The sequence below is a fragment of the Camellia sinensis genome, chromosome 6 (assembly GCF_055761805.1).
Source record: "Camellia sinensis isolate YWXY chromosome 6, ASM5576180v1, whole genome shotgun sequence".
Classification (NCBI taxonomy): domain Eukaryota; kingdom Viridiplantae; phylum Streptophyta; class Magnoliopsida; order Ericales; family Theaceae; genus Camellia; species Camellia sinensis.
The window spans coordinates 194,992,497-195,064,585 of record NC_138966.1 but is presented as its reverse complement, the minus strand read 5'-3'; the positions used below and the strand labels follow the sequence as shown (position 1 = coordinate 195,064,585).

The 72,089-nt window shown below is 38.4% G+C and overlaps 1 long non-coding RNA gene and 1 pseudogene across 1 annotated transcript; both read right to left on the bottom strand.

The window, feature by feature from the left end:
* Window positions 1-29,769: 29,769 nt before the first annotated feature.
* LOC145792501 (uncharacterized) lies at window positions 29,770-31,513 on the bottom strand. Its single transcript, XR_014331897.1, has 2 exons — window positions 31,376-31,513; window positions 29,770-30,057 (listed from the first exon to the last, which is right to left on the bottom strand). It is a non-coding gene; the product is annotated as an uncharacterized LOC145792501 (long non-coding RNA).
* A 6,310-nt stretch (window positions 31,514-37,823) lies between these two features.
* LOC114293112 (pyruvate dehydrogenase E1 component subunit beta-1, mitochondrial-like) lies at window positions 37,824-52,174 on the bottom strand (annotated as a pseudogene).
* Between the last annotated feature and the right edge of the window lie 19,915 nt (window positions 52,175-72,089).

The window sequence follows — 72,089 nt, the reverse complement described above, 5'->3', positions numbered from 1 at the left end:
GACCAACTCCTCGCTCGAACGAAGGTCCAAAAATCTGGGCAGCAACATTAGGCTCCCAAACACAACCAACCTGAAACAAACCTGCCCAACACATCCTATAACTCAATAAGAAGTAAAAAGGATGCAAACAAGATAATAAACAACCACCAACATCCACGGACACATGTCCGGATCACTGTACAACAAGGGTACACCCGGGATCGCTATAAGTTATGTCATTTTATGTGCTTTTCGTGAATATAAGCTATTTATATTTCACTTATTGTGATAAGTTTTGGAATGAAGAGGCTCCTTAAATATGTTTCAAACAGGTAATATACGTAGACATATGTATATCTATGCACATATAGTTTATAAGTTTCTCACATATACAGTAAAGTTCTCACTTATGTTGGATATCCCTGAGTTCTTTCTATATGGTTCTTGCAATTTGTAATATACATGTGATTCTCTTTCAGGATGCCATATCTAAGTGCCCCCCATTACAGCCATTGTATTTCATCTTGAAAATTTTTCTGCAACAGAGAGAGTTAAATGAGGTGATTCATTTACTTGTTCTGATTAGTTTTCCTACAAACTTTTCCTTTAGATTTGCCTAATTTTAGAGTCCTAAAAATATACTGGTGTATACTGGTGGGATTGGCTTGTATGCGCTCCTTGTGATGCTCATAGCAATGATGTAGGTAATTGAATTATAATAAGTTTTAGCCTGTCAAATGTTATAATCTATCAATCAGATCATACAAGTTTAATCCTGGTTGGCACTCTGAAATGGACAGAAGACGATTTGTAGAGGAGAAATTATCAGTTGCAGCTACCAACATATCTAAATCATGCGAGAAGGATCTGGACCCTTTGTCCTCCTCTTCCATCATCATCATCATCTTCATCTTTCCCATTTTGTCTGCTCTCTTCCTCCTCCATCTAACCCCCAAGATAACCCCAACTACCAGAATAAATGTCACGACCACCGCAACAACCAATATGATACTTCTTTCTCTTTATTAGCATCTCCTCTGTCACCAGTAGAAGATTCTAAACCACCATCATCCACCGGAGCTGATGGCTCAGTCACCAACACTGTGGCAGTCGCCACATTCGTGTCAATTTCTGGTGGATTGATCCAATCATCATGAACTGGGTCCATGTTAAACTGTATGTTACAAGTAGGAGTAGCAATCCAACCAGCCCATTTGCTTAAACAAGAACACGGTATTGAATCAGTAGCGCCTAACAAGCACGTGGTGCTATCCTAACCATTCACATCTCATGTGCAATCCACATAACTGTAGATAGTCATGTTGCCAACCATATGAGTCATCCCAATCGCAGATCTCTGATCTGATACGCTGGCAGTTTATGACAGGTTCTGCATTAACATCCTAACTTTCGGATCATAATCATTTTGATCAGGAGCATCACACACATCGTATAACATGAAGCCAATAGAATAGTCTGGTTTGGATATGAAATTAACTGAAGAGTACCGTAGCATGCACAATGTATACCAAACTTGAGCGACTGTTTTGACTAAAAAGAAAAATGTTTTGCTATGTTCTATATATAAATTCTAGTTTAAATTGAATATAAATGCTAGGTTTTGTTTGTGGTTACACTTTTTTTTTTTTTTAGATGGAAAACCAAACAGAAACAAAAGACACTTACAAATAGCATCAGCAGCAACAACTTCAATCAAGGCCTGCGGGACCTCCTCCATCCACACAAGTTGGTGGCCCAAATCTCTAGCCATCCGAGCTAGGCCATACGCCAACATATTGCCCATTCTCCCCACATGGCAAACTTGAAAGCTCTGAAACAGTCGACTAGCACCCACCACTTGTGACACAAGATGACCATATTTTGGTAAGAGCTCGACATCCTCTTGCAAAGCTTTGACAATATTTAAAGAATCCCCCTCTAGAATAATATCAGAAAAGCCCAAATATTTTGCTAGCTCAATTGCCTTGGCTGCAGCAAATGCTTCAGCACAGTCGGCATCTACCCAGAATGGTAATTGCTCTGATATTGTAGCCACAACTTCACCCATCGAATTTCAAATAACGACACCAACCCCAACTGTTTGCACTTCTTTGAACCATGCCCCATCAAAATTAATCTTGAACCAACCTTCCGCCGGAGCGCACCAACAAACCACTTTATCCCGCAACATTGGACCCTAAATTCTTTGTTGCACTTGACCAAAATCACTTACCAAATTGCAAACCATAGCCACCGTTGCCTCAACCGAAGCATGGGTTTCACAAAACATTACTTGGTTGTGCTGCTGCCAAATACCCCAACATAGAGCAACAAACAAACCGAGATTAGACTCATCCCCATAGAACATTACCTGCCAAAACCACTATTTAAAGTCTTGATTATGGGCCCATTGTACCAGATTCCTCAAAGTACTTTAATTCCACACCTGCACCGCAACATCACAATAACAAAGACAATGCATCAATAATTCCCGATCAATCCCACAACTTGAACACATGCCATCAATAGGAATTTGACGCCTTCACAACAATGTCTTTATCGGGAGAATATCATTGCATGCCTTCCATGCAAGCACCTTAATTTTGTTTGGTAGTTTAAGCTGCCAAACTTTCTGCCATAGCTTGTGCCAACATGATCGACCCACAAAAGACTTCGTTGATTGAGCTGCATTAACAATATCTCGGTGTAAGTAATTGGCCGAATGAACATAAAAAGCCCCATGCTTTGTATAGTGCCAGACCATCATAGTGTTCATTAAAGAACATAAAACAAGGAGAGAAAATGAATTGGGCTCAATTGTTTGAATGTGATTCTATTTCTAAACTTTGCACATTCTATTAAAATATTTATTGAATGCTTTAAAGGACTGTCGTGAAACTGCATGATTTTTATTTTTTATTTTTTAGCTTGATTTTGAAGTCCTACTTTAGGATAATTGTTCAGTACCTGATATGAATATGGAAGAAGTACTTGAATTTGAAATATTTGTTTAGAATAACGTTCTAGTGTTTAAACCAATCATGAGGTGTGTCAACAAAACAATTTTCAGTTTTTCTATAGGCAATTCAAGGCAAAGTGTTGCCTTACTTTATTGGAAATTTCAAATTAGTTAGCAATTAGCTAATTAGTAAACAATGTAATGTAGAACAAAATTTTTATTTTGGGAGGGTCTAGAATATTCAATTTCATATTTTTACTTCGTTAAAGTTGGCTTATACAATAAAATACGCCTATTGAGATTGTCGGCATGTAATTAGGACTTGTAAGTTGAAAGTTAGAGTAAAATACACCTTAAACTTTGTCAAAAAAGGACGTGCGGGGGTGAAAATGTGAAACAGACCGTAAACCACTTTTGGGGATGTCACGAGAAGATTGCTCGGTGACAAATACGACATGTGGGGACAAAAGACATGTAATTAGGACACGTAGGTTGGAAGTTAGAGTAAAAAATGCCTAAAACTTTGTTGAAAATGGCGTTTGGTGGGCAAAAATGTGAAACAGCCTACGAACCATTATGGGGATGTCACAGGAAGCTTGCTTGTGATAAATACGACCTATGGGATAGACGACATGTAATTAGGACACGTAGGTTGGGAGTTACAGTTGAAAACGCCTTAAACTTAGTTGAAAAAAGGTCGTTGAGGGGTCAAAAATATAAAACAATGCCTAAATCACTCTGGGGATGTCACCGGCAACTTGCTTGTGGCAAGTACGACCTATTGGGACATATGGGATGTAATTAGGACATGTATGTTGAGAGTTAGAGTAAAAAACGCCTTCAACTTAGTTAAAAAAGTGCATTGGGGGCCTGAAAATGCGAAGCAATCTTGAACCACTCTAGGGATTGCGAGGGTAGCTTCCTCATGCCTAATAGAACATATGGGGACATATGGACTGTGAGTAAGACACATAGGTTGGGAATTAGACCTGAAAATGCCTTTAACTTAATTGAAAAATCGCATTTCGGGAGAGAGAAACTTAGGAGAAACTTGTTCGGACATGCAAAATATGATTACGACTATAATTATACAATTTTGAAAAGATTATATACATTTGAGTTTTAATTAATTTTCTTTTATAATTTGAAATGATAATGTTATTCAATCAATACTAATGGTTAATTTATTTTTACAAATGGCTTTTGGCATGGAAATGTGGATATTCCTTATTTGTGTGCGGAGGACGTTGTTCTTATATAATCCGTTATTATGTTGTCCTTTGTTTTTTTGTGGATTACTATTGTTTGTACAGATAACTATTGGTGTGGTACAAATAAATTTTGGCATATTACATATTACTTTTGGCGTCGTATAGATTACCATTTGACATGGTATTGTGGATATTTCTTTCTTGTGTACAGAAGACATGGTTTTTGTATAATCCTCGATTTTGTATAGAATTATTATTTAAAGTTGGATTATGCTTGGTTTTTATGGAATTTCTATTATATTTCAAATTTGACGTTAAAAGTTGAATTTTGTTGGATTGTTATTATTTTGTTTATATATAGGATGCAGGTTGCATAGAATAAATACAGGTCGTGATGAAATTAATAAAAAAAACACTAAATAAAGTTTTTGGCGACTAAACATGTAGTAGCCAAAAAGAAGTGAAGTTGTTGGCAACTAACCAATTGATAGCCAAAAGGAAATCAAGGTTTTTTCACGACTAAATATTTGGTAGCCAAAAGAAATAAAATATTTTTGGTGACTAAATAGTTAGTAGCCCAAAAAAAATAAAATGAAAAATAAATTTTATATGGTGATTAAATATTTAGTAGCCCAAAATATTTGAAGTTTTTACCTACAAAAAATTTAGTCATCAAAAAAATCGTTGATGATTATTTGGTGACTAAACATGGTTTTTAAGGTTTTTATATTTTTTGCAATGTATACATTATTTAAAAGTCATTTTCATAATTTGGTGGTGTTCATATAAGAGGCGGTACCCTTTCTCCAATCCATTTGAATCCAATTATAATTGAGTTTGTACAATAAAAGTCATTTAAATTATGATGAATTTCTCACATAAAATTACATAATTATTTAATACTAATTGAATTTATAAATTTTTATACACAAATATCAACATACTTTTATAACCTTATAATCGCTACAATCATCACTAATATTGTTGCAACTGTCATCATTGTCACTGTCATCACCACCACCATGATAGCTTTAGGAAGGTCAAATAATACTAGGGCTGAGGTAAGAAATGCGTAAAATCTATAATCCGATCCGTTTCAGCCTAATCCTATAGCGACCCTGGTTTTCCCTCCATTGATTAGTGTGATCCGGACTTGGTTCCGTGGATGTTGGTTGTTGTATATATCTTGTTTCCATCCTTTAATACTTTGTATTTGAGTCTTGGGTTACGTTGGGCAGGTTTGAAACAGGTTGGTTGTGTTTCGAAACGTAGAGTTGATGTCCAGATTTTGGCCTTCAAGCTCGAGCGGGGCTTTTGACGCTCGAGCGGGCCCTTCGTTTTTGCTTCTGCGCTCAAGCGGGCGTTTTGACGCTTGAGCGTGGTTTTTCATCTCTCAGCATTTTTGCTCTGCAGATTAATCGACACTCGAGCGGGAGTTTTGACGCTCGAGCGGGCCCTTTTGATTTTGTTCCTCCGCTCGAGCGGGGATTCTAACGCTCGAGCGAGGACTATGGTCTGCAAAACTTCTGGAAGTGTGTAATCGACACTCGAGCAGGGGTTTTAATGTTCGAGCGTGAGTCTGTGTCTGACGCTCGAGCGGGGAATCCCATGCTCGAGCGGACTTGTTTTTATATCAATCCGTGAAATCACTTTTTGGATCACTTTTCAACCTCTTCTCTCTCTCTAACTTTCAAAACCTCCATTGGAGAGCACCTCTCTCTAAAACTTCTACTTCTCTCTAGGGTTTGATCTAGTTTGAGTGATCTCCTACCTTTGGGCCTTTGTAAAAAGTGTTGAGCTTAGTGAGAGCTACATCTTGATCCGAAAATCTTGGGATTTGGAGCAACTTCGAAATTCTTCATCTCCTCCATTGAGCTCCGAATTTGAGGTAGGGATAACTACTCATTTTTATGAGTTTTGACATAGATTTTGAGCATTTTGTATAAATGGTTCGATTTGGATGTTAGGGTTTAAGATTTGGAATATTGAGAAAGAGGGGTTTTGTTATTTTAACCCATAAATGTGTATTTTGGGTCTTAAAATGAGATTAATGATGTTAGTTGTTAATATTTGGACCTTGGGTCAATGTTGAGTAAAGAGGGAGGAAAGCTCTAATTTTGTTATAAATTAATTTATATAATTAATTTGGGAAAAGTTATGGAAATATGAAATTGAGTTGAAAATAATGAAATTGGCTTATTGTGAGATTTAATGGTGGATTGGATTTATTAATCGCTCAATTTTGAAATTGTCGATAAATTATCTGTTGATGCATTTATTATCTGTTTAGAAATAATTGCTTTGGGCTATCGGTGGAGGATAGTCTTGATTGTTGTAGACAATGCATGATGATTAGGCAAATTGAAACTAATCACGTTGAATATGTCATTGAGTATGATGGTTGGAATAATACATTGAATCTGTGTATTGACTAATTGTGTATATGATAATTGTTTATATACATTGTATTGTGTAGGAGGAGCTAGGGGATGTACTCCACGGTTTGGGAGGAGATAGGCGATGGACTCCTAAACCGGATATTGTTTGGGAGGAGATAGGGGATGGACTCCATTGATACAGCAAATCTGTGTATCTATTGTGAAGTATGGAAGTGTTTTAATATGTTAATGATACAGCAAACCTGTGTATCTATTGTGAAGTATGGAAGTGTCTAATATGAGTGTTATCTCATTTGAATTGTTGATAAATGGAAATATTGTTGATATGAGTTATAATCTCACTAAGTTGTTTGGCCAGGTTCTGAGCCATGTGTATGAATTGAAAATTGGTTAAGTAAAGGAAAATAAAATGAACATGGACATTTTGTCATGAAACTGGAATGTGATATATGTTGGTTTATATGAGTTAAACATTTATGAAGTGCTAATGTTTTAGTTATTGCACATATTATGTTTAGCATATCTCTACTAGGCGTTGGCTCACCCTATTTGGGACATCATTTTCAGGTGCAGGTGACATGCCACCTCCAATGACGTAGCTTGGGAGGCTTAGTGGTTGAGAGACCTTTTTTATTACTGTCACGACCCAAACCCGCCTCTATGGGTTTAGCACCGTAACCGGCCAGTAATCCAAGATTACCGAAGGCCTGCTTAACAGTAACACAATAATCCAGAGTACAGGGCATGGCGGAAGACAAAACAGTAAATACATAATGTCCAATGAGCTGTGACAGTCTGTATGCCAAAAAGACTTTTCATACACATATACATGACAAGTATGTACATACCAACAATCATTCAGTTCAGGGACCTAATCCCTATTAAACAGTACGGTAACAGTCTATACAGTTATACAAAACAGATACAGAGACAGACGAGGAAATTAAAACACCCCTAAGCCATAACTTGACAGGCTCAAAACCTCGCTGTAACGCCCTCAAAATAACAACAATAAACCCATCAGATAAGACATGCATTTACATATAAACTAACCACACTCTTTTATTCATTAGAGTTCCATTACATAAGTATTACATGTTAACATCAAAACAAAATGCCCTACGGGCTTACAGCTTTCCAAGTTAACACTTGGTTACAACAAAGAGTACTAACTCGTTTACACATTAAGCCCTTGGCTTGAAGTTACATGTAATACATCAAAAGTTAAGCGACAAAAGTATGTCCGCCACTAGCCTCCCAGCTATGTCCTTGGAGGTGGCATGCTTCCTGCACCTGAAAATGATATTCCCGTATAGGGTGAGCCACAGCCCAGTAGAAATACACTAAACCAACCATGGACGATGACTAAAATATTAGCAATTGATAGATGGTCAACACTGATACAATCACATAAATCACATATTTATGTCTTACAACTTATGAGTCTAAGTTACCTTTCATTTTCCCTTTTTCAACAGATAAGCATGCTAGCTCTATCATCATTTCCACAGATATGTATAAAAACTATATCTCACATTCAGATAAGCATAAAAGCTATATCCACATTCTCAACAGATATGTATAACAACAATATCCCACATTCACAGATAAGCATATAAGCTGTATCCACACTTCACAAAGATAAGCATATGAGCTCTATCTTCACTTCTCTAGACAAGCATATGAGCTGTGTCTACGGAGTTCATCCCCTATCTCCTCCCAATACCTATCCGGTTTAGAGGTACATCCCCTATCTTCCCCTAAACCGCGGAGTACATCCCCTATCTCCTCCTCTACACATAACGTATACAAACACAATGGTTCTATATACAATCACCCAATACATACAATTAATGTATTCTATCAACCGTCAAGTTCCATGACACATTTCATTGATTAGTTTCAGTTTACCTAATCATCATGCATTGTCTACAACAATCACGACTATCCTCCACCGATAGCCCAAAGCAGTTATTTCTAACAGAAAATAAATGCACAAATGGATATTCAATCAACATTACATTTTCTCATTCTTCTCAATTAATTATCCCAATTAATTAGACAATGTAATTAGGTCAATTCCCATAATTAACATTTCAACCCTTAGGTCCCATTTTCATCAATGATTCGACAATCATTCCATTTCTCTATTCCAAACATGCATCTAGGTTTATTATGAACAAAACCCCAACTTTTGTAAAATTACACAAAAGCCCCAAACTTTCACAAAATTACCAAACCAAGCCCAACATCTCAAAATACCAAAATTTAAAGACAAAACCCATAGAGAGGAGTAGGATATCCCTACCTTGAAATTTTAGCCCAAAAGGAGATGAAGACTCCAAGATCAACTTGCTCCAAATCCAAACTTTTTCAGATTAAATCGAAGCTCTCAACGCCCTCTATCTTTTTAACAAAGGCCCTAGGCTAGATTCACACCCTAGGGAGATCAAACCTTAGAGAGAGTGCAAGTTTAGAGAGAGAGAGGCTCGGATTAAGGGTTTTGGATCAAAAAGAAAGTGAAAAAGTGATGTTTTAGACGCTGCTGTCCGCTGATATAAAACACGCTCGCTCGAGCGAAGACTTGGTCGCTCGAGCGACCAGACACAGAAACTCTCGCTTGAGCCAAGAAGTTCTCGATCGAGCGAAGAAAAATCCAGACCGCTCTAGCGAAGGAAGCTCGCTCGAGCCAAGAAAGACAGCTCTCAGGTCCAGAACTAGACGCAACACCACTCTCGCTCGAGCGACAAACTCCTCGCTCGAGCGAAGGACCAAAAATCTGGGCAGCAACACTAGGCTCCCAAACACAACCAACCTGTAACAAACCTGCCCAACACATCCCATAACTCAATATACAAAGTACAAAGGATGCAAACTAGATAATAAACAACAACCAACATCCACGGACACATGTCCGGATCACTGTATAACAAGGGTAAACCCGGGATTGCTATACTCGCAGTGTGGCACAGTAGTTGGCTTGACAAAACTGGAGCTTAACCCCGACACTTCTAGCCGCGGTCTGGTGCCTGTACACCTACATATATATATATATGTAGTAAGCTAAAGCCCAATGAATAACGTAATGCGTAAAGAGGTTAAGAATGAATGTCCTTATAGTAATGAAAACAGTTCGTTAATTCAGTATATCAGTTATTCAGTCATATGTGGTACATCCATTAGCATAACAGTACAGTGAACAGTAGGTCTTAAAAGACCGAACAGTAAATGATGGCCATCAATCAGTAAACAGTAGTGGTTCCAACAAGGGAACCGATAGAGATCTTTGTAACAGTAACAGTAAACAGTAGTTGCTAAGGATGTCACAATACAGTTCAGAATATAGGACATACATTCATTCAATTAACAGCATCAGTTCAGAAAGCAGTACAGTTCGATTGTTCAGAAGATAATCATTTTGAACATATCTTTACACAGTTGTTACTCACAGAGTTCTAGGCTACAGTAAAGCTAGAGCGCGTCCCCAGTCGCCAACCCTACATAGTTATAGATTGAACACACACTAAGCTACACAGTTGGGAAAATAATAACTTAATCCCTAATTTGCCTCGGTGTGTTCTATATCTATATCCTCATTAAGATGCCTTAAACTAGGCCTAATAATGCCTAGGATGAGAATAGGATGCAAAGATGCACTTTAAAAGCATTTTTAGAATTTTCAGAAAACAGAGTTCACGCTCGAGCGTAGGTTACTCCGCTCGAGCAGACATGCAGACAAAGGTTTTCGCTCGAGCGTAGACTTACCCGCTCGAGTGTTCTGCAAAACAGTCAAAAGTGCTGGATAGGTGAAAATCACGCTCGATTGGGCACTCGACACCTGCTCGAGCATGAGACACAATGTCCCGCTCGAGCGTCAATTATTCCGCTCAAGCGGACATCAAAACAATGCAAAGTACTGGGAGCACGAATTTCACGCTCGAGCGCCAGTCACCCCGCTCGAGCGTGAGTTCAAAATCTGGAATTTCCAGATTTGAACCTTAAGCTCAAATTCAACTTTTAAAACATAAGTTTCAATCCTCTTGGACTAGTTTGCTGGAAAACACATCAAAACTCATAGTTTAAGATGATTCAAAGCTCAATTGTAAAATCAAAGCCCCAAAATGAAGATCAATTCAACTCAACTTGAAACCAATTTTCATGAACATAAATCAAACATAACATGTATGAATTTAAACCATTTCAAAGCTTCAATTGCATGCTCTAATGAGCCAATTCTTTCAAAGACAAGGTGAAAATGTGGTTTATGATCAAAACATGGACATGCATGTGGCAAATTCATGAAGAACAAGCTCTAAAATGCAAGAGTATGCCATGCCTGCAAGAGTATGCCATGCATGCAATAATTAAGCTTCAATTCAACATTATTGAGCCAATTCTTGACTTAACTCCTTAAACTACCATGATCCTTGCTAGAAGGAACTTGAATACACAATTAAGAGAAGGAAATTCATACCTAGGTTCCTCAATTACAAGTCTAGAGGCTCAATTATGCACTTAAGCTTTCAATTCTTCAAGATTCAAGCCAAATCTCTATGTTGAATTCACTACTCTCACTAACACTCTCTCTTGGTCGGCTAGCAAGGACAAAGGGGCTGAGGAAATGTTTTTGTTTGAGTGTAATAAGGCTCAAAGATGTCCTAGGTAGTGGCCCACTCACAATGACAATTTGGTATATAAGGCAACCTATGTGTTTTACATTCTTTAATTTAATTTAATCATATTGAATCACATTTTAACTGAATATGCCATAAAATCACATCAATTCTAAGGATCACAAATCATCAATCAATTTCAGATTCGGCCGCCGATAAGGCCTTCAATTCGCAATTTAAACACAAAGGCATGAACAGATAATCAAACAGTCAACAGATAGACATACAATTAAACAGATATACTTAATCAATTCAGTTCCAGATTTCAGTCAATCAGTTCAGTACTTCAATCAATGCAGTTACCAATCATAATCAGTCTCAGCAGTAATCAGTGGTTAATCGGTAAATAGTGGCGAGGGTTGTTACAATTACTTTTTGTATTACATGTATATCAAGCCAAGGGCTTATTTTGTGTAGAGTTAGTACTCTCCTTTTTATAACCAAGTGTTGACTTGGAAAGTTGTAAGCCCGTAGGGCATTTACTTTTGTTGTCAACATATAATACATTCTGTAAGAATACTCTGATTTATGAAATGTGATATCTCTTTCTTGTATCATGGATGTATGTTTTTTGGGTTTATTTTGAGGGCGTTACAACTTGGTATCAGAGCGTACTGGGTTTGAATACTTTGGGTACGTGGAAAGTCATTAGTATCACAGTGGGTTTGTCTCGCTTGTTAGAGACTTAGATGTAGTGTTATGTGCTTATGTGATAACATGTTTATGTGGCTATATGGGTATGAAATTTAGTTTCTAGGATATTGATTGGATCCTTGGGTTTCTGTGAGTCTTCTTGGAAAAGCACTTGATCAATGCTGTTTCTAACCGGAACTCTAGCAACGCTTCAAGACTATCATTATCCAGAAATGAAATTCGTAAGTGCTTATGTGATTATGTGCTTACGTGGAGTGAATTACAATTGTCCATTGCATTAGGACGCGAGTGTTATAGCTTCGGCACATTTGTGAATGTGCTAATGTTCTTCGTTACCTTTATTAGGATGTCAGGACGAGGACGTGGTGGTAGGCGAGGTAGGCCTAGGAGGCAGGAGATGCCTATACCGGATGAGATTCTAGAGCAACAGGAGGGTGTTGGTCAGGCCAATGTGGCCGAGCCAGTAGGTCAGCAGACCATGGGTGCCTTAGCCTGCGAGATAGCAGGAGCATTGAGGGAATCCATGGGCATTCTCAGAGCTGAGAATCAGGTTCAGGCCCATGTAGTTGAGGTAGGGCCTTCTTTTCGGAAGAGAGAGCTCTTCCGGTCTAATCCGGACGAGTTTGTCGGGGATTCGAAAGAGCCACTGAAGGCTAATGAGTGGCTTGAGCAGATAATGAAGACGTTTGAGATGCTTGGCATCGAAGACGGGGCCTTGAAGGTGACCTTGGCATCCTTCTAGCTGAAGGGAGACGCGGGTCAATGGTGGAAGTTTATTCGGGGCCGTATTGGTGGCACATGGGAGGCCTTTGTAGACGCTTTCCAGGAGAAGTTTCTGTCCCCTCCTTTTAGGGAGAAATTGAGGGACCAATTTTGTTAGCTCAAGCAGCTGAGTATGCCAGTGGCCGAGTTTGAGGCCGTATTTACCAGTTTGTCCAGGTTTGCACCTAAGTTTGTGGCGTTTGAGGAACGCTGTTGTCTTGAGTTCGAGAAGAAGCTGAGACACGGGCTCAAGACCAGAGTTGGGGGATCCATGACCCTAGAGTATGAGCGTCTTGTGGATGTCGTGACCCATATGGAGACTATGATGTAGGAGGAGGAGGAAAGGATGAGAGGCTCCAAGAGGAGTCAGGATGGCTAGGGAGATGCCAGGAGGCAGAGGGGTCCTAACCCTCAGCAGTCCTAGGGTGCATTGACTAGATCGACTTTTTCAGTGCTGAGTGCAGGTTCTGGGAGAGGCAGTCAGGGAGACATTACCTATTACAAGTGTGGTCAGCTGGGCCACAAGTCTCCAGCTTGCCCACAGAGGGGAGGAGGGCAGAGAGCAGCTTCATCTTCGGCTCGACCTCAGAGCCAGAGTCAGGACAGAGGCCAGCCGCTCTCTTGTTACCAGTGTGGTCAGGCGGGGCACCTGAAGAGGTATTACCCGCAGTTGGGTGGCACATCTGGTGCGTCTGGGTCGAGGCAAATGCAAAGTTTTCAGCCCGCACAGTCAGTTTAGGCCTCGAGGGCCAATCAGGGGGCTTCATCGTCTCAGTCTGTGCAACAGTCTTTTGCTCCGAGTGGTGAGCAAGTAGATCAAAGACCTTCAGGGTGCGTGTATGCTGTTACCGCGCAGGATCTTGTACCGGCTCCATCTGTTGTGAGAGGTACCTTTTTGTTTTGTAACTCGGTTGCCAATGTGTTGATTGATACGGGTGCATCCCATTCCTTTATATCTACTGCATTTACATCTGTTTTGGGGTTGGAGTTGGCATAGTTAGCATCTCCTATTTGTGTGGTATCACCTGTTGGGGGTGAGTTGATTTTGAAACAAGGGTGTCGGGGCTGTGATATAGAGGTAGTTGATCGCCGACTTCCAGTTTCGTTTGTAGGTATGGCTATATCGGGTTTCGATGTAATTTTGGGTATGGACTGGTTATCGTCATACTAGGCTGTTATTGATTGTTACCACCAGAGGGTCACTGTATGTAACTTGAGCGGGGATTGTTTCCATTTCTTGGGGCATCGGGTTAGTAGTGTGTTGCCACCAGTGTATGATCCGCGAGGGCGGAGTGAGCTTAGTGGTCTTCTCGCTAGCCTTATGAGTAGTGAGTGTGATGAGACCGGGGTTGAGTTGTCGAGAGTGGTTTACGAGTATTCGGATGTTTTTCCCAAGGACCTTGTTAGTTTACCACCTCATCGAGAGATTGAGTTCTCCATTGACTTAGTGCCTAGTACGACACCGATTTCCATGGCACCTTATCGTTTTGCCCCAGCTGAGTTGAGTGAGTTGAAGGTTCAACTCCAGGAGTTGCTAGATAAGGGTTTTGTCCGCCTCGGTGTTTCGCCATGGGGAGCACTGGCCCTCTTTGCTAAGAAGAAAGATGGTGTCTTAAGACTTTGTATCGATTACAGAAAATTGAATCGGGCTACAGTTAAGAACAAATACCCTATGTCCCGTATAGATGATCTATTTGACCAGTTGAAGGGGTCCCGTTGTTTCTCTAAGATAGACTTAAGATCGGGTTACCACCAGTTGAGGGTCATGGAGGGGGACATCCCGAAGATGGCATTCCGTACGCGATATGGCCACTATGAGTTTCTGGTGATGTCTTTTGGGCTTACCAATGCACCGGCAGTGTTGATGGACTTGATGAACCGGATCTTCTGGGAATTCTTAGATTGCTTTGTGGTCGTTTTCGTGGACGACATCCTGATTTATTCACCTTCTGAGGAGGAGCACGAGGAACACTTGAGAGTGGTGCTTGAGTTACTTAGAGCCCATAAGTTGTATGCTATGTTTGGGAAGTGTGAGTTCTGGCTAAGAGAGGTTAAGTTCTTAAGCCATGTAGTTTCCGGGGAAGGGGTGTCTGTTGATACATCCAAGATAGAGGCAGTGCAGGATTGGGCACAACCTAAGAGTGTTTTTGAGATCCGCAATTTTCTGGGATTAGCTGGGTATTATCGCCGATTTGTGAAAGATTTCTCTAGACTAGCTTCGCCGTTGACTAGATTGACGCGGAAAGGGGTCAAATTTGTGTGGAGTGAGACTTGTGAAAAGTCGTTCCAGGAGTTGAAAGTTAGACTTACCACCGCTCCAGTGTTGATTATTTCGGAGAGAGATTTGGGTTATACGGTTTATTGTGATGCCTCACGAGAGGGTTTGGGTTGTGTGTTGATGCAAGAGGGAAAAGTGGTAGCCTCTGGCTCACGTCAGTTGAAAATACATGAGAGGAACTACCCTACACATGACCTTGAGTTAGCAACTGTGATTTTTGCCTTGACGATTTGGAGGCACTACCTGTATGGTGAGAGATTCGAGGTGTTCTCGGATCATAAGAGTCTAAAGTATCTGTTTACTCAGAGAGACTTGAACTTGAGGCAGATGAGATGGATGGAGTTTATTGAGGATTACGATTTCGAGTTGCACTATCACCCAGGGAAGGCCAATGTTGTGGCCGATGCCCTTAGCAGGAAATCCATTAGTGATGTAACTTGTATAGCCATCCGGGAGTGGGAGATGTTGGGTGCACTTGGCGAGTTCGATTTGCTTCTGGGCGAATCCGTTGAGGCTGCGGCCTTGTTTTCTGTAGTTGCGCAGCCTACACTTGTGACTCGAGTGTTAGAGACACAGAGAGGTGACCTTGAGGTAGAATCCCTCCGGGAAAAGATCTCTAGTGGGAAGGTTAAAAAGGGTTTGGCAGTGTATCCCGACCTGAGTGTGAGATACCGAGACCGTTTGTTTATACTGGAGTCTTGTCGAGAGGAGGTACTCCGAGAGTTTCACCATTCACGCCTTGCGGTGCATCTGGGAGGCACTAAGATGTATCGTGATTTGGGTCGCCAGTTTTGGTGGCAGGGTATGAAGAAAGATGTGGCAGTTTTTGTGTCTAAGTGCCTTACTTGTCAGCAAGTAAAGGCCGAACATCTGAGGCCAGTGGGTTTGTTACAACCCTTGCCTATTGCCGAGTGGAAGTGGGAGCATGTCACTATGGACTTCGTTGTAGGTCTTCCGAGGACTCAGTGGGGTAGTGATGCTATTTGGGTGGTTGTAGACCGATTGACTAAGTCGGCGCACTTCTTCCCTATGCGCATGAGACACTCGATAGATCACCTTGCCGATTGTATATTCGGGACATAGTGAGGTTGCACGGGGTCCCAGTGTCAATCGTCTCAGATAGAGATCCACGTTTTACTGTTAGGTTGTGGCAGAGTTTGTAGAGTGCTTTGGGTACTAGGTTGACCTTTAGCACGGCTTATCATCCTCAGATTGACGGGCAGTCTGAGCGTACTATTCAGATCCTTGAGGATATGCTTCGAGGTTGTGTCCTTGACTTTAATGGGTCGTGGGAGAGGCACTTGCCTTTGGTGGAGTTTGCCTACAACAACAGTTTCCAATCGAGTATCGGTATGGCACTGTTCGAGGCCTTGTATGGCCGACCTTGTAGGCCTCTGGTTTGTTGGGCCGAGGTGGGCGATGCACCTTTGTTGGGCCCGAAGTTGGTGAGAGAAACGACGGAGAATGTGGAGCTTATTCGTAGGAGGCTTGTTACAGCCCAGAGTCGCCAAAAGTGTTATGCTGACCGTAGGCGGAGGCCTTTGGTATTTAAGGTGGGTGATCATGTTTTTCTGAAAATATCACCTAGGCGGGGATTGATAAGGTTTGGTAAGAGAGGGAAGTTGTCCCCTCGATTTATTGGCCCTTTCCAGATCCTTGACAGGGTTGGCGAGGTTGCCTACCGTTTAGCTTTGCCGCCGCAATTGTCCGGAGTTCATGACGTGTTTCATGTTAGTATGCTTCGGAAGTACGAGCCAGATCCATCGCATGTATTGGATTGGACCGACTTAGAGGTTGATGAGGATGCCTCGTATGAGGAGAGATCGGTTTGGGTCTTGGATAGGCGGGATCAAGTCTTGCGAGGCAAGACCATTCCCTTGGTAAAAGTTTTGTGAAAACATCACGGAGTGGAGGAAACCACTTGGGAACGTGAGTTGGAGGTCTGAGAGAAATATCCGGATCTATTTGTCGATGTCTGAGCATATATTGTATATTTTGTTGTATTGATAAACCTTCAGAGCACGTATATGTTTGGTTTATGGAGATATTGTGGAAGTATTATGAATTATGCCTTGAGAATGGAAGTTATTTTAACATTGTGTAAGTTAAATATGTTATAAAAATGCAAATATGTTGTTGGCATTGGTTATATAATTGAATTTTGAACTATATGTTGAAATTGGTAAATTTCAAATGAATGCATGTTGATAATGCACGTTGGAAGTTGTATATTGTGAAATGCCTCTTGAATAGAGATGGGATGACCGGTAATGGTCAAGATGTGGAATGTTGAACTATGATGTTATTGAGAATTGAGAAAAACTTGTTTTTTGAAAAACTTGTACCTAATTTCAGGGACGAAATTCTTTAAGGGGGGGAGGTTATAGCGACCCTGGTTTTCCCTCCATTGATTAGTGTGATCCGGACTTGGTTTCGTGGATGTTGGTTGTTGTATATATCTTGTTTCCGTCCTTCAATGCTTTGTATTTGAGTCTTGGGTTACGTTGGGCAAGTTTGAAACAGGTTGGTTGTGTTTAGAAACCTAGAGTTGATGCCCAGATTTTGGCCTTCACGCTCGAGTGGGGCTTTTGACGCTCGAGCGGGCCCTCCATTTTTGCTTATCCACTCGAGCGGGCGTTTTGACACTCGAGCGTGGTTTTTTATCTCTCAGCATTTTTGCTTTGCAGATCAATCGACGCTCGAGCGGGGCCTTTTGATTTTGTTCCTTCGCTCAAGCGGGGATTTTGACGCTCGAGCGGGGACCATGGTCTGCAAAACTTCTGGAAGTGTGCAATCGACGCTCGAGCCGGGGTTTTGACGCTCAAGCGTGAGTCTGTGTCTGACGCTCGAGCGGGGAATCCCACGCTCGAGCGGACCTGTTTTTATATCAATTTGTGAAATCACTTTTTGGATCACTTTTTAACCTCTTCACCTCTCTAACTTTCAAAATCTCCATTGGAGAGCACCTCTCTCTAAAACTTCTACTCTCTCTAGGGTTTGATCTAGTTTGAGTGATCTCCTACCTTTGGGCCTTTGTAAAAAGTGTTGAGCTTAGTGAGAGCTACATCTTGATCCGAAAATCTTGGGATTTGGAGTAACTTCGAAATTCTTCATCTCCTCCCCTGAGCTCTGAATTTGAGGTAGGGATAACTACTCATCTTTATGAATTTTGACAAAGATTTTGAGCATTTTGTATAAATGGTTCGATTTGGATGTTAGGGTTTAAGATTTGGAATATTGAGAAAGACGGGTTTTGTTATTTTAACCCATAAATGTGTATTTTGGGTCTTAAAATGAGATTAATGATGTTATTTGTTAATATTTGGACCTTGGGTCAATGTTGAGTAAAGAGGGAGGAAAGCCCCAATTTTGTTATAAATTAATTTGGGAAAAGTTATGGAAATATGAAATTGAGTTGAAAATAATGAAATTGGCTTATTGTGAGATTTAATGGTGGAGTTGGATTTATTAATCGCTCACTTTCAAAATTGTTGATAAATTATCTGTTGATACATTTATTATCTGTTTAGAAATAATTGCTTTGGGCTATCAGTGGAGGATAGTCTTGATTGTTGTAGACAATGCATGATGATTAGGCAAATTGAAAATAATCACGTTGAATATGTCATTGAGTATGATGGTTGGAATAATACATCGAATCTGTGTATTTACTAATTGTGTATATGATAATTGTTTATATACATTGTATTGTATGGGAGGAGATAGGGGATGTACTCCACAGTTTGAGAAGAGATAGGCGATGGACTCCTAAACCGGATATTGTTTGGGAGGAGATAGGGGATGGACTCCATTGATACAGTAAATTTGTGTATCTATTGTGAAGTATGGAAGTGTTTTAATATGTTAATGATACAGCAAACCTGTGTATCTATTGTGAAGTATGGAAGTGTCTAATATGAATGTTATCTCATTTGAATTGTTGATAAATGGAAATATTGTTGATATGAGTTATAATCTCATTAAGTTGTTTGGTCAGGTTCTAAGCCATGTGTATGAATTGAAAATTGGTTAAGTAAAGGAAAATAAAATGAACATGGACATTTTGTCATGAAACTAGAATGTGATATATGTTGGTTTATATGAGTTAAACATTTATCAAGTGCTAATGTTTTAGTTATTGCTCATATTATGTTTAGCACATCTCTACTAGGCATTAGCTCACCCTATTTGGGACATCATTTTCAGGTGCAGGTGACATGCCACCTCCAAGGACGTAGCTTGGGAGGCTTAGTGGCTGAGAGACCTTTTTGATTATTTTTTGTATTACATGTATATCAAGCCAAGGACTTATTTTGTGTAGAGTTAGTACTCTCCTTTTTGTAACCAAGTGTTGACTTGGAAAGTTGTAAGCCCGTAGGGCATTTACTTTTGTTGTCAACATGTAATACATTCTGTAAGAATATTCTGATTTATGAAATGTGATATCTCTTTCTTGTATCATGGATATATGTTTTTTTGGGTTTATTTTGAGGGCGTTACAAATCCGATAGGTTTGGATTGGTTTTTAGAATCAGTGGTTTGGTTTCGGATTGAAAAAAATCGTATTCCACGGATCAATTTCATTCGGAATAGATTCGGACCATATACAAATAACCTACATCTATATTATACACTCTCCCACGTAAATATCTTCTCTTATTCCATATAAAACCTAAACCCACATAGTATCTTCTTTTGTTGCTTTTGTTTGTTGGTTTTTAGTTTTAATTTGTAATGGTCTAAATACTTATAGTAGAACTAGTTTTCCTATGATTGTTTAAATTCTAAAACAATACGTCGCTATTATGAAAAGACATGTTGCTATTATAGAACTAATGTGATGTTATGTTCATATTTTAATGAAATTAAAATGTTCTATATTTTTTTTATTATTTAATTATGTGAATTAGTGGTCCTAAACCGATCCAATCCGTGTTTAAATTGATTGGTTCGGATTGGTTCCACGATTTAAATGGATTGGATTGGTTCCAATTTTTCAGAAATCGTAGAAAACAAATTGGTTCTAATTTTACCCCAATCCAAACCATGCTCACCCTTTAATAATACAAGGGGCGTGGGACATTTTTTGTATAACAGAAGAGAGACATACAATGACGTAGAATTGTAGAAGAATCACAGGTTCAATGAGAGAAAAGTAAGTTTTGAACCCTTTGACAATAGCCTCTACAAATTTTAATTTTTCTATTGACAAAATAGAGACAGAGAGACATCGATCTAGAGAAAATGGGACCCAGAGAATTTCTGTGGACAAATCATAAAGAAAATTCCAAATTTCCCTGGACACGTTACAGAGAAAATTTTACACATCACTGATACCGAATTTCTCTGGACATATTACAGAGAAAATTTTACACATCACCCACACCAAATTTCTCTGGACACATCACAGAGAAATTTTACACATCACAGAGAAAATTTTAACACATCACCAACACCAAATTTCTTTGGGTTCAAACCAGAGAAAATTGAAATTTCTCTGAGTTCAAACTAGAGAATTTTTTTTTCCTTTTCCTTTTCTTATTTCAACTTCTGTTTACTAACCATTACTCCATATCCAGTTTATTCAACCATTTATGTGTAAACTAATATTTTTACAAAACCCTTTACAATGACATTAGAATTAAACATTCAAAAAATACAAGGACCAACCAACATTTCAATCCTTAGTGAACATTTTATGTTGTATGATTTTCCTACCTAGCTAGATTTGGATAAACTTGGCCGCCTTGATCTCGCACGTCTCTAAACATCGAAACAAATGAGTTCAACCCTTCAGATGAAGCTCCGCCCAAGATCCACAGTAGCAAATTACTAAACGAATTCATGATCCCAGCTTTGTTCACAATTTTTTCTGGCTTTGTTCACATAGAATTGAAATTTCTCTGGCTCTATTCACAGAGAATTCCTCTGACTTTGTTCACAAATTTCTCTGTGTTTGTTCACAGTTTTAAACCAAAGAAATTTGTTTTAACTAAATCAGAGAAATTTTAGCACAATGATTTTAAACCAAATAAATTGTTTTAACCAAACCAGAGAAATTTTAATCAAACTAGAGAAATTTTAATCAAACTAGAGAAATTGTGTTTGTTCATAATTTTAAACCAAAGAAAATTGAGTACAACAAAAAATCAAACACCTTCTTCGTTGAATGACAAAAATTCTCTCCCTGGCATTTCATCAAGCACCTTCTTTGCTGAATCCATATCCCCAGCTCCCCAATACATCTTTTTATGTGGATTTCTTCATTAAATGTTGTAAGAGGATTTTAAGATTTAGTTTATTGAGATCAACAATAAAGACAATGAAGAAGAAACAATAAAGAGGTAAGAGAAGCAATGATGAATATTTTCCAATTGTGCTTCTGGATATGTAATTGATGCATTTTGTTTTTGCTTTCATATCTGCTATAATGCTTTATAAATCTTAATAGTGCTCTGCTTCTTGATATTTGTCCTCTGAGGGTAGTGGTATTTGTCGACGCAGAAATCTTCATCGGAGGACTAGTGATTGGAGGAACAACAATGAGGACTAGTGCTCTACTTCATATAAATCTTGCTGTATAAAGCACTATTAGGAATCTTCATATAAATCGATGATCTTCATCGGCAAAGCTTTATAAATGTTGCTAGTGCGAATTCCTCCATCGTAGTCAATGCCAATGAAGCTCTGAACAATGTTGCGAACGAAGAGGAAAGAGAGAGGAGTTGTTTGGTGCAAGAAAAGAGAGAAGAGAGAATGAGAGAGTGTGTTATATATATGGGTGTGAGTGACGGACCTTAGACTATAAAAAAAATTTATTATGAACCTCTCCCATTACTAAAAGTTAGAGAGGGATGTTAGACCAATTTTTCCTATAAAAAAATCTATGAATACAAAAAATATAAAAAAATATGATTTTTTTATATTTTTATATTTGGTGTAATTTTAATTTTTGTAATGAGATTTATACTTTTAAATGTATCTAAATTTTATACTTTCCCCCCCCCTCAAACTGAGTCATAAAACTCCAATAAAATAAAAATTATAAACAAAGAATAATAATTAAAAAATATTAATTTAACAAGCATAATATATTTTGAACAGCTACAAAAAAAAAATTAGGAACAAATTTTTTTACAAAATTTTATCTTAATTTAAAATTCCCTCTCAAAATTTAGGACCTCAAAATTTTGCCCCTAATCCCTCTCCTACGTTTCTCATGTCAGTCTCTCCTGCTCTCTCATACAACTACTTCCTCACGGACGATTTTGTTGGTCCCATTCCACCGTTGTACCGCCTGAATCGAAAGTCAATACCGCCGATTCACGAACTTAGACTATTTCATTCTGACCAGGTAAGTTGATTTCTTTTTCTCTCTCTGGATCTTATTCTCTATCCTAATTGCTCACAAATCGACTCACTCTCTTAGCACACTCTACCTCACACACTTTCACCGCCCTGTAATCACTACCGCAACACGCCACCGTTGGCACCGTCTCTTTGCATACAGCGGAACCCCCACATTCGCACGACCCATCGCTCTCGCTAGCCAATCCCACCGGTAAGCCCACTTTCCATTGCTTTTGTTGTCCTTCTACATCCTCTCTTGCTTCCTGCCATCGGGCCCTAATCTCTCTCTCTCTCTTAGCCACCATATTTCATTCTTGGTATATGTTAATTTCAAGATTTGGTAATTCGAGGAGTATTTTGTGTTGGTAGTTCACAGTTATGTTTCTTTGATCAATTGCAAATTCAATTAAACACACAATATATTTATGTTGGATGTACACATGAATTATTGGAAGAAAACACCTAATGTGATGTGAACTAAGAATTTGGGTATTCTGCTGTAGACTATTTAATCAATTTATTGACTTGCAATGCAATAATGTGTGTAATTTCTTATGTATGATTGATTTTGTATATTATTTTAACAAGAGGAAAAAGACTAACAAGGCACCTCACAACAGAAAAAATGTATGCAATTAGTCCACCAAAACAAACATTAATCATCCTAAAACCTCTTGATTAGTGTTTAAGGGTAAAGGGGTAGTAGTTCAATTCAGGTTTTCAGTTTTATTTATTATTATTATTTTTTGTTTTGGTTTGGTATGATGCTTTCCTCCAAATATCTTTATAAGAAGTGGGTTTACAATTCATTGATTTAAAAGTTCATAGTTTGGGGAAGGTTTATAGTTTAATTTAGGTGGAGTAGTTTAATTCACAATGAACAAATTCTTACAAGTGTTTGGATTGTTGAAAGTAATTTTGGCTGATAACATCATCTTGCTTCATCTTCCATCTCTACATGTAAAGGCATTGCATTTTGCTTTCCTCTTTTCTTTTTTTGTATTTATTTATTTTTTTAAGGTTTTCACAATTAGAATTGTTTGTCATTTTGTGATTTTTGATTTACAGGCGTGGTGTGAGCACTTTGAGGTTGATGAATGAGTTATAGCTATAAAAGGTAAATTTATTAGTTGACTATAGCTGCATTTTTTTATTTTGTTTTTACGAACCAGTAACATCGTTTAGTCATAACATCTTTTATGGTACGAACTAGTAACTAAGTTTTGTCATAACATCTTTTATGGTATTGATTTTTTTATTTAAAAAAAAAGGAGTTTGACTATAACTTTTGTTTTTTCTCTCTACTTTTGATTTAATTTTAGTTACATTTGTGCCAAGAGATTCAATTGGATCATGCAACCCACTAGCATTGTATTCAAGTCCAATTATTCGTTTGTTGCCTGCTAGCTGTTAGTAAAAGAGCGTTGTGTATTATTTTTTGGTAGAGAAAGATGATTTTGTTATTACTCTCAAGCTTTTTCGGTCTATGCTCTACTGAAAAGAAAATTTGAGCCAAATGGGAAGCTCTCTCAAAGCTGTTACATGTGAGAAATTATAATAGTGATCCTGACATCATCTTTTTCGTTCATATTGTTTGTTGCATCTAATAATTTGTCACGTGCATTGTTTGGTATTTTATTTTAATTTTAATTTCTTAGAATTATAGAGTACTTGCTGGACAAATTCTCGCCCACTGTTGTCTTTTCTCTTATGCTTTTTCCTTCTCCCACCCTTAATCTCTCTCACCTCTCGCACCAGACCTCCTCTCAGATCCACTTTTTCTCTCTCTTCCCCTCTCTCCCACTGCAGCTCACCTACGCCCCTCCCGAATTTGGCCACTGCAAGTGGTACTGTTATTGACCACAAGGTAACCTTAAGAACATTATTATATCCCTTCGATTTTTTTGAAGTTCTTGAAGTGGTATTTTTACTTAATTTTCTTGTTTAAACCTTTATTTTTGTATATTTTGTTGACATTAGAAAATGAGTATTGACACTGGATTTCCATATTAAAGTTTTCACATTGGTTAAACTTTGGGGGGTTAGTGATTGCATAGTAATAAGATTTTTTCCCCTAGTTTTAGAACATTAGGAGGCATGATAGCATGATTGTTTATAATTTTTATTGAACAATTGATTAGTGATTGCCTTGCCGTTACTTTTAGCTTTAAATTTGTCATACTCTACCTAAACATGGGATTTTCGTTGATTGACATTTGTATTTGATTTTAATTTTTGGTAAAGTTTGAATTTGAAGGGTTTATGCCCTAGCTCTGCAAAATTGCTCTGCCTGCAACTTTAGGTACTCTTGGCTGCGACTTTGTTTTATCACATGGCTGATTGATAGGTCCTATTCAAAAACAGCAAGCTACAAACAATAATGGAGAACTCTTTTGGTCGTCTTTATAGATATTCAACATCTTAGGTGAATTTTGATTCTTTCCATCGCTTCAGTAATTGTTGATAACTATGGAAAATAGCTCCTAGTAAATATTTAAATCAGAATTGTTGCAATGTTAATTTTTGTTAGTTTAAGTGTTAACATGTTTGCCATGGTAAGTGGACAACTATTCTAAAATTGAAAATCAAATGGAGAGGAAAGGATTTTCAGGACTCAAGTCTGAGGACTGCATAATTATTTATCAAACTGTCTTGTCAATCATTCTTTGTTTGATGAACACTGCCTGGTGAATGCTCATTATGGGATTGACTTGGGATTTAGTTTATAAATCTTCAGGTACAACGTTTCGGATTTTTAGATTCACAAATTATTATCAGTTAAAACAAGCATATGATGTTAATTTATTTTTTTGTTTTGTTTTTAAATATGTGAATTTCATGGTATTTATTGATTCTTTTGCTCTTTATTCAGGTTTTAAAAATGAAAATGTTTGTTTCAAAGATTGGTGGTTGGTTAAGGTAAAAAGGTACTTCCAAAGGACAAGAGTTACCATTGTAGTGTTCACCTTTCAATGGTAAGACTTCCAAAGAGTTTTTTTCATTGGTTGCTATTGTTTGGATAATGATTAATTTGCTCTTTGACATAACCTAGAGAAATGTAAGTAGAAATAAAATTATGGGGAAAATGGCTTAGCGGTTCTCAATGTTTAAAAGCTATACTGTTTATCGTCTGTGTTGTCCAACTACTGAGTGGGTTCTAGTTTCAAAATATTGCTTTAAGTGTTGATCACAAAACCCGTATCAGTTTTCTTCGTGATCTTCTGGAATGAGCAGGCTATGTTTCTTTTGTTAGTATTATGATGGTTTTGTTATTGTTATTGTTTTCATTATTATTATTACAAAAAAAGTAAGTTGTCATGTGATGCAAATCCTTCGGTAATGTAGGAATTGGTTAAGAGGAGCCTCTGCTTTCATTTCTATACTTTCTGTGGTTCCTAATTTGCCAATTCTATACAAGTTAATTCAATGGGCATGCATTGGGCTCATCATTAAATTCCATGCAAAACTCTTCAACTTATTTTCATTATTAGGTGAATTGGAATTCTGATTGTTGAGATTTACTGATAAACAATTGCCACAGATGCCTTGCCTGCTTTAGGAATCAATCAACATAGGCAATAATGATTAACATTGAATCATCTTTTTATTATTTTTTTTATAATAAAAATAAGCTACTAAATAAGTTATCAACTAATATTTCAATACTTACTTTAAATTATGTGCCTTACAAGATAATTAATGAGCTTTGATTAAAGAGAAAACAGGCATTTCAATTAATTTGTTGGACATTTTCAATGTCTTCAGATTGCTAACATTTTAAATTGAACGGATTGGAAATTGGATCGAAATTTGAAAACCTAGGAGGCAAATTCATATATCACAGACTAGGAATTGTATCGGTTGTTTCATTTATTGATATTCTTTAAGAGTGCCATCCTAAAATTTAATTCCTTGATATATTTGTGTAGGCTATCAGTTTATGTATTTGATTGGACAATTTTGAAGTATCCCTCAGATTGGTGGCAGTTCAAGACAAAGGTTCGGTGCTTGTATATGTTGTAATGTTTGACTTCATATTCTGTGTATGTATTAAGTCTATTGCTCGTGTCTACTTTAGCAAGCAGCAACCAAACCAGCTTTAAATGCTGGACCATCTGGTAAAAGAGTGGAAAGGCCTTCAGGTGTGTTCTACCTTAATTAGCATGACCACTACTATGCATGTGTCATATCAATTTCTCTAATTTTCTATGTTTTGAAATTTGTTTGAATCAAAATTTGTCTGTGTTTTGAAAGAAAAAATAAAACGATTCAATTTGCACAGCCAAATACACTTAACTAAACTTTCCAAAACATCATAAATATCATTTGAATCACCACCAAGTACATTGGTATGATTAACAACAACATTTACTTAAAAAAACAAAAGCAAAATCAACAAAGACAAACAAAGAGACAGAGAGTAAAAGTAGGCTTGGGCTTTCTCATAGATATAAGCAACCCTAGGGTTGTCCTTTTCCACCTCATTAGCAATGTGGAGGATGGGTGCGATAGCCGCAAGCAAGGATGGCACAAGCTCATTGTCAATGGCATTGCTGTCGTCAGTGTTGGGGTCAGCCATTGTCTGAGCCATCGTCACCCGCCTCAACAACGATTTCGATGGGTATGGGTATGGGTGTGGGTAAGGTTGGGGAGAGGAAGAGAGAGGAGAGATGAGAGAGAATGAGAGAGTTGGTGTGATATATGAGTGTGGGTGAGGGACCTTAGGCTATAAAAAATAAAATATTGTGGATCTCTTCCATTACTAAAAGTTGGAGAGGGATGCTAGATTAAATATCCTTTGTTTTTTCTTATATTTTTCTTTTATAGATATATAATAGGGATGGGCTCATTGAACAACATATATTTTGATATAGATTATTGAATAGTAATCTATAATCAAACTGTATTTTGACATTTATATTTTGTTTGAATAATTGATTTTTTTTAGATATGAAGATATGTTTTGTTGAATATGTTTGGTTTATATTTTGGATTAGTTGATGGATTTTTATTTCTTAATTAAGTTTGAAGGTTGAATGAATGTGATTTGAATTTTGCATAGGTGAATTTGCAACAACTATTAGTGTCACTAAAAGTGGGAAGTTGGCATATATTTTTGAATATTATATTAGCTAAAAACCTAAAATACTTTGTTTTAGAATTGCATTCCTTGCTTCATCCCAATTTTGCTATAACTAAAACTGTATAATTAGACCAATGTTGTATACGTAGGGTTATGGTGAATGCGGTTACGAAATTGCCAACGAAAAGTTTGCTTTTGTTACAAATGAGGTACCTTCTTCTCATTTATTTTGACTTTTTGTTTATAATAATGTATTAATGAGTAGCAAATTAAAGCTTGCATCCTAAAAAACCTACATGAAAACACTTTGTGGTTAACATACCTAAGGGTTCACATCTTGCCTTGAGTAAGGTGCAGCCAAGGTCCATGCCTTACGTGACCACCTTTCCTTATTTGAGAAATTAATAGATTTGACCAAAATATGGGTTGTCATAATATCATTAACATTTGAAGACAATCTGAACAGTTGTTGTAACAATAAGGAGTGGTGAGTGAGTTGAATTGAGCTCGGTTTCTATTACCAGTTTGCTGCTGCTGCCACCACGCTCTTCTTATATTAGTGATAGTAGTAATATCACACATTTAACTTAATGATTTATTTAATGAATTTTAATGCATTTGGAGTTTTACATAAGCTATTGCAATTGGAAACAAAGGCATACTTCTATATTCATGTGCTTGCAAAAGTGTTTTTGTATGTGTATTAGTGTCTAGGAGTTGTAAGTCTTATCACATGATAACAACAATTGGCTTTTGATCTAAATTTTTATTAATAGACTTGCTTCTTGTTTTTCACACAGATGCTATGATCAAGCATTTGGAAGCAACTGCATCTACTACTAGATTGGGTATGGGGAGCTTAAACTCAAAGATGGAAGAGTTGCATGTTGGTTTGAAATTTAAGGAGGACGACATTCAACGTTTGAGAATCTCAGAAGAGATCTAGGAGAAGGAAAAGAGTGATCTTCTAAAATCTGTGTGACATTGAATGAATTGACAAAAAAAAATGTAGATACCCCTCATGAGGATGGAGGACAAGGTGAGGATGAGGGATACGAAGAAGAGTTGGAAAGAGATGAAGATGATGATGATGACGGAGATGAAGAAGAGTCGAGAACAGAAGATGTTGAAGACGGAGATGAATTTTCTAAGGAGCCTTGACCTTGGCCTTTTCATTGTTTTACTATGCTTAGACTAAATTGATAGTTGAATATGTTATGGGTTTTGTGGTTGTCCCAATTTGTTTGTGAACACTTTTTACTTCCTTTTGGGAGTTTAGTATGATATGTTTCGTGTATAAAATAATTCTTATGGTGGGTGTTTTGGTGAATATGACCTCACCAGGTTGTTTATTGTTTGAAATATGATAGCATATTGCCTTTTTTTTCTTTTTCTTTTTTTTTTCTTCTAAATTTTTGAAAATTGTCAACGAGGATAAGTTGCTTGATGTTTGAAATATGATGTATTTTGCTTGATGTTTAATGTATTGAATAGTAATTTATGAGGAGATTGTCAATGATATAATTTGTTAACTTCAAACATTAAACATCAAGCAAAATACTATTCAATACATTATATTCGTTTAAACATCAAGTAAACACTCAAGATTTTGGCTTTTACCTTTTATTTGATTGATTTCTATCAAGGCAGTGCATTTTCCAATTGATTTGAAAATTGATTGGGGACCCATTAGTCAATCAATTCTTGCGAAAAATGTGAAAACACCAATCCATTAGCCAATCATTTTGGAGCCCATGGCCATGACAAACAAAAAAAAAACATGCCAAAGTTTGGCGTCCGTGTATGATTTGCTTCAATATTGTTTACAATCGAATCATAGTGAATCTATTATGCACTAGGCATGTTCCAATCTCACAATCATTTGTGCAATCAATTGCTCTGTACTCTTGCAATATGGATGCATTTTGTGCCGAATAAATTGGCATTCAAAATCAAATTTACAACATTACACATCAATAATCTACACATACATGGATTACCAAAATCAAATTTACATCCACATTACATCATCCATAAAGAAACCATCCAAATTACATCACGTTTATAAAAAAGAATAGTCACTGGTCACATTTATAAAACTTATTTTGTGTTTTTTTTTTTTTGCTACTAATTATTTAGTCGCCAAAAATCTTTTATTTCTTTTGGCTACCAAATATTTAGTTGCCAAAAAACCTTGATTTCCTTTTGACTACCAATTTGGTTCATCATTAACAACTTCACTTCTTTTTGGCTCCTAAATGTTTAGTCACCAAAAACTTTCTTCAGTTTTGTTTTAATTTCGCCCTATATTTATTTTATGCAACCTATACCCTGTATATAAACAAAATAATAACAATCTACGAAAATTTAACTTTTAATGTCAAATTCGAAATATAATAGAAATTCCATACGAACCAAGCATAATCCAACTTAAAATAATAATTCTATACAAACTAGAGGATTGTACAAAAACTACGTCTTCCGTACACAAAAAAAGAAATATCCACAATACCATGTCAAATGATAATCTATACCACGCCAAATGTAATATGTTTTATGCCAAAACTAATTTGTACAACGACAATAGTTATATGTACAAACAATAGTAATCCACAAAAAAATGAAGGACAGCATAATAATAGATTATAAAAAAAGCAATGTCCTCCGCACACAAATAAGGAACATTCACATTCCCACGCCAAAAACCATCTGTAAAAATAAAATTTACCATTAGTATTGATTGAATAACATTATCATTTCAAATTATAAAAGAAAATTATACAAAACTTGAATGTATATAATGTTTTCAAAATACTATTATTATAGTCGTAATTGTATGTTGCATGTCCAGACAAGTTTCTCCCAAGTTTTCCCCTCCCGAAATGCGATTTTTCAATTTAGTTTAAGGCATTTTCAACTTTAACTCCCAACTTATGTCTCCTACCCCCAAGTTTTCCCCTCCCAGGGGCTGTTTTGAATTTTCGCCCTCAGAACGTTCCTTTTCGACTAAGTTTAAGGCGTTTTTGGCTCTAACTCCCAACCTATGGGTCCGAATTACATTCCGTCTATTGTCACAAGTCTTATTTTTCATGGGGAAGCTGTCCATGAGAGCCACACGGTGGTTCGGGGGCTATTTTGAATTTTCGCCCCTGCAACGCTCTCTTTCGACTAAGTTTAAGGCGTATTCGGCTCTAACTCCCAACCTATGAGCCTGAATTACATGCCGTCAGTTGTCACAAGTCCCATTTGTCAAGGGGAGGCTGTCCATGAGATCCAGATAGTGGTTCGGAGGCTGTTTTGAATTTTTGCCCCCGGAACACCCTCTTTCGACTAAGTTTAAGGCATTTTCGGGTCTAACTCCAAGCCTACATGTGCTAATTACATTTCGACAGTTGTCACAAGTCCTAGTTGTCAATGGGAAGCTATCCGTGAGATCCATACTGTGGTTTGGGGGCTGTTTTGAATTTTCGCTTCCAGAACGCCCTCTTTCGACAAGTTTAAGGTGTATTCGGCTCTAACTAACAACCTATGGGTCCGAATTACATGCCGTCAGATGTTACAAGTTCTATTTGTCAAGGGAAATCTGTCCGTGAGATCCACATGGTGGTTTGGGGGCTGTTTTGAATTTTTGACCCCGAAACGCCCTTGTTCGACCAAGTTTAACGCGTTTTTGGGTCTAACTCCAAGCCTACGCGTCCTAATTACATTCCTTCAGTCGTCACAAGTCCTATTTGTCAAGGGGAAGCTGTCCGTGAGAGCCACACCGTGGTTTGAGGGCCTTCAGTTGTCACAAGTCCTATTTGTGAAGGGGAAGCTGTTCGTGACAGCCACACAATGATTCTGGGGCTATTTTGAATTTTTGAGCCCGAAACGCCCTTTTCGACTAAGTTTACCATTTGAATGCTTCTTCCTTATTTTTGTTATCTTTCTAAATAACTACTAGCATTTTTATTCAAGAAACCTTCAAGGAGGGAAGAAATTTTTTTTCACACGGTTGATATGCCTTTATGGAGGAGCTATTACTCACCGGTATACTCTGCAAGTGCAGTAAGTGCAATGGAACTTGCCTTTAGTCCTTCCTTGTTACATAAATACTTGAGCCTACAATAACCATTTTTCAACAAATGAGGCTGCATAATTACAATGACAAAAAGGTGACAGTTCAAATACAGTAGCGGACAATCATCAAAAATACACCCAAGCAGTGATCAATAGACATGTTCAGACCACACCCTCCAAACACAAGGGCAAAACATATTAACACATGGTTTACTAATTCACCCTCAATATATTAGTTGACTAACTTGGATGCCAAAACAAAAATGGGTACAAAGAGCACATTAGTAAGCATTCTTCCTTAATTGGGCTGCAAAGGAGTCCTGTATTTGGACATATTAGGAAGAAAATTGGCCATATAATTTACAATACCATGAAACTGTTGGACCTACTTGTATGTAAAATGTTCATTAAGAAAAATTTGTGAGACTAACCATCACATCATACCATATAGAAGCAAAAACTAGATGGTAACACAACAGTACCTTCGATTGCTTCATTAACTCATTCATGATCCTTTTGTAACAATCTTCACAAACAGCTGGTGGAACTTCTACACTAAATCTAATCTGAATAAAAAAAACATACTCAATTACAAATACATATAAAGCAATACTTATACAAATATACTCTGATTAACAAGTGTACGCTGGCCAATAAATGTAGAAGGGAAAAAAAAAGTATACACAATTACAATTACATATAAAGCAATACTTATACAAAAATACTCTAATGGACATGTGTGTGTGGGCCAATAAATGTAGAAGGGAAAAAACCCAGTTGAGAAAAAGCAATCTAGGATACTCAGGATCTCATGAATATGACAATAAAATAGTACAATTTGAAATTGGGCAAGAAAGTAAAAATGAGAGTGAAAATTGGGCATTACATTACCTAGCAAAAATTTAAAATAACATTTGGATCAAATAGTTTTTTTTTTCCACAACCTACAAGTAATCTATTCAACTCCTCTCTGTAATTGTTCCCCTAATCTGTATCAAATAGTATTTGGATTTTTCAACATGCTAATATTCTTCTCTTTCTAGAAAATGAAACGCAGAAATAAAATGAAATTCAACCTTAAAAAATTTCAATCCTAAAGAAACCAACTTATGCACACTATTTATCATGCACAATGACACTGCTACTTTCCATAATTGAAGTCACTATTTGGAAGCCCATTGATTATAGATTATAACATCTTAAAATGGTTTAAATCATTACATTCTCCAGCTCTCAGCCTTGTGCAGCCTCACAAAAATATGGGAAGAAAGGAATGGAACCTAAAAGCATTCAATGACTCAAACTTATATATATCAAAATAGCATGTGAAAATGGCATCCATCAATAACCAAACTAAAGTTCCATGGCTTGTCACAATGGAATCAGTTAGATCGCATAAGAAATAAAAAAAAGCAAGGGAATCCCACCCAAAACCAAAAGTGCCAACTCTGCCTAGCGGGTGTTACATGTGTGTGGACAAGATACAATATGGTCTAAAGGGTTGGTGAAGGAGCCATTGGTCAATAGTACTCCCCAAAAATATGGTCTAACTATTGTTCCCATTACATTACCCAGCAAAAATTTAAAATTAAAAAATCCTCAAGCATTCTGGTAGAATTATCAATAAACTATCATGTCTTGAGGGGTATTCTAAATATTAACTTTGACTTTCCCTAACAAATTAGTCATATAATAGAACCACAAAATGTAAGTTTTTATTTTTATTTTTAATACACAGCAACACAAGAACCCAAACTACACCTAATGGAGCCACCAAAAGCTTGCATGAACTAGTTATCTAGTGAAAAAGCCTAAGGTCAAAAAGCTAAGTGGCCGAAAAAAAACTAATAACGCCTATGACGCAATAATTTATTCAATTTGCTTGTAATCCATTTGCTAATTTCAAAATAACTAACTTATTTAAGTTATTTTTCTCACAAACTCTAACTTACAAGTTACAATAAATGTTCTGGCATAGAATTGAAAAAGTAAAATAATAATGATATCTTCATGTTTTCCCATAAATTTCTTTTGATATTATGAGGCGAGGTTTGACAAATGATTTTTTTAGTAAGCTCCGTATAGCGATCCCGGGTTTACCCTTGTTGTACAGTGATCCGGACATGTGTCCGTGGATGTTGGTAGTTGTTTATTATCATGTTTGCATCCTCTTTACTTTGTATATTGAGTTATAAGATGTGTTGGGCAGGTTTGTTACAGGTTGGTTGTGTTTGGGAGCCTAGTGTTGCTGTCCAGATTTTTGGCCCTTCGCTCGAGCCAGGAGTTTGTCGCTCGAGCGAGAGTGAGGTTCGTGTCTGGTGGGTCGAGCCAGGGTGGCTTCGCTCGAGCGAGTGTTGCATCTGGTTCTGGACCTGAGAGTTGCCTTTCTTGGCTCGAGCGAGCTTCCTTCGCTCGAGCGGTCTGGGTTTTTCTTCGCTCGATCGAGAACTTCTTGGCTCGAGCGAGAGTTTCTGTGTCTGGTCGCTCGAGCGACCAAGTCTTCGCTCGAGCAAGCGTGTTTTATATCAGAGGACAGTAGCGTTTTTGAACATCACTTTTTCACTCCCTTTTTCTTTCAAAACCTAGATCCGACACCCTCTCTCTCTACACTTACATTCTCTCTAAGAATTGATCTTCCTAGAGTGTGAATCTAGCCTAGGGCCTTTGTTAAAAAGATAGAGGGCGTTGAGAGCTTTGATTTAATCTGAAAAAGTTTGGATTTGGAGCAAGTTGATCTTCGAGTCTTCATCTCCTTTTTGGCTTAAACTTCGAGGTAGGGATATCCTACTCCTCTCTATGGATTTTGTCTTTAAATTTTGGTATTTTGAGATGTTGGCGTTGGTTTGGTAATTTTGTGAAAGTTGGGGGCTTTTGTGTAATTTTACAAAAGTTGCGGTTTTATTCATAATAAACCTAGATGCATGCTTGGCATGGAGAAATGGAATTGATGTTAAATCATTGATGAAAATGGGACCTAAGGGTTGAAATAGTAATTATGGAAAATGGCCTAATTACATTGTTTGATTAATTGGGATAATTAATGGTGAGAAATGAGGAAATGAAATGTTGATTGAATATCCATTTGTGCATTTATTTTCTGTTTAGAAATAATTGCTTTGGGCTATCGGTGGAGGATAGTCGTGATTGTTGTAGACAATGCATGATGATTAGGCAAACTGAAACTAATCAATGAAATGTGTCATGGAACTTGACGGTTGATAGAATACATTAACTGTATGTATTGGGTGATTGTATATAGAACCAATGTGTTTATATACGCTATGTGTAGAGGAGGAGATAGGGAATGTACTCCGCGGTTTAGGGGAAGATAGGGGATGTACCTCTAAACCGGATAGTGTTGGGAGAAGATAGGGGATGAACTCCGTAGATACAGCTCATATGCTTGTCTAGAGAAGTGAAGATAGAGCTTCTATGCTTATCTTGGTAAAGTGTGGATACAGCTTATATACTTATCTGTGAATGTGGGATATTGTTGTTATTCATATCTGTTGAGAATGTGGATATAGCTTATATGCTTATCTGAATGTGGGGTATAGTTTTTATACATATCTATGGAAATGATGATAGAGCTAGCATGCTTATCTGTTGAAAAAGGGAAAATGAAAGGTAACTTAGACTCGTAAGTTGTATGACATAAATGTGTAATTTATGTGAATGTATCTGTGTTAGCCATCTATCAATTGCTAATCTTTTAGTCATTGTTCATGGTTGGTTTAGTGTATTTTTACTGGGCTGTGGCTCACCCTATATGGGAATATCATTTTCAGGTACAGGTAGCATGCCACCTCCAAGGACATAGCTTAGGAGGCTTGAGGCGGACATAATATTGTCGTTTTACTTTTTGATGTATTACATGTAAATACAAGCCAAGGGCTTAAGGTGTATGAGTTAGTACTCTTTTTGTTGTAACCAAGTGTTAACTTGGAAAGCTGTAAGCCCGTAGGGCATTTTGTTTTGATGTTAACATGTAATACTTATGTAATGGAACTCTAATGAATAAAAGAATGTGATTAGTTTATATGTAAATGCATGTCTTATCTGATGGGTTTAATGTTGTTATTTTGAGGGCGTTACACTCCGCTTCCTTCTCCAAAAAAAAAAAAAGACTATTTCAACTCAAACCAAATCAGACCAATTGGAACAAGAAATAGTTTTAGAGTTCAACTTTTTTTAAATCACAGAATCATCCAGTCCAATCTATGTGATTATCCAATCTACCACGAACTTGTAACTTGTAAGAGAAAACGTAATTTTCACAGCAGGTGGTCAAGTAATTATAAAGAAGTCTAACCCTAGTTCTATCACCATGCAAAATTGGGTACTACAATCATACCCCATAGTTCAACTAAAGGCATAAAAATCTAGATTAGTTGTCATATAGTTCACATTCAGTTCAGTGCTACAAGCACATCATTTGGGATATGAAGTTTATGTGACAGAGTGTTGTTGTGTTCTTATATAGGCATTTGTGGTAGGACATGACTGGGGTGCTCAAGTTGTTTGGTACCTTTGCTTATTCAAACCAGAGAGAGTCAAAGCTCTTGTTAACTTGAGTGTTCCTTATAGACCAACTTCCCCTACGAAACCAACTGAATGTTTCACCAAAAAATTTGGAGATGGGTTCTACATTTCTCAATTTCAGGTAACAATCAGTCTGAGAATTTTTCTTCTCATATTATTTAGATATTTTTCTTAAAACCAGCAGGATCCGGCTGTATATGTTTCCACAAAATCAACACAATATGGCTCAGAATATATAAAACCTGAGTTGTATTGTTTTCTCTCAGTAATAAAATCTAGTTCTTCTTTTTTCTATCTTTCTTATTCTTCTCTGTATATGTTTTCCACAAAATCAACACAATATGGCTCAGAATATATAAAGTCTGTGAATGATGATTAAGAGGGTCCTTTGCCACTGCATGTGTCTGCATCATTTCATTGGAAGATTAGTCCAGGTCGTTACCTAGAAAAATGACAGTCCATTATAATTGAATGCAACTAATTTGGAAGATGGGTATAGATAGAAAGCAATAAGACCCCTAAAACAAAAGAAGTGTTATTAGAAAAGATGAAGTGGATTATCTTTCTTTTCTTAACGATTCAAACCACCAAATGAAATTAAATTAATGGAAGGTAAAACATGATTTCCAAAATTAGTAGAAAATGATGAAAAAAAATTCTTCAAAAGAGCTTAGAAGATGATCTAACACATACAACAAGAAGTAACTTCCAAAAAATAATATTCTAAATGCACTCTAAGATTGAGAAAGAGTTGAAATGATGAAGGAAAAATACTTATATAATCAATATTAACCTTCTAGATTTATTATCTTTGCAGAAAAAAGGATACAATAGGGATGGCTTTATTCTATAATGATTTTGTCATTTCAATTTGCTTGTTTAGAAAGTACATATATCACAAAAAGAGTTGTAATTGAGAGGATTAGAGTGTAGGATTAATAATTGGAATCACATCACAAGCTATCTTGGGAAAAGATTGATATCGATAAGTCAAAAAATAAAAATAAAATAAAAACCAGAATATTTACCTGTATGGCAAGTTCCCTAGTTGGGCAAATGACAATTACCCCTGTTCGGATTTGATGTAACTTCTCCACAACAGGTATCAGAAAAAGCAAGGGTCTTTCCAGAACCTGTCCTTGCAGCTCCAAGAATATCTTTGCCTTCCAAAAGTGGAGGAATAAATCTGGCTTGGATCTGCAATTGGAATCAGACAACACAGGTTATACCTACTTAATAGCGTTAATAAAGTTGAAAACTGAAACAGATTGTTTGAGGCAAGATTACCCCGCAGCCATTTCAGCAGCCTTTTTGACACTTGAGTTGTGTAGATTCTTCATCACATCAGCACTCCCCTCAGCTCCAGTCTCTATTTTCTTTCCATTTTTTGATGCTGTGGCACTTTCATCAATTTCAGAACTTGAACTGAAAATTAGTTGCACCTGTTTTAGCTTTCCGTCATAAAAGGACTTCTATTCAGATAATTGTTTCGCTTTTCTTTGGTTAAATAACAAAGCATAGTGGTTGGACAAAGACTCCAATTCTTGCAAATGATAGCAATTTAGAATCTTCAGCCAGAACTATCATTCCAGATGGCATTGAGTTGAAAGACATTCAACCAAGAAGATAAAGAAGGTGATCTCCAACTGTTCTGGACCTTTGTATATGTAGAAGCATCTATCAAATGTCACTTCTTCAAACAATTGACCCTCATCATCTTGTGCTTGCGCTCCTTTCTTATCAACTTCAATACCAGTTTCCGTAATCAGAAGATCCATGGTCTCCTTGCCTACAAGCTCAATTCGCTTTGTAGAAAAAGCTTTTCCACTCTATAAAACAATGGCACAAAAATAAGTGATGCACTAATTAAATTTTCAGAAATAAGCAAACCTCTCTACCAGAGCATCAAGATACATGAAGCTTTCCTCTATAACTGAGGCACTATTTAAAATAACAAGCACATAATCAAAACAACAATATCATGTGTGTGTGCATGTATATGTATATCCATCTATGTACAAGTAAATTATATATCACAATCAAATTATGCATGAGGAAAGCACGTGGGAAGAGATACACACCAGATTTCAACACCAACACCATGTTGAGGGCACCCTCCTTCAACTGTCACCAGTCTACTTGTGTTCTGAACTGAAGCATTGATTGTGGCCCTATCTAGTGGCCTAATTGAGCGAAGATTTATAACCTGTTTAAACAGTAAACCAACACTACCATGTTTAAAACTGATACTTGAATGATTTTAGGTCTTACACCAACACTACCGTATTCATTTAATGTATTTTATACCTCAACACTGATCCCTTCCTTCGCAAGAATCTTAGCTGCCTGAACATCACAAAACACAGTTACATTTAAAAGAGGGGCACAAAATTTACTAACTGTAACCAAAGGCAATATAAACGAGAATTTGAAAGATATGCAATGTCAACAAACAACAATGATCACTGATGTTCTCATCTAAGATGAATACAAAAGTGTTTACTGAGGAACTACAGCAATACTATATGAGAATGCTTAGCTGCAGTTCAAAGTAATTTCATCCACAAAGCTAAAAGCAATGTCACAATATCATAGAGACTAACTCAAGGCTTAAAACTTTGTATTCCGCGTGGTAATGACAGTCAAAACCACTATACCTTGTAGAATGTAGGCTAATTACTAGTTAGCATACCATACCAAATACAGAGATGCTCCTGAAATTTTTCAAGTTCAAACAATAGCTTCATTTTCTAAACTTAAGATCACTTCTTGTGCAAAAGCACTGTCCTCCCATGGAACAAGCAACGTTAGGTTATATATCTAAATGACAAAGATCACATGACAAACCTTAATGGCATAGTCCGCCATCCTTGAAAAAGTTGTAATCGTGACATCCTTTCCTTCTCTCTTAACCTAGGAGATAGAAGGTAATAAATTTTAAATAACAACAATAATGAATCATGATAAAATAAATAACACAACACAACAGAAGCAGCCACAAAAACTATCATAATCTTAAGGAAAAATACCTTAGTTTTCCCTATTGGGAGGCAAAAACTGGAATCAATAACTTCTGCCGAAATAGGGAAAGACTCACCATATCTGAAGCACAAAAGTCACATTGGATAATAATAATGATATATACGGATAAGGTTGATATATTACAACTTAATGCTGCACTGAGTACTCACAACAACTCATTTTCAAGGAAAACAACAGGATCAGGGTCTCTAATGGTAGCTTTTAGCAGTCCACGAGCATCTTTAGATGAGTATGGGGCTAGCACTTTCAAACCAAGGCAGGCGCCATACTGTGCTGCGAAACACTACAAGACATTCCATATATGTCATCAATGGTTATGTGTGTCGCTGATTTAGAATTTTATCATTGAAAGCATATTTGAGATTAGTAATGAAGAAACTTAACATGTTCACAACAAGAAACGATACTGTGTAAATCAAATATTAGACTTGGAGGTACTCAAACCTGAAACCTAATAAATACCTAGTGAAAATGAAGAAGGAAAAAAAGAAATCTGATATTCTCCCTATTGACAACTGGTCGGTTGAAACTTATTGATACAACTGTTTGTAACCGTCCAAATTGGACACTAATTTAATACTCTTCAATTATCATCTATACATAGTGCTTTAGAGATATGTAGTTACTACATATCTCTCATATTACCTTAAGGATAAAGGCAATGATGCTTAATAACGTGTCATTTGTTTAGAAAACAACCAAGTGACTAAAGAACCATCACTTGCAAAAGAAGCTTGAGGAACCATACCTGGGAGTGTTGGGCACCTACACCAGCAATAGCACCATCTGGTCCCCAAAAAACAATAGGTACATTTATCTTGCCAGCAGAAATGTAATTTGATTTTGCAGCAGAATTAATGATATGGTCAATTGCCTACAACAAAATGAAGATTGAGATCCCTTGGAGACATTAACTGCCAAAGAAAAGCGCCTAACAAAATATAAAGAGAAACTCATATGCAACAAGAGCTGAGATACAAGATTTGAAATTAATTAGCTATTAGTTAAAGCTCCAAAGTAAGCTTGACCATCGCAACCAAGTAAAACAAATATAAATAGAATATCAGAAATTTTCTCTTCGCAAGGTATTGGGGATGACAAAAATATAAAACAACTCTAACTTACATTGAAAAATTAAACATCATAAACTCCATAACGGGCCTAAGACCATAATAAGCAACACCTACTCCGATGCCTACAAATCCAGCTTACAAAACAAGCATTTATACATGAGACAAAAGAATTATGGAAAAACAAAAAGCATATGTATATACACACACAAAAGTCAATCATCATTGTAGAAATTCAAGAATTCAAATCAGCAAGTTCACCTAACAAGAGAGAATGAAAATAATTTGGTAAATTAAGTATCGAAATTAACAAAAGGAGCAAGCCATAACAAGTCTAATAATAGGTCCCACCTCTGTGATTGGATTATCAACAACCCTGTCGGGTCCATACTTCTCCAAGAGCCCTTTGGAAATCTATACAAAGGTAGTATAAATTGACGGTTATATGACCATGGACATCTATATTCTTAATAGAGAGAGAGAGAGAGAGAGAGAGAGAGAGAGAGAGAGAGAGATTTAACCTTGTATGCACCTTGGTACTCCCCAACCTACAATAAGAAAAGGGCACATAATGAAAGAACAAAGTGAAATCTTATTAAAAAGTCACAAAATTTGAGATGCTACTAAAATAGCATACTTTTTGTCTTTTATATATTTTTTGGGTCATATCACCTCTCTACTTTTTTTGCATATATTTTTGTAAAAAGTCTAAAAGTTACTAAAATAGCATATTCCCAAACAATCCCCAATCACAATCCCCAATCGGAGGTAGAACTAGTGCCCCATTTTAATTTTTAACTCAGAAAAGAATGAGATAGAAATTTGAGGACAGGCAAAAAAAAAAGTCAAGCCTAAATCAGTATAGAGTCCATCCTTCCATAATCATGGATTGATGAGACCAACACAAGTTTAGGGAGAGAGAATTTAAAGGACGAATGACCTCTGTAAACAAATATAGAGGGTATGAATAAGGAAATTATGCACCTCTGAAATCCAAGAAAAGACAAACCCAAGATACAATTTATTTAAATTCTCATATTTGTGACATGCCTGGCCAAGGATTGTATCTTCACTAGCCTTCTCCAATTTATCCAAAACAACCTTATGCCGTTTATCATTCTCATCTTCACTTCTCCTTGAACTGCAGATCCTTCCATATCATCCTCCTTCGAAGATTCTGAGTCCTCCTCAACCACATTATGCATATCCACAATGCTAATTGCTGCAATCTTAGCAGCCTCAACAACCTGCAGCATGAAACCATAACATAACAAGGTTGCAAATAATGTACCAATGACATCATGCAGCATAGCACTGAATGTTAGGAAAATAACACATGGACATTTGAGAACCATGTTTATGTATTGTCTCCCTCATTTTAGATTGAAAAGCATAATTGTCTATTTTGTAAAAACCAGCAAATGAAAAATGAAAAAACCAACAAATGCAAAAATAAAAAATGAAAAATGAAAAAACCAGATCATCTCAAGTATTCATAAGATACTCATAAAGCCTAATACACTTGATTTTAATTTTGAACTTGTTTTCATTGTGACATGCATTGTGACCAGTCTTAGCAATTTTGACTACAACAAACAATTCAGAAATTCTTGAGGCTAGATACTTCTCGCACGATTATGAGGCGGATCTTGAGCAGAGTGCCGAATGTGACGAAGCATGTGAAGGCAAAGGGCTTGGACAATGTGTTCTATGAATCAATAGAGCAAGCACTACAGAAATATGAGAATTTCAAGAGAAAGGTAACTGTCATTCAAGACTTGCGTGAAATGACAGGTAAGGTTCTCTATTTCTACAAAGGAGATTTTCTTGATGAATTGCCTGGGCTTGTTGACTTTACTGTATTTCTTCACCTCAGCCCTAGATAGAAGCGTGAAGTTGAAGAACTAAAGAACTTAGTTAGGAAGTTCAAAATCAACTCGGATTGGAGTGTGTGCCGGAAGTTTTTTTTTCTCGTGAGACTTTAGTGTTTTTTGAGCAAAATGGATGGGAAATAGTTCCCACATGAAGACAGATATCTCCTTGAAGCATATTGTCTTCTCTTTCATTTTTAAATCTTATTATGTGAATGGTGAACCTTATAAATTTGAAACTAAGGTTTTTGCTCCTCTGAAATTAAGGCATCAAGAGGTTAAGTATTTGTGACATCCAAATAGAGGTTTATAGGAAGGAAAAAATTTCAACATTTCAAGTATTTTGTTCTCAACAAAAACCACAACAACACACACATAGGAGTTACAGCGTGTGCTGATCAACAAATCAGGAAAAATACACTGGTTCATAAAATAAAAAATAAATAAAAAATAAAAACAACTGAAATTAAGGCATCAAGAGGTTAAGCATTTGTAACATCGGAATAGAGGTTTACAGGAAGAAAAAAAATTTAACATTTCAAGTATTTTGTTCTCAACAAACACCACCATAACCCACACACAGGAGTTACAGCGTGAGCATGATCAAAACTAACAGCCAATCCATGAATCTACACATTTTCTCACAAAAACAGTTTCTCCATATGTAACATCATATCATTGACCATTTTCATTATACAGTATGATCAAAACTAATAGCTAAGAAAGTACTCTAAGATTATGGAATGCAATGTGATTAGTGAGACAAGAAAGTCCTTTTAGACAGTTTTACGAGGGCCTACAAAAATTTATCAGATCGGAATACGATTGACGAAAGAAAAAGAACAGTCGCCCTTTTCACGTACGGCGCATTATCAGAACAAAAATGTCCATGTGACTAATTAACAAATTTGTCTACTATTACCACTAATTCAGCTGTATTTCTATACAATTTATACCAAAGGGTTCAAGTAAACTGTTGTACAGTTCTTTGTGATCTGTTTTTTAATATTATTATGTCAGTTCTTATCTTTGGGTGATGGGTTATATTACCAGTGTTCCTTTAGTGATTTGATTATCATCTGAAGAATCAGAGGGTTGAGATTTGGGTTTACTCATGATCCAAGAGTATCCATAACCGAGACAGCTTCCACTTGCTTCAGAGAGCTGCATGTAATATTTGATTGTGGTAACTCAGTCAAAATCCAGATGAAAAAATATATATATATATATATATATATCTTTGGGCCTATACTAACAAGACTAACCGAATCGTGGAAAGCTCAAAAAGATGGCAGGACCTAAACTCGTTGCTAGTAGCTGCTATTTGTGACATGGGCAGTTTAGCCTAACAGAGAAAAACAAGATAAAGAACATTCGAAAGATGCCAAACCAAAATAACCAAGCTTCTATAATGTTTTTGACTTTCCATAGCACATGGTAACAATTTCACAAGAAAGCATCAACCAACAGCAGTAACAAGAGTTTGAGTTGCTGCATTGCAGCTGGTGGACCCACAAGATCAGATCCAAATGATCAGATCCAAATGCCTTCAATTTTCAATGTGTTAACCGAGTCAAATGCGTCTGTGTGTGTGTGTGTGTGTCACGTGAAAGTGAAATTATATCGTATAAATCACAAAACACTTCGGAAAAGTAACAACCGCTTATGCTTTTCAATCAGAGAACCATCGTGGACATAAAACAGGTGCTCAACAATGAAGACGTTGTACACAAATAGTTGAATTGAGACTCAAGGTAAGCATGTAGCAAGTCACTAATTCAAATTAAAATGTCCAATAAGATGCACTGTAATAAGATTGTACCAAAAAGAGATTAATCTTACAGTGATTTTATGGAATATTAATCCAAAAATTGATCAATTACATTGCATACTAGCATAGCATGGTGAGTGACAAATTCAATGGAAATAATATTCAACTTCCTTATGATTTGTTACAATCAGACTCCACACTACATGCATGTAACCAATTTCTGATGTTCAGCAGAAAAAGAAAATAGTATTCGTCAATATAACTTACGCAGTATGTACTAAATACAAACAACATACAAAGCTCATGCAGTGAAAAATCTTATACAATTCAGTGTCATCGATACTGTTTTTTTACCTGTGCAAGAACAGCAACAGCTAGTTGGAGACTAGGTTCGAAGGTCTCGGGGACAACCTGTAAGAGTTTCAACTAAAACTCAAGATATGATGTAATTTGAATAAATATTTGATCTTTATATAGATAATGCAAGATATATTAGTACTGATTAAAGATTTATACACAAGTCAAACAAGAATAATGAGCTCCTAAAATAAAATTGTAAGATTAACCTATATAGGCAATTAGGAAGAGTGAAATAACTAATGAAAACAACAATAGAAATGTAACGTTGTTGCTCCCACCTTTTCCAAATTGAGGCCATGATCAACGTCATGAGCACGGACAAATGTCTTGACATTAGGGAAATACTTGCTCAAAGCCCACACTGTTCTATAGTTTGCACCGGGGCTATCCAAAGTTATTGCTACTGCACATGCTCCTTCAGCACCAACTTTATGGAGCACCTGGTGGCCACGAATACAAGCAACATGTTAGACAATGAACTTGCACAAAGCATATTTAAGTTTGAGCAGGATCATCTATACCTCTCGACTACCAGGATCACCCAAGTACGCAGGAAGATCAAGTGCACGGCCAACTGCTACTTGGTCACTGAAATGATGGAAAATCTAAAATCAATTATCTGGATGCTGTTGTAAAATATTCTCATAACCATTTAACACATTCTCAGTAAGTCAAGTAATTAACAAATCTAATTCCGATATTAACATATCAAACAAAAAAATGAGATGATCAATGAATGAAAATGATCATAGAAATGATTAATATAGCTAAATCTAAGCTCAATCTGTGTTAAAACAACAAAATTGAGACCCAAAAACCCGAGAACGAATCAAACCCAGACCTGAAACAATCGATCAATCACCACAATTCAGAATTGAAGCAAACCCAGATCTAAAAGAGAGAAAAAGATATTAAACCTGATCGAATTGGAGCCAAGAAGTTACCCAAGTCCAGATCTATTGATGCTTTCGGGTAGAGAGAGAGGAACAAAAATTGCAAAGAGCTCCTATAATCAAATCAAACTGTATTTGTGTTGTTGTTCAAATAATGGCAATATGTGAGAGAAGAGGCGTTTGGGAGGGCTTGGTGTTTCTCTCTCTAGAATTCCGGAGAGAGACGAAGCGTTTGGGAGGGTGATCAACAGAGAAATCGGCAGAGAGAGACAGATGGAGATAGACAGAGATCGACAGAGAGAGAGAAAGACGGAGATCGACAAAGAAGAGACAGAGATCGACAGAGAGACCAAGATCGACAGATTTTCTGAAAATTACTCATTCTCTGAAATAATATTTTTATAAAATTTACACTTTTAGAGGAACTTACACTGAAAACAAAACTTAAGCTACTTATATCTATTGGGAAATAACTTACACAATTTTTGAAAGATTATCCATTTTGTGATATAATTTCTTTCATAAAATTTACACTTTTTCTGAAAATGTACATATTTTCGTAGAAATACTTATATCCTTTCTGAAAAGTTACTCATTTTGTGAAATAATTTTTTTCATAAAATTTACACATTTTGTAAAAATGAAACTTACACCTTTTGTGAGCTTACTTACATTTTTTGTGAAATAACTTACACTAATTTTGAAAAGTTACGCTTTTTGTGAAATAATTTCTTTCATAAAATTTATACATTTTCTTAAAACTTACACTTTTTCTGAAAATTTACACATTTTCGTGGAACCTTTTCTGAAAAGTTACTCCTTTTGTGTCATAATTTTTTTCAAAAAAAGTGTAACTTTTCTAAAAATTATTTCAGAAAATGTGTAACTTGTTTTACAAAAGATGTAAGTATTAACTTTTCAAAAAAGGTATAACTTGTTTTAAAAAAGTGTAAGTATTATGTGTAAGTTGTCAAAATTTTATGAAATAAAATTTTTCACATATGGTGTAACTTTTCAAAAAGGGTATAACTTGTTTTACAAAAGATGTAAGTATTATGTGTAAGTTGTCAAAATTTTATGAAATAAAATTTTTCACATATGGTGTAACTTTCAGAAAATGTATAACTTGTTTTACAAAAGATGTAAGTATTATGTGTAAGTTGTCAAAATTTTATGAAATAAAATTTTTCACATATGGTGTAACTTTCAGAAAAGGTATAACTTGTTTTACAAAAGATGTAAGTATTATATGTAAGTTGTCAAAATTTTATGAAATAAAAATTTTCACATATGGTGTAACTTTCAGAAAAGGTATAACTTCTTTTTACAAAAGATGTAAGTATTATGTGTAAGTTGTCAAAATTTTATGAAATAAAATTTTTCACATATGGTGTAACTTTCAGAAAATATATAACTTGTTTTACAAAAGATGTAAGTATTATATGTAAGTTGTCAAAATTTTATGAAATAAAATTTTTCACATATGGTGTAACTTTCAAAAAAGGTATAACTTGTTTTACAAAAGATGTAAGTATTATGTGTAAGTTGTCAAAAGTTACACCTTTGGTAAGCAATTTTACAAAAGGTGTAAGTTGTCAGAAAAGTGTAAGTACTTTCACAAAAAAGTGTAAGTTCTCACAAACGGCATAAGTTTTCAAAAATTACTTACGCCTTTTTCTGAAATTATTTACGCCTTTTGTTAAAATTTACGCCTTCTGTGAAAATTTACACATTTTGTGAAATTATTTACACCTTTTGTGACAATTTACACTTTTAGTCATATAATATATTCTTTTATTCATTTACTTGGAAAGTGAGGTCACCAATGTGCTTGTTTTCAAATGTTTTTGTATAACTCAATACATAAAAGGTAAAATAGAAAGGTGTAAGTGCCCTGCATACCATATGCAAGGCACACCTAAGAAAGGTCCATATTTTTATGTGCCAATATCTGACAATTAAATGATCCTCTTTTATACTTTTATGAAAGTACATTGTCATCCAACAATTGATTAAGAGTATTCAAAACTAAAAAATTCCATAACACTAATTGTGACAAAAATACAAAAAAGTATTTTTCATTGACCTCCCTCAATGTTACAACAATTGTATATACCTTCCTAAGATTTTTAAAATGACTTTTTGTAAAATAATGTCATGTTACTTTCTATATGCATATTCTATCTAACACACATCGTAGATAGATTTGAATTGATGATTTCATAATTATAGATTTAAGCATGACATTTTCCCAGCACTACGATTTAGCTTTGGACTGCTTGTGAAATACTAAGCTCAATGCAAATCAAAATAAAATGTAAGAGAATCAACAAACAGTATCCAAATTGATCCCTAAAAACCAAATTTAATATGTATGTAAAGCTTAGTTCTGAGTATAGAATATTATGAATGTTGATCATAAACAAGAACAAAGATAGCCTCAAACAAGAGTAGCCTAAGAGTATCTCCAACATTTAACCTGTTTTTTTTTTTTTTTATATCAAATTTGAGTAAAACTTTCATTTGATATCACGCATTCTAACAGAGCGTTTTGGGATTTTATCACCACCAGTCGACTGACCGGGAAATGTCCAGCCAATTAACCAACCAGTGTAATCCTTTATCCTGTAACTCTTGCAATTGGCCCTTGAATTCTCTCAATTTGGCACGTGTAAACCAATATGATTGCATAGAAATTGGAAGAGCTCAAGAGCAACTCAATGGTGAACACCTCTCTCCTTGGTGGTAAACCATACAGGTCCATTGGAAACACATTCGGATATTTATAAACTATAGAAAAGAAGAAAAAAAATGATATTGATTTCTTTCCTATCTTGTTTAGTTAATTTATAAAAAGAAATGAAATGAAATGATATAATATTATATTACCAAATTAACATTATTTTTGTAAGTGTTAAAATCTTTATTTATTATATATCTAAACAAGTAGTTTTGATATTATAACAAAATAATATTTAATGATTTCATTACTCCACTTTTGAAAAGATTGAAAATGGAAATTATAAAAGAAATGTATTTCTCTCAATTTCTCTCATATTTAGTAGGGGGATTTATTCAAATTCCCCTCATAATAAAACTTTAATATATTAAGAACAAACACAAAAAACATTTCTTAAAAAGTCCAACATATACTATTATTATCAAAATATTAAATTTTAAAATAATATAACTTTTGATGTAGATGTCAATTTTTAATAAAATTAATATTTTTAGAATCCTCTCATCAAGATCTATCAAATAAGATCCATGTTGGCTATGAAATTCTTTAAAAAAAAATTAACATGTTATTCTATCTCACAATAACATGTTACTCTGCCAATATTATCCAAGGAAAAAAAAGAAAAAGAAAAAAAATGAGATATTTTACTTTGTTTTTACTCAATTATGTGTTTTCTCCTTAGGGAGTATAAAGCAAAATAAATTGAGCCGTCTTTTTCACCATACAAGAGTCCAATGGAGAGTTTTTGACTAATTTTTCCTATTCAGTAATCCAAACAAGGAATTGAAAGGTGTCAAAAAAAAAAAGTATTCAAAATCATTTCCTCGTCTCCAAATCACTTGAACCAACAAAGTGTAAATTTTTTGGGGACATTATCAAATTTACCTTCATCATCATATGATAAAAATCAAGTGTCATAATTACATATTATCATGCTCACATGGACAAACAAGTAGACACCCAAGCAACCCAACGTCTACTACAGAGACCACTATATATAATTTTATAGCTCAAGCTTCTCTCTAATCCGAAATCAAACTAAAGCGTGTTGTTGATATTCGTGGGCCAACCATGGAGTCCACATCCCAACTAAAGAGAAACATTGTCCTATTTTATCCCACAACCCCCATAAGCAAATATCCTAGAAAAAGATACAACCCATTCATATATCATAATATAAAATCACTTGCATAATTAATTCCAAAAGACAAAGCATACAACTCCATTTGATTAAGATGGAATACATATCAAAATCAAAAACCTAAAAACATTGATGATTCCACTGGGGATTGAACCCAGAATCTGTTGAGCTCCTTTTTCCTTTGCTATAGGCCACCTGACACGAAAATCTCTGACCACCTACAAAACATGAAGAAAAATTAATTAAATGCATTGTATTGGACACAACCGTCTCACATTAAGTGCATACCACTGAGACTCTGTTTGAATTACGGATTTGGGTAGAAATTTGAAAAAGAAAAATGTAAGTGAAATATAAATGAAATATAGAATTATGTCTAGTTTCCTTTCCAAATTCCTATCCAAATCCATCAACCAAGCATAAGGGTGTAAATCTAGCCCGGCCTAGCCCATCCGGGTCTCGCGGGCTCCCGCCAAAATTTGGGCCTGGCCTGGTTGGCCTACAGGCCAAAAAATTGGGCCCAGACCTAGGTGTATTCAGTCCTTGGCCGGGCCGGGCCAGTGGGCCTGGGCCTGGCCTTGGGCTTGGGCGGGCCTGACCATTTTTTTTTTTTTTTCTACCAAACTTTACTATTTTGCACTGAAAAAGACACTGGGTTTCATGCGGGGTCGGGCTTTGGGCTGGGCCTTGAGTGGGCCTTAAGTGGGCCGATGGGACGGGGCGATCTGGCTTCAAAATGATGGCCCAGGCTCAAGCCCAGGGCTCGAGCTCGGGCCCAAATGGGCCTAAACGGGGTAGGCCCACCCCGGGCCGTAGGTGGGCTTCGGGCCATCCACGGGCCATTTTTACACTCCTAACCAAGCACAATCTAATTGTGCAAGTCTCACCCCGTGTAAGAGAATTATGTCCAGTTATGTGATTGGACTCTATTCATGTAGAAGAATTGGGAAAAGAATATACCATTCAACAAGACACAGGTACCAGTCGTCACTAATATATGTGACATTAGTAGATGCACTGTGCACTAATATTATTATATTTATTTTGCATAGGCTATTTTACATTCTTATCATCTAGTCCTATTAAGCATCATTGCTAACACATGTACATTCGCAGACATGCACACAAGACTATTCTATATTAAGTGCTTCATGCAGGTCACGAATAATTATAGATAAGAAACTCTTGTACTCAACCTCCACTTACCCTTTTCATTGTGAGCAAAGGTTTCACAATTAAATATTAATTAGGTCAGATGGAACATACCAACAAGATCTATCAAAAGCATATCCCAATTAGAGAAACATGTGCTACATAATCCAAGAAATGTCCACATTTAACCATAAAATCTTAAATAAAAAAATAAAAAAAATAATGTCAGCATTGGCATGATTCATACTACTTTTTCTAAACATTAAAATCAGATAAAAAAATTCTTTACTTTCCACTACAACCTTCAACATTTAGATGGTTTTAAAATTCACATTATATGATTTTCATATATGCACATCTTTGCATGGATAAACACAATCAAAGTAGACAACTGAAGAAATCAAATATGGATCCGTACTGATCGCATCACCCCAGTAATGGCTATGGTGGCCAAATTTTGGTACAAAATGTAGAATACAATCTATTGTGTCATCAATGCAATTGGTAGACGACATGAAAGGTGGAGCCCATTAAACGAATGCATTGACGACACAACAGTTGGTATCCAAATCTGGTCAAAACCTAGCATTATGGATCCCCCCACCACCGAACCAAAAGAAAAATGATTTAGTTTTTTTATTTACAACAATAAAAGCATCACACTGATAATGATTTGAAACCCAAAATCCTCCTAGGAGGATAATATTCAGGCTAGGATTCAGTTGGCAGCATACTTTTGGTATCTATAACATTAAAAATTGATAGTGAAACATCAAATTTTATCCTAGAGGACAGCAGGGACAGACGACCCAGGCCTTGTCTACACAATGATGGTCACTAACTTCTAAACCATCGGATGCTTGAGGCATCTTTCTTGTGTTCAGTTCTTGAGCTAGGGCGCTGGTAGACTTTGGAACATCACATTCAGTCATCTCATTTCTTTTTCTCTTCTCTTAGGATTTTGGAAGTAGACTACCCTGACCCACCCTTGTATGTTAAGTCACCAGTTGTGTAAGAGTCCTTTTGAATAGGGCTACTCGGGCTTGGGAGTTGGTGAACTCCAAACACCATTTCACCTTTGACTTCATTCTTTTAGACATGTCTAGTTTGGATGTTATTCTTGAAATGGATTGGTTATCTGCAGTCCATGCCACAATCGATTGCCGTAGGAGAACGGTCGAAAATTTGCACCCTTGATGGGGATTGTTTTTACTTTCTTGGGGAGCAGTGCTACTCCTTGGAGTCATCATTGTACAACCCCCCAAGACCTAGAAAGTATTTGTTACCGTTTAGCTAGTTTGATGTTAGATTAGGGGACGACCAAAGGGCTTGTTTGGTTTACCACCAATGAGAGAGGTGTCCACCATTGAGTTGCTCTTGGGAACTACTCCAATTTCTATGCAACCGTATTGGTTTACACATGCCGATTTGAGAGAATGCAAGGGCCAATTGCAAGAGTTACAAGACAAAGGATTTATCTGTTCTAGTACTTTATCATGGGGAGTTCAAGCCTTGGTCACCCAGAAAATATGGATCTTTGAGACTTTGCACCAACTATAGAAAGTTGAATCCGATCATAATAAAGAATGTAGGGGTGTTTGAGGTTAGGATGGTGATTAGAGAAGCAAAACTATGTTAATGGTCCAATAATGGTGGAAGTGGCTGGAGAATGAGTAACAGCAACTATCTGGGAGTTGGAGAGTGTGTAGCTGGGTGAGAGTGAAGCAAGTGACTTAAGAAAAATTGTATGGTAGTACCAAAATGGGCAACATCTCTCCCAAATCTCCAAAATTCCTTTTCTTGGACCTTGGGAAATGGGTCCTATTTATAGGCTGTTCCTTGGTACCAAGAGGACATCAAGTGCCCAAATAGAGAGAGGACATGTGTCCCAGAGGATCACATAGAATATTCTGCCTTGAGCCACCAGGCTGAAGGTGCCATGTATCCCTCTGCATGTATTGTGTACCATCTGTTTGCCTCCACAACTACTTTTTTGAGCCTTTGCAAGTGTAGTTGAGATGGGAGTGTTTGGCGCTGCAACTCCCTTTTGAGCCTTAGCAAGTGTAATTACAGCGGGAGTGTTTGCCTTTGCACTTGCCTTCTCAGCCTAAACCTTAGCAAGTGCACTTACAGCGGTGAACCTTGCTGTTGCAGTTGCCTTCTCAGTTCTATTTGACCAGTACATGCATTCTCAGGACTTTATTAGCCTGTTATCGGCTATGTTTGTGTTCACCTCAACGAAGCCTCCACCCTTAGCCACCTAACCACAAACTCCCCAGCTTCCCAGGATAAAGGCCACAGCCAAACCTGCTATCAACCATTCTGTGCCTTAGTACCAAGCCCAAGGGGGCTTTCTTAGTCCTGTCTGTGCGACTTAAGGCAGGTCCATGACTTGGGTAATGGAAAGGGAGTCCCTTATGCTCGGGCTACCCTACTCCTATCTTTGCGGGATCGCCACGGTAAATTGGTATTTCTGGACCTGCTATTAGCTCTGACTAGTAAGTCTTGGAGCCTGTTATTGGCGCCAAGTTAAATGAACTTTGGAGAGGGGGCCTGTTATCAGCCCTAGGTTAGTAATGCCTTGGGGGCTGCTATCAGCGCCAAACATTAGCCTCTAGTTGCTGCAGTCATAGTTGTTGAGGTAACCAGTTCCCGCGGCGAGTTCAGACAGCAGGACTGACAATATTAGAGATAATGACGCCAACAAAATGCCTCCGCAACTTTGGCGCTGCAAGTACTGCCTTTGCTACTTAGTTGCTTCGATTTTCTCTTTCCCTCAGTAACTCTATATGGCTGTGGTACCGACATTACTTGGAATGACGGCGGCACCAACGTTACTTGAAATAGTGGCTCTAGGACGAAGTGCCTCTGCAACTTGGCCATGGCAAGTGTTGCCTCTGCAACTTAGTTGCGTCGGCTATTTCTTTCCCTCAGCAACTTCGGATGACGGCGAAACTGAAGATATTAGGAATGGTGGTGCTGAGGCAAAGTGCCTCAGCAACTTTCCCGCTGAATGTATTGCCTCTGTAACTTGATCGTTGCATGTGTTCCCTCTACAACTTGACTTGGTCATTTTCCTTCATGGAGTCCATTTGGACCCTTGGCGGGTCGGACCTGCTTTGGCTAACTATTGGCCCACTTCCCTTGGGCTTTAGCCTATGCTCCTTTTTTCATTCCTGGTTGCCTATTTGGGGCGACCTCAGTACTTAGGCCAATACTTAATTTGGGGCTTAATTTCTTACCCTCTAATTTTACTCCCTGCGCGTGTCAGGAACACACTCATAGTTTCTTGCATGTGCATGACGTCAGCAAGTAACCCAAGGGTTGCGTCGATTGGATCAAAAATTGCATTGGCTCTGAAAAGGTGCCCTTTTTGATTGAGGGGTCATAATGGGCCTAGGGAAGCGTGTCGGTGCCTTTTGTTGTTTTCTTTATAAATAGCGCCCTTGGGTCCACTGGTCCCCCATTTTTGCCTAAACATACTTTTGCCTCCTTGTCTTCTTCTCTTCCTTATCCTTACTTTCCAAAGTCTTCTTTGCTTTTCTTTATTCTTGCTCATGGCCAGCACGAGGTTTCTACCCAATAGGGCTCCCCCACCCCCTAGTGAGTGGAAGAGGGCCCCATACTTCGGAGGGCTAGCTGACCCCTTCTGGAAGGCAGTTGACTCCTTCATTCCTGATGCCATTCCTCTGGAGGAGCCTTTGCTCCCTTTTGGTAAGGCTACTTTGGATAATGCTGACATGGTGAACCTTGTCTCTGTGCTGCGGTTTCGTGCGGAGCGTGGCGACTTCCCCCTTTCATACATCTACTATCACGCTCACTCAGGTCCCCTAGAAGACTGGTCCTTCCAGGTTGATGACATCATTGCAGATAGTGGTTTCGAGCAGCACTTACGGGACGTTCATCTCTTCAATGCCATTTTGATTTCAAGGGAGCTATCAATGCGCAAGGTACAGACCAACACTGATATGGTTGTCTCTTGCTGGAGTCGTGACACTCACACTTTTGCCTTGGCATAGGAGGAGATAACCCCAACCCTGGAAGATGTTGTCGTCCTTCTACACTTGAGCACCCGTGGAGATCACTTTTTCGATCCAGTATCCCTGACTTCTGCAGAATAAGTTACTGTCACTACCCTTCAAAACGCCTTTTGGGAGGTGCAGAAGTATGGCTCTTGGTACAACCTTAAGACTAGGGAACTGCTCCGGAAAAGACCTAAGAAGGACAAAATCACCTATCTTTCCTGGCCGAAGCATTTCTTCAAGGACCTACAACCAGTTGTGGGAGACATCACAGATGAGAGCCGTGACTCTGTAGTTGGGCTAGGCTACCGCGGTGACTTGTACCTGGTCGCCTTTGTCAGTTATTTTATCTCTTTTTTTGTTCTCTCTAGCAACCCCGTTAAGAGTATCAATCCTCTGGTGTTTTTTTTGGCTGTCAAACTTTGCAGCGGCATCCAGATCCCTCTGGCCCCCCCTCTTCTTAGGGAACTTATACTTCTGCCTTGACCTCATCCATTTGGACATGGAGCGATTCATGGGTTGCTATGATGTATGGAGCTTTGTACACACTCAGTTCCTGACTACTTTTTTCTATAAGAGATTTCTTGCTATGGGCCCCATCCCTAACAAACATGAGCCCTTCTTCACCGACGAAGTCCTTGATACAGAGGGTCGTCCTGTTCTTGATGCAGAGGGTTAACCTGCCACAAGGCAAGTGCGCCAATCCCTCCCTCGCATCTATTGGTGGTCTGGTCTTGGCACCAACAGACCCTTTGTGGATTATGCCGACCGCATGGAGGAGTGTGTGTTCCGCCCTTTCACTCAGCTTCTTCCAGGTATTTCTATGGTTCCATTTTATTTTGCTAAGGCTCGTCATGTTGATTTCTCCCTCGACAGTGTCTAGGCCAACGCCATTTTTATTGCTGCTATGATACGCCCCGAATTTCTACCCCTATGGAACGAGGAGGGCATGTCCAGTGTTGTTTATCAACCGTATAGGGTCCTTAGGCAGTTTAAAATGGATCAGGGCGTCCTACATGCCCCTCCGCCTCAGACTGATTCCCACCAGAGCTTTTAGCGGTTTGCTCGTGATTATACCGCTTTACTTGTGAACGGCTTAGGCTTCATGGAGCTTCCCTCACTTAGGAGAGAGGGCACCTTTACTCTCAGTAATAGGCTGTTCTGGCACGGCAACCTCAATTCTTTCTTCAACTTTTGCAACAGTGCTCCTGTTGTCCCTGCGATGGAACCCATTCTGCAGCTTGACTTATCCCTTCTTCTACCCTCTGGTTGAGGGAAACAGACCAGCATATTCTGCCGTTTCAAGCTTCTATCCCTACCTACCGTGGAAGAGCCTCATCCGTCTGGGGTAATGTCCGTTCAACCTTTACAAATTGCTCTTCCTCAAGTCGGCACAACAGTACGCATGACCCGTTCCAGACTGAGGGCAACCCAAGAGGTAGCGGCATCAGTTGCTAAGGCATGTGCCTCACCAAGTATACGCATAACCCGCTCCAGACTGATGGCAGCCCAAGAGGCAGCGGCATCAGTTGCTAAAGCACGTGCCTCACCAAGTATAAAGAGACTCCGAAGGGTATTCATACTTAGAAAATATTTTGTATTACTTCCTTGGGCTTCTTAAATTTACTTTAATAATCACATAATCTTTTTTATTTTTAGGGCCCATTGACCATACCACCTTCAGGCCCCGGAGGTTCTTCTACTGCCATCATCACGGTACTTCCAGATGTTGAAGAAGAACCAAGTGTTAGAATTGCACCAACTACTGAGGTTGAGCCAGTTGCCAAGCCTGAGCCAGTTATGGAGGTTGTAAAAAATGAACAAGTTCTCCCTGCTGTGGAAGTTGCTACAGGTGGTCTAGTTACTAAGGGTGTAAAGCCTCTAAACCCCGCTGATTCTGTGCACTCCTACTATTCCTCTATTGGCGGAGATGATTTTGTCCCTGAAACCCCAAGGAAAGCTCGTGGCATAAGAGAGCTACTGGGAGTTGCACCATCTCCCTTTGGAGCTATATCTTGTGGTTCTTCCCAGTCCACTAAGTCTCCATTGGTTCAACAGACCCCACTTCTAAATGTCCAAGTGGCTGAGGGGAGCGCAAGTGTAGTGGCTGCTTCCACCGTTCCTGTTGTGGCCTCTCTAAATTTAGACCGACTTGCAGAGGTAGCTGTCACTTTAGCCACTCACACTGTTACTACTGTCGCTCGGATCTCTGATCCAGTTGCTTCGGCAACCTCTGATTAGCTGGCAGACTTGTACCCCACTCACTTTTTGGAAGTTCCGGCTGACCTTGGGATGTCCCAAGATTTTTATACTGGGATGGATACCACTACTGTACCAGATCTGAACGTTGGAGACTACCAGATCAATGACCTCTTTTCGGAGCGACATGATAGTTCAGACAGCTTTGGTCTTTTTCACGAGGCTAGTTCACCCAGTCGTCACCTGGCATCTACCCACTCTAATGCTGCTGGGCAATCATCTTTGGAGGAAGTGTGTCGCCCTCAGACTTTTGGTCGCTCTACCAGTCTCCCTCCAGTGATTAAAGCTGGTGGCAATGTGAGAGAGTCCCCTCAGTCCTCAGAGAAAGTTTCTTTTCTCAGTTATTGGGTCTCCTCCGAAGTTGCTCCCACACTCGCCCACATCTAGGCGCTGCATCCTGGTACCTTTACTACTTTTAATGTTCCTGGATCTATGGTGCAGACGGTGCTACTAGAGTCACTTGCCAGCTTCATTCATGACCTTGCTACCAAGAAGATTCTGATAACCCCCAGCAAGTTCGTGGAAAGTGCTGAGGCCAACCTGAGCGACTTTGAAAGGAATGGTTTGGATCTATCATGGATGAGGAACGGGCTTCAGGCAATCGATGGTTTCCTTAAGCATGCAGACAATGTGGCGATGATTGCATCCTTGGAGGAGACTATCAAGGAGTATGAGGGTGCCTTAAAGTAGCATCGGTAGAACCTAGCTCGGTTCAAAGAGAAAGACTCTGCGTTGGTTGCCCAGCTGCCTCGAGATGTGACCTTGATAGACTCCTTTTTGAAGGGTTTGATTTGATGTGTCTGTGACTTTGTTATGATTTCCTCCATTTTCTTTTCTTTATTTTGTTGTTTCATTGTGCCTACGGCTCCTTTTCTTTTCTTCTTCTTTGTCACAACTTCTTTTCAAACATTGTAATCATGTTTTGGAAGTTTGACTTTAATGAAAAGTGTGGATGGTTTGTAATACTTTGAATTTCATTTCTTCGTCCTCCTTACATTACTTTTATACAGTTTCTAAAGATAAGCAAAACTCTTGCAGTGAACAAAACTTTATCATGACTAAGCTTTTACAAGGATAAAATTTCACTAAGTATGGAAAACTTTCCTCACACTAAATGTATATGAGAGTAACAGGTTTACTAAGTGTATGACACTTTCTTTACACTTTGCTTTTTAAGTATTAACAAAGAAACTTACAACTCTTTTTCCTAGACAAAAGAAATCAAGGAAAATATTTTTTGACATACTTGGCGTTGATAGAGCCAGTTCTGAACCCATCATCTACTCTTGTGAACTTGTAGAACCCGCTGCTGCTTGCCTCAGCAACTTTATAGGGGCCTTCCCATCTGGGTGAGAACTTGGGAATTGGTTGCCCCCATATGATTGCATCCACTATCTTCCATACCAAGTCCCCTTTATTGAACTTCCTGTGTTGAACAGATTGATTATAGGCACAAGCAATGGATTGATGATACTTTTCCATTGCCCACGAGGCCCGATCTCTTGCTGAGGGTACTGCCTGCTCAATTGATAACAAAGTTTCGGACCCCGTATACTAGGGAAAATGGGGCTGCCTGAGTTGGCTTCCTCTTTGATGCTTTATACGCCCAGAGTGCTATGGGAAGTTGTTCAGACCATGTGCCCCTTGCTTCATCCATTGTTCTACTCAATATTCGGATGAGGGTTTTGTTGGTTGCCTCAGCTTGTCCGTTCCCTTGAGGGTTGTATAAACTAGACTTGTGATGCTTGATTTGGTAGGCGTCCAGCAGTTTTCCCACATGGCGATTTGCAAAGGGAGTTCCATTGTCAGACAGTGTTACTTTGGGTATGCCAAACCTACAGATTATGTTTTCTTTGATAAAGTTGGCTACTCCTGCCCTGTCTGCCTTCCTCATCGATATAGCCTCTACCCACTTGGTGCTAACTTCAGTCGCTGCAAGTATCCATCTGTAGCCTTTGGATTGCTACGCTATATGACCTACCAGGTCAAATGCCCAAGTATGAAATGGGTAAGGGGTCAAGATGTTGTGCAGCTCAATCGCCGGTGCATGTATCAAGTTCTCAAATTTCTAGCAGGATTGGCATCTCCTCACAAATTTTTTAGCATCTTCTTCCATTGTCGGCCAATAGTAGCCAAGGTAAATAAGGTGTCCATATAATCGTTGCCCTCCTTGATGCTCTGTCTTGTGGGCTTCCCTCAGCACCTCATTTGCCTCACCTTTTGATAAACACACCAAAGGTTCCCCTTCGAAACTTCTTCGGTACAACTTTCCTTGGTCAATGAAGAAGCGAAGGGCCCGCATCTTAACTCTAATTGCATTGACTTTGTTCTCAGGCAATGCGCCATTTCCAAGGTAGTCAATATATGGCTGCCTCCATTCTTCACTGCTTAAGAAATGGGCTTCCTCTTCCTTAGAATGGGACTGACACTTTGCATATTGCCTCTGCAACTCAGTACTTTCTTTTTTCCATCTCTGGCCAGTAATACCCTTGTCTCTGTATCCGTCGATATAGACTAATATCTCCATCTCCACAAGACTTAGCATGAATCTGCTTAAGTCTGTAAGTTGCTTCTTGTCTACTGACACACCTTGCCAGCAAGTTGTTGGGACCGCAAAAATACAACTCTCCTTTAAGGAGCAAAAATAATGCAAGTTCTACCGATTTGATTACTCCTTGGCCTATTTTCAACCGCTGGATTATCTTTGCTTTCCACCCCTCAGCATCTTGCTCTGTATGTTCTTCAGCTAACACTATTGGTGTTGTTCTTTTCTTGATGACGATGGCTACACTATCATCTGGTATATCCACCTTTGCCCCTAGTGTAGCCAAGGCATTAGGGAAACAGTTATGTGTTCGAGGGGTATGCTAGATTTAGACATCATCAAATTGAGTGAGCAACCTTTGAACCATGGTCCGATATAGGGCCAACAGAGACTCCTTCAAGACGAAATCACCCATTGTTTGCTTGACAACTAGCTTAGAGTTGCCCCAAATTTTTAACTTGCGAAGGCCCTTTTTTTAGGCAGCAATGAGACCCAGTATCAACACCTCATATTCAACCTTGTTGTTTGAACATTCGAAGTCAAGCTTATATGATAGATGAAACTTCTCCTATTTGACTGGTTAGTGTTATGCCAACTCCACCTTTCCCAGCTTCGGAAGCTCCATCAAATTTTAAGTCCCAATAAGACTCAATTGCAGCTGCTGAGACATAGACCTCACCTGGTAGGGGTACCTCTACAGGTTCATGTTCACCAGATGGGAATTGGGCTAGTAAGTTTGCAAGTGCTTGGCTCTTAATTGCCTTCGGAGTAACACAAGTGATGTCATATTTTGCTAGAGCCAAGACCCATCTTGCCATTCTTCTAGTCAGAGCTTGCTCAGCAAGTAGCGGACTGGATCACTCCGGGTCATAACCTGGACCGGATGTGCAACTTCTGGGCTATAAAGATTAAGGCTAAACAATGCCTCTCAATTGGGGTATATCGTGACTCGATACCATTGTCTTTGCGACTGATGTAATAGATTGGCTTCTCAACGCCATCTATGTCTTGGATAAGTAGAGTTCCAATAGACCGAGGTGTAGAGGTCAGGGACAATAGTAGAGGCTTTTCGGGTTGTGGGGCAATTATTGTAAATGGAGAGGTAAGTGCTTTCTTCATCATTTCAAATGCCTGTTGGTGTTTTTGCAACCATTTAAACTTGTGATTCCCTTTTAGCAGTGTCCCAAAGGAAAAGGTTATTTCAGCAAGGGCTGGAATGAACCTCCTGAGGTATGACATTTTGCCTAAGAATTTCTTCAAGGCCTTTTGAAAGTGTGGTGGTTGCATCTCCATGATTGACTTGATCTTATCCCCCATCTACTTCAATCCCCCGCTGGTGTACAAGAAAGCCAAGGAACTTGCTGGCGGTAACTTTGAAGGCACATTTGAGAGGGTTCATCTTTAGGCAGAATTTACGACAATGCTGAAAAACTTTTTCCAAGTCGCAAAGGTGTCGGTTTGCCTCAGTAGACTTGACCACCAGATCATCCGCATATACTTCCACTTCATGATGTAACATGTCATGGAAACTGCAGTCATAGCCCGTTGGTAGGTTACCCCCGCGTTTTTCAAACCGAAGGGCATCACCATATAAAAGAAATTTTCCAAGGGCATTCTAAAAGCCGTCTTTTCTACATCTTCGGGTGCCATTTTGATCTAGTTATAACCACTGAACCCATCCATGAAGGAGAACATCTGATTGCCCACAAAAGAATCAACAAGTGTGTCAACATGGAGCAATGGAAACTCATCTTTCAGGCAGGCCTTATTCAGGCCGCAAAAGTTTACGCAGACCCTGATCTGACCATTCTTCTTCTGTACAGGCATAATATTTGCTAGCCAAGTTGGGTATTGTATAGGCTCAATGAGCTTGGCCCTCTGTAACTTTTCTACCCCTTCCTTAATCTTTGCTTCAAGATCAAGGTGATACTTTCAAGCATGTTGCTTGATTGGTTTAGAGTTGGGAAAAGTGTCCAGATGATGAGTGACAAGGGATGGGTCAAGACCAGGCATCTCATCATATGTCCAAGCAAAGACGTCACTGTATCGCTTTAGTAGTGTTATCAATTCTGCCTTAGCTGCTGGAGCCATTGTATCGCTAACAAACACAGGCTTGCTTTGTCCTGGTACGTAACTAAGGTTGATCTCAGCAAGTACCTCCTACTATAGTTTGGGTCTATCTTGCATGCATTCAGGGATGGGCTCAGGTGTCTCTATCAACCTTTCTTGGGACCCATCACGTCACATTTATTAATCTCGGGGTCATCCTCCCAAGGTATGAAGTCTGGTCCCCAAGACTGTCATAGGTAGTAAACTGTCTTACCACCCTCGCACACCTTAACAATCTTGGACGGAGGGCTTGTGGACTTGCTATTCCTCTTCTGCCCACTACTATCTGGAGCAGCCTCTGCATCTTGAATGTCTTTCCACTTCGGCAATTTTACCCCTATAATTTTACTAGTCCTTGGAGTTTCATCCGTTGACAACTCAGTAAAGAAAACTGCATCCCAATAGTGTGCCTTCTCCACTCCGAATGGCCATTCAAATGCATTTATGGTTACTATGTGCTTTCCCAACTTTGCCTTTACGCATTGGTGATAACTCGACGGGATAGCCCCATATCGGTGCATCCAAGCTCTGCCAAGTATCATGTGGTAATTTGTGTCCGCTTCAATCACATGGAACTTAGTGGCAGAGCAGATCTCACTAACTGCTAAGTCCACTACAATATGGCCCTTAGTAACCTTCTTCTCACCACCAAATCTCGTTATAATGATGGATTGGCAAACCATCCTGGACTCTGGATACCAGCCTTTGCAAATGTGTCAATAGTGATGATGTTTATGGACTCCCCATCATTAAAGAAAGCACGCTTGAACTCTACATCATTGATGTAAGCTGTGACAAAAAGAGAACGATTATGAGGGAATGGGTATGCTCTGTCTACTTCTGAAAAAGTAATGGCCCCATAATCTTCCTGGATGCGCCAAGGAACATACTCCTTAGCCTCAGCAACTTCATCATGGTGCACTTCAGAGATGTTAATGAGGGTCTTTGCAGCTTTCAACCTGGTGGCTTAGCTCAGCCCCAACTGGTCAAAGAAGGTGCGGAACTTAACAGAATTTTGCAAGGCCTGAGCATGAGTATCCTCTGCGAATTTTGCCTTTACAGGTACTGTTTCAGGGAGCTGGCCGCTAGCGATTTCTTCTAACTCATCATAGTAGGACTCCATGTGCACTTGATCACGCACGGGCCCAAGGTACCCGACCATATGTACATTCTTCCCATTCTCTTTGTGATTAGGATAAGGGTCCTTCCTTACATCGCGATTACCGACATCTTTGAACTTCAGCTCATTTGCGTCAACTTTCTTCTTGAAGATACTTTTCAAAGTCCAACAGTCCCTAGTAGGGTGTCTGGTGGTTTTTGTGATAGACACAATAATTCAGGCTTTCTTTGTCCTTCTTGGTTGGAGGGACATCAACTGGAGGCAAAGTAAGTTCACCATTAGCTACCCATTCTTTAACCAAGGCCTTAACATTCTCAAGACTACAAGGATATGGATTTATGTCCTTATAACTCTTTCTCTTCCGAGAGGACGACACCTCCCCTTGCAAGCGGCTCCCTCCTACAGAGGTTACCACAGTAACTCTGCTATTACGGGAGTAGCGGTGGCTATCAAGAGATCTATACAAAAGACCAATGGTACTGAGGTTTCTAGCTGCCTCAATCAAGGTTGGAAAGGTAGGCAGATTATGGTTCACCAAGAAAATTTTGTAGTCACGTATGGCACCCTCCACACATATGCTGACTAAATGAGTCTCATCCACTGGTTCATGACAGTCAATAGCCTTATCTTCGAACCGCTTAACATAGTCCAGTATATCTTTGCCTTCTTTTTGGACATCTCACCCAAGTGTGAGGGTTGTAACTTTCTATTGGACTTGGAAGAACTTCGTGTGGAACTTGTTCACCATCTCCTCACAACTCTTGTTCGAGTTGGGAGCCAAGTTCACATACTAGTTGTAAGCCCTTTCAGTAAGTGATTTGGAGAACTCTCGAAGGCATAGAGAGTGGTCATTGCCATGGACACCAAGAGTTTCAATGAACCTCACCACGTGTTCTCTAGCATTGCCTTGTTTCCCATCAAACTTAATAAACTTGGGCACTGTATACCTAGTTGGGTATGGCATAGTAAATATCTCTTGAGAGTATGAGGGCTTCACATCTGGGTCGAGGAGAGATGGTAGTTGCTTCTTGCTATGCTCTTGCTCGAGCATAGCTTGTACATCGGCTAAAGCAACGAAGTGAGTGGGTGTAGACACCCCATTTTTTACCGCTCTTAAGACTTGGGCGCTACTGATTGTTTACTTGGTGGTGAAAGTTGTGTAGTGCAAAGCTTGGATTTTCTTCGACAAGAGAATAATCAAATCCCAACCTTATACCCCATTTTGGACCAAAACTATTTTGAATGGTTTTTAGACCTTAAAACCCTCTCTTTCAAAATATTTTTGAAAAGAAGTTTCTACGATGTTCCGAGGCTCACATTTCTTTAAATGTTGCGCTTTTCGGTAAACCGAGTAAGGACAAAGTGGCAATGAATGGAAGAGAGGTGAACTCTTTGAAAAATATTTCAAAACACCTTATTTAGGGGTTTGGATTTGGAGAAAAGAGGAGAGGAGGGAAGGAAACCAAGTTAGAGAAGAAGTTTCGCATGAATCTTGGTAGGATCGAAACTGAGCAGTCTTCACTAAAAGAGACATAACTTTTTGTACACTTGGAATTTTGAAGTGAGGGTGCCACCATTGGAAAGAATACTTCCAGGGATACAATTTAGGCTCAAGAATGACCTGAAAAGGAGTCCAGATGAAGGAGTTATGTCTGGTTGAAGTTGGGCCCAAAAAACAGATTTTTCTAGCCAACCAGAGGTGGAGGATGCTGGCCATAAATGGGCTTTTTTGGCCATGTACCGGCCATGAATGGCCTATGCCAGCCCCCTGCCATCCAAGAGTGTTCCTTGCCGGCTAACAATGATGAAGTGCTGGCCAACAATGATGAAATGCCGGCCATTGATGCAGAAAGTCAATTTTTGGCAGATATTTTTATTCCAGCTGTTACAGCTATCCCTTTGGGATATTTTCGACCAAGGCTTGCATTCTTCTATATATAGAGCGGCTTATCTATGGTTTTGAAGGTTAGAATAATTTAGGAAGAAGTTTGGGAGCCTCTCTCTCTACAATCCACTCTCTAGATTCCTCTCTCTCTAAGAGCTTTGTGCTTAGAAGCTTGCATACATCCATCTTCAACCTATCAACCCTTAGCAAGAGTGGTTCATCTTTGGGTTGAGGTTGCTTAAAGCTTTCGTGGAGCCTCCTTGGAGCTCTTGAAGGTCATTTTGCTTGGTTTTGTTGCCTAGAAGTGTGCTTGGCTTCAAGACGTATAACTATCACCCTTTAAGCTTGTTTTCATACTTGTCTTTGCCATCTCTTTGTGCTGTTTTTGAGCTGGTTTTCAATTGCAAAAAACTCGATTTTTCAGTCCTAAAAATGGTAGTTTGAGCCTTTGTGAGTTAGGGGGTTGTCCCCCCTTTTGGCTCTTTGGCTCATGAAGCTTTTTGTGTCATCTCTCATCACCTTTCAAACAAACTTTTTTTGGCCTTTTAATCACTAAAATTCAAAGGAATCACTGAAATTTGGTTTTGAGGTCCAAAATATGAGGGGGTGGCCTCCCCTCCTTGTGTTTTGTTTACATGTGTTGATGGCCTAACATGTGAGCATGTATTTCTACCTCTTTGTAGCTTTATTCAAGCATGTTTTGGGCCCTATTTTGACCTTCTTTAACTTTTTTTTTGGTTGGTTAGGTCACTTGTTGCTTTTTTTTTGCACTTGTAGTGTAATTATGCTTACTAGCCTAACACGCTTAATGAGTTAGTTTATCATTCTAGCTTGTGTTAGCTCCATCTCAGCATGCTTTTGCTCATATTTTGTCATGCTTTAACTCTATTTTGAGTTGTCTTGGTTATATATGCTTTGCCTTGCATGGCTATAGTGTAGTTGGCTTCACTAGCTTTATGTTTTAAGGCCTCTAACATGTTGTGCATGTGTTGCTTGGATGTTGTAGCATCGTTTTATATGGAATTTCAGTGCATAAACCACTATCACACTCTCACATATTCCACGCTTTCACATAAGCTCTGTCTAGGGCTGGTTTGATCATTCGAGCATTGTATTGCATGCCTCAAGTGTTGTGTCCTTCACTAGCTTTGATGCTTTTGGCTTTGAACATGTGGTGCGTGTGTTGCTTGCATGTTGTAGCATTATTTATCATGCCATTTCAGCACTAAAATTCTTCAACCTCTCTCAATTCTTTACTTTTAATTTGCTTTGAGGGTTGGTTAGCCTTATGCATGTGTTTAAGCTTGAGGTAGAGTTCATGCTCAATGGCTTTAACTCTCTTTTGAGGGTTTCTACTAGCCAAAGGCATGAACTCCCTCATACCTTAAACCATTCTTTGGTTGACCCCTCTCTCATTAGAGGACAATTACTTGGACTTAACTAGTTAATGAATGGCTTAGTAATATAAAATGTGTAAACAAGAATTGAGCAAAGTAAAACTTGTGTAAGATAAACATGTGTTGCATTGCATGTGTTTGGATCGGACGTTAATCCAAACACGAGAAATGTGAGACGTTTCAATGATGAGACGTGTCACATTTCTTGGTCTTCATTGCCTTTGATCTCTCATGATAAGGTGATGGACTTATGTCTTTGTTTTTTTTGTGCATTTATTGGATTTGTGCAAGTTGGATCTTTGGCCATTATGCACTGTGAATGCTTGATTAATGGTTTTGGATCTAATAATGCCTCTCCCTTGATGTTTTGAGATAATAAGGAGGGGTACAGTACACACATGCCCCTAGAAAACCTTCACTTTTTCTCTGTTTTGTACTCTATTGCAGTTTGGCCGGCAGTGCCTCACTGATGGCCAGCACTGCTTCATCCTTGGCCGGCAGAACACATCTTTGGCCGGTAGGTGGCTGATAGCAAGCTCCCATGGCCGGTCGGCCACTGGTGCACTCCCCAGCATGGAATTGGTAAAGTTCAGCAGAAAGTTCTTGGAGACCCCCAGAAAACAGAGCCTCTCAAGAGAAAACCGATGAGCTTTTCGAGGCGAGAAACCGAATGGATGCATGTTCAACTTTCTGAAGCAAAGCTGAAGTAGTGTAATTTAATGCTTTACTTATTAGTTAGCATTGGTTTTGTAATTTAATTAATTAGTGTGCTAATTAGTTAAGTGTTGTAATAATTAAGTAGCTTAGTTTAGCCATTTCTTTATTGGTTGTGTAATAATTAGTCTAATTAGTTTAATTAGATTAGTTGATTAGCTTAGCTTAGATTAGCTTAGCTAGTATTCATTCGGACCCTCCTTCGAGAGGGTACAATGTTGTAATAAGTGTGCGTGCGTGTGTGCATGTCTTGCAACCCCACGTCTTTCTCCCTTTTATTTAATTGCTTTTGATGGTTAGTTTAGGGTCATTTTCAATTAGCATACCTTATGCGTGCATGTTTGCATCATTCATTTGTATTGCATGCACCAGGCTGGGCGCATCATTCAAACTGCATTATATTTCAATACCTTCTTGAATACATGTATCAAAGTGTTGCATTCATATACCATCTTAGATAGTTGAGCCTATTTAGTTGCATTTTTGCATGTGTTGCATTAGGCATCTTAACATAGTTAGGATTATGCATGATTTCTAACTAGTTTTCTGTTTTGGCTTGGAGTACACTGTAAGTGTTTACGCTTTAGCATGCTTGCATGAGTGTGAGTGTTGCCATGATAGCATGCTTGCCATAGGGCTATTTGCTTAATTGATAAACTGCATGAATGCTTATGGATGAAGGCTTTATTGCTTGAATTGGAACAATTCGATAAATATGAGTCTTAAGCCCACTTTGCGAAGTGGCAAAATCATGTTTTAAACCCCACTTGAGAGTGGCAAATCCGCGCTTTAGCCTTCTTACGAGTAGCACTTTCAAACCATTTTCAAAAACAAACATGAGTTGTTTTGTTCCAATTCTCATGATTGAGTCTATACTTGCATGTTGTGCGCATCACGTAGTAAAGTTAGCTAATAATCGGAATAAGAACACATATGTTTATAAAACAATATATTATGCTTAGTAGAGGCCAATTCTTTGATCGGGCGAGCGGGGGTGCTCATTTCAGGACCTTTCCCTCTCGTACCCAAGTTTCCGAGCCGACGCAACTTTGGTGATGACGGACACATGGCCTTTGGCACGAGTCAGGGTTTCTTAAATTTTTCAAAAATAAAATATTTAGGTGGCGACTTTGTAATCTGGCAAAGTAGTCCAGTTTGGCATTATTTGATTTAAAATTTGATTTTCCAAAAATGATTTGCTAGATTGGACACTTTGGTGATTTATCAGTCTTATATTGCACTTTGTGAGATTAGATTCAGAACCGTGACAGGAGTCCAAACTGTAGTGACCAATTCGCGCCTTCTCCGAAAGGGGGGCGCGTGAAGAAAGTCAGGTCTATAGTTTCTGACGACTCTATTGGGGATCTAGAGAACTTGACTCGAACTCATGATATGTTCTTTTATCTATATTTATGTGTTTCTTTGCATTGCATGTGCGTAGGTGCGCCTAGGGCTGTGCATAATACTGCCAAAACCGCACCGAATCGCTCTGAACCGCATCGAACCACGCAAAACTTCAACTCTGGCGGGCGGGTTGGGCTGGTGGGAGGCCAAGCACTGGCGGGTCAGCACTGGTGGTGGGTGGAATTTCCCAACCCGCATGTCAAACCGACCCGACTTGCAATTTTTTTTTTTTAAAAAAAAAAAATCCCCATGTTATGCTTATACTCACACACACACAGAATAATTTCTCCATCAAACTTCAAACCTAATTGACCCATTTCATTTCGTCTCATTCATTCACACTCACACACAGTCTTTCCTCTCCACCGCTGGCAACATTTCATCGTTGCTGTCGCTGTGCTGATTGGCTCACCACCGATAGTCTATTGTAGACACCCCATTTTTTACCACCCTTAAGACTTGGGCGCTACTGATGGTTTACTGGGCGGTGAAAGATATGCAGGGCAAATGTTCAATTTCTTTAGCAAGAACAGAGTCAAACCCCCCAACCTTACACCTCATTTTGGACCAAAGCTATTTTGAATGTTTTTTAGACCTTAAAACCCTCTCTTTCAAAATATTTTTGAAAGAAGTTTCTACGATGTTCCGACGCTCGTATTTTGTTAAAAGTTGCGCCTTTCGGTAAACCAAGCAAGGACAAAGTGGAAATGAATGAGAGAGAGGTGAACTCTTTGAAACATATTTCAAAACACCTTGTTTAGGGGTTTGGAGTTGAAGAGAATGGGAAATGAGAGAAGAAAACTAGTTTGGGAGAAGTTCGGCATGAATCCGGGTAGGACCAAAACTGCGCGGCTTCACCAAACTAGGCATAACTTTTTTCACAGTTTGAATTTTGATGCAAGGCTGCCACCATTGGAAATCTTACTTCCGGGGCTTCAATTTTCACACAAGAATGACCTGAAAAGGTATCCAGATGAAGGAGTTAGGCTTGCTTCAATTCGGGGACTAGGACTGATTTTTGCTACCGGCCTCTATGGGAGTGTGCCGGCCATGAATGGCCAATGCCGGCCCTATGCCATCCAAAAGTGACCCATGTTGGCCAAAAATGGTAAGGTGCTGGCCAACAATGATAAGGTGCCGGCCATTGATGCCAAAAAGCAGATTTCGGCAGATATTTTGCTCCAACTTGCTCCAGCTGTCTTTCTTGAGATATTTTCGACCAAAGGCCCTCCTTTTGCTATATATGAGAGCCTTACATCTCATTTTCAAGGGTTAGAACATTAAAGAAGTTCCTAAGCAAGTTTTGAGAGCTTCTCTTACTAAACTCCCTCTCTCTCTAGAGCCTCTCTCCATTGCCCTTTTGTGCATAAGAGTGCATAGAAGTAGAGAAATACTTCTAGTTTGCATACACTTCCTTCGCCAAAGTTACATATCAGTGGGCTGAGGTCCCTTGGAGCTCATTTTTGGACTGTTGGAAGGTCATTTGAGCCAGCAAAGAGGCCATTTTGCTGTTGTGCTACAAGGGTAAGCACCTCTCCTCTTTTGTATTTGTTTTGCACACTTGCTTCACCATCTTTGCACACTACTTTGGGGCTGTTTTTTTTGGGTGGCGTTGAATTACAAAAACCTCTGTTTTTCCTCTATTTTTCAGTCCTAAAAGTCTTGGTTTGTGCCTTGGTTGGCTAGGGGGTTGTCCTCCCTTTTGCTCATTGGCTTGTAAGGCCTTGTGAGCTAACTTTCAAACTTTTCAAACAAATTCTTTTTGGCCTTAGAACCACTGAAATCCAAAGGAATTTCAATGGTAAAAACCCTATTTTGAGGGCCCAAATAGGAGAGGGTGGTCCCCTCTCCTCTTGTCTTGCTTGCTAGTGTTGATGGCCAACCAAATGAGCATGTATTTTTACTTCTTTATGGCTTTGTTTAGGCTCATTTTTGTGACTTATTAGACCTTCCATAACTTTGTTTTTGGCTGTCTTCGTCACCTCTTGCATGCTTATTGCACTTGTAGTGTAAATCCTCTTTGCTTGCCATGATAGCCTTACAAAGTAGCATGCTTTTGTGGCTTGTACTAGCTCTTTGCAAGCATGTTTTTGTGACTTTTAGGACATGTTATAACTCTGACTTTGATTGGTGGGCTCACTCCTTGCATGGTTTATACACTTGTAGTGTATTTCTCACAAACTAGTCTTGTATGCTTCATGAAGTAGCATGCCTTTCTAGCATGATTTTATTCTATTTCAGCATGTTTTTGGTGACGTTTTTCCATTTCATATCTCTATTAAGGTTTGGTTTGGTTGGCCCTTGCATGCTCCATGCACTTGTAGTGCAATTCCATGAATTAGCTTAATGTGCATCATGTTTTAACATGTCATTCTAGCATGCTTTTGGCTTAACTTCAAGAATCTTTTGTCCATGTTTTAACATGCTTTAACTTTGATTTTGGTTGTTTTGGTCATGCATGACTTGCTTTGTATAGCTATGGTTCAATCTAGCTTGTTAGCTTTATGCCTCAAGTCCACTAGCATGCTTTACTTGGACTATTTGAATGATTTGACATCATCTCATATGTGATTTCAGCCCATGTTTCATGCTCATGCACTTGCATTTATCACTCATTCAATGTGTTGGAGGGTTTGCCCCTTTATGCCTTAACATGAATCATTGTGTATGCCTTCATGCCTAAGCTTGCGAGCCATCATTTCAGTGCTTATTTAGGGTTATTTTGCCATGATATAACTCTAATTTTTGTTGGTTAAATCATGCCATGTTTGGTTTTGATAGGTGTAATGCAATCCCCTTTGTTGGCCTTACTTGCATCATGCCCTATGCCTTTCATGTTGACTTGTCTTGGCTTTGGTCCATGCATGTTTTAGACTCACTTTGGTATGCTTTAGGGCTGTTTTGGTTTGTTTGGGCCATTTGCTTCATGTTTTGCATAGCCTTAGTGCAAGTCCCTTCGCTAACCTTGGGTTTTGAGCCTCTTAACATGCTATGCTTGTCTTGTTGGAGTGGTTTGGCACCATTCCATGCATGATTTCAGGGCCTATAGTGTTTTCACACTTGCATACTTTTCACCCTTTGAGCACTCTTGAGAGTTGTGCTCTTATGCCTTAATTTTTAGGCCATTACATGTGCATGCTTTGCTTTGCATTTCATACCATCATTTCATCATCTTGGCCACTGATATGGGCATGACTGAGGTCTGCCCATTTTTAGTTTAAGTCCATTTACCATGTTGCTCAAATGTTGTTACATTGCATCATGCTCGCATGCTTGACATATAGCATGTTGTTGCATGTTTGCTCCATTGTATTGTTGTCGCATGCTTGTGTTACATTGCATACTTGCATGCTCATATTGCATTAGCATCATGTTTGGTACACCTTGCACTACATTATGTTTGGTTTGGGTATTAAGCCAAACACAAGGAACGAGGGACGTTTCATACCTGAAATGATGAAACGTGCCTCAATTCTCGGTCGCCGGCACTCTTGATGACGCATGATAGAGTTTTAGGCTTTATATGTTTATTTATGCATTCATTTTACATTGAATTTGCACAAGTTAGATCTTTGGCCATCATGGATCGGGATGCATGATTGATGGTCTTGGATCCAACTATGCCTCTCCCTTGATGTTTTGAGGTGATATGGGGTGGCATAGTGCGTACATACCCTTGGGAGACCCTCCATTTTCTCTATTTTGTGCTTTACTGCAGCTTGGTGTCACAGCACACCAGTGGCTGGCAATTTCTCATTGTTGGCCGGCACCCCCTCATCCTTGGCCGGCAGTGTACCATCTTTGGCTGGCATGGTGGTCGGCAACAGCTCCTCATGGCCGACAGGCCACTAGTGCATTCCTCAGCCTGGTTTTGGTAAGATCCATCAGCTAATTCCCAAAGACACCCTACAGATAGAGCCTCAAGAAAGTAACCGGAGAGCTTTTCGGGGCGAGAAACCGATTGCGAGCATGCGTCCTCTTCTTCTTCAAACAGAGCTGAAGTAGTTTAATTTAGTGCTTTACTTGTTAGTTAGCATTGAATTTGTAATTTAATTACTTAATTTGTTAATTAGTTAATTGTTGTAATAATTAGTTGTAGCTAGTTATTCAATATGGTTATGTAATATTTAGTTTAATTAGCATAGCTAGTTAGCTAAATTCATTCGAACCCTCCGTCAAGAGGGCATATGTTGTAATAAGGGTGCGTGTGTGTGTGCATGTCTTCCAACCCCACGTCTTTCTCTCTTTTACTTAACTGCTTACAATGGTTAGTTCTAAGTCATGTTTCAATTAGCATTCCTATGCATTCATGTTTGCATCCATTCATTCGTATTGCATGCACTGGGCTCGGCGCATCATACTAATCGCATTGTATTTCAATTCCTATTTGAATACATGTATCAAGTTGCATTTCATATGCCATCTTAGAATAGCCGAGCCTATTTCTAGTTGCATTTCGCATGTGTTGCATTAATCATCTTAACATAGCTAGGATCATGCATTGATTACTAACTAGCTATCGTTTTGGCTCGGAGTACTAGGTAACCTTTTATGCTTTAGCATACTGCATGTGTGTTAATGTTTCCATGAAAGCATGCTTGCCATGAGGCTAATTGCGTATTTGATTAACTGCCTGAATGCCTGT